The 56,331-nt window shown below is 45.0% G+C and overlaps 2 protein-coding genes across 11 annotated transcripts; both read left to right on the forward strand.

The window, feature by feature from the left end:
- The first annotated feature begins 469 nt into the window (after positions 1-469).
- Positions 470-21,824, forward strand: nfxl1 (nuclear transcription factor, X-box binding-like 1). 2 transcript variants are annotated; one of them, XM_023841802.2, is made up of 23 exons: positions 470-551; positions 2,924-3,122; positions 3,996-4,175; positions 4,319-4,428; positions 6,508-6,638; positions 6,719-6,897; positions 7,108-7,269; positions 8,850-8,950; positions 9,081-9,195; positions 9,317-9,441; positions 10,078-10,200; positions 10,603-10,693; positions 12,204-12,324; positions 12,969-13,128; positions 13,358-13,449; positions 14,443-14,464; positions 15,725-15,865; positions 17,192-17,358; positions 17,818-17,887; positions 19,285-19,389; positions 19,668-19,754; positions 20,174-20,227; positions 21,071-21,824. In XM_023841802.2, the coding sequence occupies exons 2-23, from the start codon at positions 2,939-2,941 to the stop codon at positions 21,242-21,244; spliced, it is 2,694 nt and encodes an 897-aa protein (XP_023697570.2). In that variant the 5' UTR covers positions 470-551; positions 2,924-2,938; the 3' UTR covers positions 21,245-21,824. The 2 variants fall into 2 exon arrangements, with proteins under 2 accessions (XP_023697570.2, XP_072553882.1); XM_072697781.1 differs by lacking the exons at positions 20,174-20,227; positions 21,071-21,824 and adding an exon at positions 19,898-19,922 and having other exon boundaries at positions 19,668-19,774.
- A 1,598-nt stretch (positions 21,825-23,422) lies between these two features.
- Positions 23,423-48,283, forward strand: corin (corin, serine peptidase). Of its 9 annotated transcripts, none has more exons than XM_072697772.1 (22): positions 23,423-23,794; positions 26,023-26,167; positions 29,128-29,469; positions 31,658-31,868; positions 32,146-32,330; positions 34,749-34,862; positions 35,830-35,937; positions 36,731-36,841; positions 37,247-37,369; positions 37,533-37,640; positions 37,717-37,948; positions 38,660-38,805; positions 38,986-39,093; positions 39,937-40,050; positions 40,185-40,295; positions 40,412-40,535; positions 42,695-42,823; positions 42,946-42,995; positions 43,154-43,328; positions 44,058-44,329; positions 44,815-44,948; positions 45,286-48,283. In XM_072697772.1, the coding sequence occupies exons 1-22, from the start codon at positions 23,723-23,725 to the stop codon at positions 45,466-45,468; spliced, it is 3,297 nt and encodes a 1,098-aa protein (XP_072553873.1). In that variant the 5' UTR covers positions 23,423-23,722; the 3' UTR covers positions 45,469-48,283. The 9 variants fall into 9 exon arrangements, with proteins under 9 accessions (XP_072553873.1, XP_072553877.1, XP_072553879.1 ...); XM_072697776.1 differs by having other exon boundaries at positions 23,424-23,794; positions 26,023-26,084; XM_072697774.1 differs by lacking the exon at positions 23,423-23,794 and adding an exon at positions 23,819-25,456 and having other exon boundaries at positions 25,984-26,167.
- Positions 48,284-56,331: the final 8,048 nt, after the last annotated feature.

The following is a 56,331-nucleotide window of genomic DNA, read 5'->3' on the forward strand; positions in this document are numbered from 1 at the left end:
TGAAACATTTTATATCAGAGAATTACTGATGTTGCTAAACTTAGACTTTCACAAACAAAGCGGAAGGAGGTGTAAAGAGTGTTTCTTTGCATATTGTTTGTATTACATGAAAATTATTAAATCATATTCATATTCTGTCCATTAAGATCGTTTTTGTGTAAATGTAAAACAAATTCTTTTTTGTTGTTTGCAAAAAAAGCAACGTATTAGTATTTAGTTGGATGTTTGAAACGCACAAGGAATCACGGGATCTGTAGTTTTGAAAATTCAGGCTTTGACGCGATTCAGTAGCAATTTAGGAACTTTAACGAAACTGTGACATTTCAGACACGTTTGTTAATAAACCGATATTTAATTACTTCTCTATAGAATTGAATTTTCATGAAGAGTAGCAGTCCACAGCCATAGATTATTTTCTATTAATTTCTATTAAGACATAGGCTAGAAATCTGGTCATAGGTTACCATGTTTCCCGGCGTGCATTGCGCCAGGAAGACCCAGCGTGCACTTCGGTTTGTTGTGCGCGTGTCAGCGGCGTCTTCCCGGCTTGGGTATGTTGTCTTCTCAATGGAGCTTTAAGCAAAACTCATTATGTTAATATACTATAATGTTGCAGTTCTGCTGCATGCGTTGTAGTACGGTGTCAGACGAATCGATTCATATGTTAAAACACGTTGTGTTACTCGGCTAAACTGTACAAATGCCTGGTTATTCAATAAACCACTTTTACTTGACACGAAATGACCGAATTAAACCATTAAACAGATACGGTTACTGCGACGTGCTACTATAACGCCCGATTTAAACCAGTGTGCTAGTCACATTTAACAGGTACGGCTAGTGAATATAAGTACGGCAAGCGAATTAAACCATTATGTGGGTAATAAGTGTGCATTTGCTCACAATAAGAAAACATTAGAAAATTACCAGCAATAGAGTAAAAACAAGATTTTCTTTTGCCCTCCGAAAAGTCATTGATTTCTTCTTGGATGGCTAGAAGAGCAGTGCTTCAGTTTCAAAACCGCTCTTCAGGGGCACCCCAGCCATTTCATCTATTTAAGTTTGACCACCAGCTCGATTAATTCATTAACTCGATGAGGTATTGATTATCCAAACATGGTATGCGTCTGCAAACTTTAGATGTTTACTGCAAATCCTGGGGTTTTGAAATAGCGAAGCTGATACACTTTTACAGAGAGAAAATTTACACCAACAGGATGATCATGTAACCATCACTTTCTCTGGATGTCCAAGACAGTACTGTGTGTGTGTGTGTGTGTGTGTGTGTGTGTGTGTGTGTGTGTGTGTAATACTGACGGAGAGATACGATATGGAGATACGATAATTCCATCTGCTCAATTTTTTCCTCTACTACTTCTTTTCTCAGTACTTCTGTGTATCATCCAAGTTAGTGCCGGTGCTTCTTGTCTTCCATTCAGCAAAGTGGTTGCCATATGACCCATTCAGTAGTACTTAGTTGATCGAAAACTACCTACTCGTAGTGAGTAAAATACACCAAGGGAAACTGTCCACATTCGCATCAGATAATAATGCAGTGGTGACAATCCAGCTTTATTTTATCTACATTCGTTAGATGAATAATGTTTAATTTCATCATTGTCATTAACATATTTTAGTTACATTTTTGTTTTAGTTCTGATGAAGGGTTTTTCTGTGATGATGATTTCATCAACATTTTTGTCAATGAAATTTACACTGGAGGCGATAACAGGTATCACAAACAGGTGTGAGTGCATGCAAACAAACGGTAACCATGAAAATGGTACAATTTCACTGCTGTAAAATGTCTTTCAATGCAGTAAATCCCTTAAGGTTTTTCTCTAAGGGATTTGAAACTTAAAATTTGGATAGTGTAAATTGGGACTTTTGCCATCTTGCTCATTTGACTTTGACTTCCTCTGCCATCCCCTGGAGGATGGGTTTCTCCTTTGAATCTGATCCCCCCCAAGGTTTCTCCCTTCTAGGGAGTTTTTCCTTGTTTTTCCTAGTTGTGTGTGAAAAATGAATCGGCAGAAGCTCAAGTAAAAGTAGCGTCTTTTTTAAAAGTTCAAGAGACATTTGCGTTAACTTTTTTTTTAGGTCCATATTTAGCCTAGGATGAATTGTGAATTTGTTTCAAAGGAATCCATCATGGTGGACACTCAATCTAAATAAATCCAACCTAAATAAATCCGGGTTGGAAAATGGATGGATGGATGGATGGATGAATAAATATTGATGATTATTAGGGGTGCACCGATCGATCGGCGCACCGATCTATCGGCCTCGATCACGTTAATTTGAGGGGATCAGAAATCGACCATATTCCCATGAGATCCACCGATCTTAGTTATATGCTTTTAAATCAGCCTTTTCTCCCATTCCCGAGAGAGGTGCAGTGCAGGCTGCCTCCCTCCCGCCCGCCCAATACATTTTTACAAAATTAGAGAAATTAAAGTCTGGAAGAAAAAATATGATTTTGTAGTTCAAACAGCAATGCTCATTTATATGTTCATTTATATTTGAGGACACTACCTCATGTTTTGTGAGTATTCATATCAATTTACTCAATAAAAATGGAAACATTTAAGTAATTGTCTTTTAGTTATGAAAGAAACAAGATCGGCAAAAAAAAAATCGAGATCGGCAGGTAAGGTTGTCTAAGGATCGGTGATCGTTGATCGGCCAGAAAACTGCAATCGGTGCACCCCTAATGATTATACATTTTATTATTTTTTAAAACTCTGTGATTTAATTTTTTTTTCAATTGATTCCCGTGTGTGTGCGTGGAGTAGTTTTGTGATAGCGCAAATGGGTACAAATGCTTACCTATGTTAATGGGGATGTTTGTGCGTGTGACTGAACAGCTTATTGATATGACATTGAGGACAATAAATGTCTGAATTTTTTTGATGTTACTCAGGGAGGAGTGACACCAATGGAGCCTGCTTGGCGACAGCAGGGGAGGGGGAGAGGCAGGGGCCAAGGGAGGGGCCCGACCCTGCCTGATCCCGCTCTCAGCCAGCAAAGGGGCAGCTTGCACTCCAGTGCCAAGCTGGATGGAACAAAAAGAAGCAAAACAGGCGTACCAGGTACAGCATCTGGACCACTCCCTAGCAAAGGTAAGCCAGCCTCTGATGGTGCCACTATGGGCACTTTAACACCTCATGTACTTTTTTAAGTAACCAGAACAATTTTCCGGTACTATTTTTGTGTTCCCACGGTGGGAACTTGGGACCAAACAAGGTAGGAACTACTACTCCAGACTACGTACATTTTGTTTGACCACAAATTACTGGGCTGGGGCTTACAGCCATACCACAAGCCCCGGTGGCAACTTGGAAGCTGCACAGAGGTGCTAGGAAAAGAGATAAAAGTAGTGGATGAAAACATGAGCTGATGGAATTATTTTTGCACATCCATTATATGAAATGCATTAATGATTATCTTTTTGCTTTTTTCTCCACATTTCTGCATCGGAAAACACGGTCAATGACTTAAATACTATTTCTGATGCCGGCGTTGAAACTTGCCAGTGCTTATCAGAATAACGTTACATTATCATTATTTATTGTGTGGAAAATGATAGATCAATCTGCTGGCCAAATTTAATAATGAATTTTAAATGCCATGGGTTGTATAAAATATAAATAAAAGGCTGTGTCCCATTTTGGTCATGATAACAAAACGACTCGTACATCCTCTTTTGTTTTGGGGTGGCAGTGTGTTTCATATGAAATTACGTGTGAAGATTAACCTGCGAGCTTTTTGACTCTGCCATGCTTATTTAACATAAAGGTTACAGTTCATGTTGTGTGATGGGAAAGTGGCACCTGAAAGTGCCCAAAAGCTACAAAAGTTCCTGGTTGAGATAGCCCAGGAACTTGGAACCAGGAACAGGAACTTCAGTGCGAAAGCACCCTTTGAAACATCTCTCCAACTTCCCAACATATTTTATGTCAGCCACTCACATATGTGAATTTTTTAATTTTCAGAGCTGTCTTCTCAGTCCAAGTTTGAGGAAATACAAAGGTCAAATCAGGCAGCAGCGCAGAGGTTTACAGAGAGCCACTACAGCTCATCATCGGATGATGAAGATGATGGTGACGTAGAGCTGAATGGCAAACGTGGGAAGATTTTGGATTCGACATTCACATCATATACAGATCAGACAGGTGACGAAGTGTTTAAGATGTAAAGGTTGCTCTAAAAAGGTCTTTGTGTTGCTTATAATTGTAAATAATATTTTTACATTTTTACTGCATCACATGTCAACATGATGACAGTGTTCTATATGAGTTTCTGTCCTGTTCCTCAGGTGGAGATGCCAAAGATCTGGAACGTACTAGGCGATATCTGAACGATGCTTTTCAGTCTGGTGCCATCACCTGCCTCATCTGTATTGCGTCCGTGAAAAGAAATCAGGCGGTATTTGAAGCTCTTGGCCTAATTTCTTCCAGATTGTTTCCCTGTGCACTGCTGCTTTGCCTGCCCAGTACATCGCCCTGTTCACCTGCTTTTGTGAAATGCTGAGGGTGGCAAATTGAGCAGTAGCCTCATGTTCCCCTCACTGTATTCATTAGTGTGCTTTGCATTTCTTTTTGGATGAAGTGAAAATATGCTTAATACGTATCCTTCTTGTTTTGGATCACACTGCAAATAGCCTGTAGTTTTATATATACACACACACACACACACACACGCATACATACAGCCATGGCCAAAAGTTTTGAGAATGACACAAATATTGATTTTCACAAAGTCTGCTGCCTCAGTTTTTATGGTGGTAATTTGCATATACTCCAGAATGTTATGAAGAGTGATCAGATGAATTGCAATTAATTGCAAAGTCCCTCTTTGCCATGAAAATGAACTTAATCCCAAAAAACCCATTTCCACTACATTTCAGCCCTGCCTACTGACATCATTTCAGTGATTCTCTCGTCAACACAGGTGAGAGTGTTGATGAGGACAAGGCTAGAGATCACCCTGTCATGCTGATTGAGTTAGAATAGCAGACTGGATGCTTTAAAAGGAGGCTGGTGCTTGAGATCATTGTTCCTCTGTTACCCATGGTTACCTGCAAGGAAACACATGCAGTCGTCATTGCTCTGCACAAAAAGGACTTCACAGGCAAGGATATTGCTGCTAGTAAGATTGTACCTAAATCAACCATTTTTCCGATCAACAAGAACCTCAAGGAGAGAGGTTCAATCGTTGTGAAGATTGAAGCACCAGGACCATCTCCTAAAGGGCACCACCAGTGCAGAGTTTGCTCAGGAATGGCTGCAGGCTGGTGTGAGTGTATCTGCACGCACAGTGAGGCAAAGACTTTTGGAGGATGGCCTAGTGTCAAGAAGGGCAGCAAAGAAGCCACTTCTCTCCAAGAAAAACATCAGGGTCTCACTGATATTCTGCAAAAGGTACAGGGATTGGACTGCTGAGGACTGGGGTAAAGTCATTTTCTCTGATGAATCCCCTTTCCAATTGTTTGGGGCATCTGGAAAAAAGATTGTCCAGAGAAGAAAAGGTGAGCACTACCATCAGTCCTGTCGTGCCGACAGTAAAGCATCCTGAGACCATGTGTGGGGTTGCTTCTCAACCAAGGAAGTGGGCTCACTCACAATTTTGCCTAAGAACACAGCCATGAATAAAGAATAGTATCAAAACATCCTCTGAAAGCCACTTCTCCCAACCATCCAAGAACAGTTCGGTGATGAACGATGCCTTTTCCAGCATGATGGAGCACCGTGCGACAAGGTAGAAGTGATAACTAACTGGCTCGGGGAACAAAACCAACATTTTGGGTCTATGGCCAGGAAACTCCCCAGACCTTAATCCCATTGAGAACTTTTGGTCAATTCTCAAGAGGCAGGTGGACAAACAAAAGCTCACACATTCTGACCAACTCCAAGCATTGGTTATGCAAGAATGAGCTGCCATCAGTCAGGATTTGGCCCAGAAGATGACAGCATGCCAGGGTGAATTGCAGAGGTCTTGAAAAAGAAGGGCCAACACTGCACATATTAACTTTTTGCATGCATTTAATGTAATTGTCAATAAAAGCCTTTGACATATGCTTGTAGTTATACTTCAGTGTACCATAGAAAGATCTAACAAAAAGATCTACAAACACTGAAGCAGCAAACTTTGTGAAAACCAATACTTGTGTCATTCTCAAAATGTTTGGCCACGGCTATGTCTGTGTAAAATTTACAAATGTTGATTAAATTAAGAGCAGCTGGGCAGTAGGTAGTGCAGCACCATTTTGTTTTGATTTGTGTTTTATGTTCTTGCTGTTTTGACTAGATAGGGCGAGAGGGAAATTTTTTCGTGTTTTATTTGTATCTTTTGTTTGGTTCAGTTAAGAAACAAACTTCCTGGTTTACAGCACTTTTATTTTGGCCTGTTTGGCTCCTAAGAAAAGAATCAGGCAAACTAGGCTGCAGTGTCAGTTCCTCTGAGCCCAGCTTGGCGCGTAACACTGGTGTCTGTCATCTTTCCTAGGTATGGAGCTGTTGGGGTTGCTATTGTCTGTTCCATCTGCCCTGCATTCAGAAGTGGGCCAAGGACAGCATTTTCCTTGTGTCCTCTGTGACGGATGAGGACTTTGGGAAGAAGGAGCACCCCTGGCCGTGGTAGGAGGATCTCCTGGACCACATATTTGATGGCACACTGGTCAAGCTCGCCCTAACTCCGGATCCTCGTTTTTGGGCAGCCCAAAGTGCCGTCGTGAATACCAGCACCAGGAGACGCCCCACAGGTATCACTGCTACTGCGGGAAGGTGCAGGATCCCCAGCTGGACCCCTGGCTGCTCCCTCACTCCTGCGGTCAGGTGTGTGACAGAGAGTTCAGGCCAGCTTGTGGACATCGCTGTTTGCTGCTCTGTCACCCAGGTACTGTGCCTTTTTCTTGGTGGGGGTTTCTTGGGTCTAACCGCTTGTCCGTTTGTTTGCATGCCTTGGATGCATTTCAGCTGTAGGCTTATTTGAACCAGCATGTTTTTATATTCCCTCTAGGGATTTTTACTCAATTGTTGTTTTTAATGCGTGCGATGCAGCTACTCTGTAGGCCAGACTCTGAAGCTCTAGCTTGTGCTTGCCCAGGTCCTTGCCCCCCCTGCCCAAAGATGGTGCAGGTGACGTGTTTTTGCAAGAAGGCCAAGCCCGTGGCCAGACGCTGCAGCTCCAAGGCCTGGTCCTGCCTGCAGCCCTGCGGCCGTCTGCTGCGCTGCGGCCAGCACCCCTGTGAGAGCTTGTGCCACGCAGGTAGGCGCTGTACTCGTCGACAGCCAGTTTGTAGCCCATTCTCATTTTTCTACACTCTGGTGAGCACTAGTGGGCTGTAACTGCCTCAGTCAGCTGCACTGGGATCTGCCTGTATTCTTTTGATCTGTTCTTCATCTGTAGCTGCCTTGCATGGCTCTTTCACATGAAGCCCTGGCTGGAGCCCCACCAAATACTGTCTCGCATTCACACTGCACCTGGTTCTGAAAGGGTAGAACGATGACGTCATCGTGTGCTTGTTGCTGTGGAAGGGGTGCCCTTTCGGAAGTGAAGACAAAAATGGAGGATCGTGCGAGATGCGATAAGCACAAGACTTTGAATTTACTGCAAACACATTATTTTTAGCTTTGTTATTGTTCCTGGGTTTAACCCAAAACAGTTCATTCAAAATTTCTGAGTGTCCCGCGAGTCATTTGGGTACATCTGCCAACAACTTCAGCGGCCCCACATGAACTACCGTTTGTGTGTTCCAGTTAAGAAGCAGGTCGCAATTGGAGATGCATTCATGGATGAACTTCTAGTCATGCATGCTAATATTTGGGGACAACTGTAACACATGTATGCATTAACCTTTAAAAGCGATGTGTGTGGCAGTTGTTGTAAGAGCGCAAATGCGTACTTATGTGCATTTGCACTGCTATGACAAGAAATTACCGTGCATTTCAACCTTTATACCACAAATGAAGTACAAATTAGCTTATAAAGGTTAAAATGCACAGTAATTTCTTGTCAGATCAGCACAAATGCACATAAAGTACAGGATGCTGAAGGAACTACTGTGCAACATGCATTAATGGACTACTTTAATAGGGAGAGTGAAGACAAGAAAAGAATGAAACATTTTGGTAAACATTTTACAAATAATCAAAAAATGTGAGTCTTTCACATGGGATAAATATGAGTTGATGCTTCTGTCCGTCTGCATTCTGTTCACCTATGTTAAAACAAACACACAAAAACAAGCACGATAGTATAAGTGTTATTTTCATTGCTGTGACAAAGCAGATAGCTTTCAAGGGCTGGTACACCGACGTCAGATTCTAATGGTAATTCATTAGTTAGCCAAGTTCATGGTCACATTACAAGTAAACACAATAACAGCAACTTACCCGAATCCTCCAAAGCAGTCACCGCAATGGTCCAGTTTCCTGTTTAGCAGGTCTATTTCCAGGACCATTTTTATTTAGCTCTTTTCAACTTCCTGTATTTTTCATTTTTAAAAAGTCAGAGCAGCTTGCTCTGTTATTCTGATAAGCCCTGCCTTCTCCAGTTCACTCCGCATTGCTTCGGAAACTTTTGCGTTCTGCTCTGACTACTCTGACCCCACCTCCTGACGTCATGCGCTCCTAACTCTGGCCCTCAGTCTTTTGGGGAGGGAAAAATGAGCTACGGCCCAGATACATTGGCCCTGCACCGCTGCTGTTCTTGGTGGGAATGCAACGCCCGGGTCGGAATTTTGGCTCAGCGCGGGGACGAGCCTTGGTGTGGAAGGGCTAACCGTGAGCTGCACTTGGATCTAGTGCTTTGATCTGCTTGTGTGCTCCTGTTCTGGTCCTCCACAGGTGACTGTGAGCCATGCCCTCGGGTGAGCCAACAGGCCTGTGTTTGTGGCAGAGAGCTCTCCCAGAGGCTCTGTGCCAGTCCGCTCTGGCACTGTCAACAGGTGATGTGCTACATTGTTTTTTGGTGTTTGCTGAACCCCTGACAGGCATCGTTTTCAGTTTTCAGTTTTCATGATCCCCGTGACCATGTGCTGCATGTGATGCTAAATGCTGCCTCATGGCCCCGTCCAGGTGTGTGGGAGGCCTCTACCCTGTGGGAATCACACGTGTGAGCGGGTGTGTCACTCGGGATCCTGTGGCCAGTGTCCTCGCTCGGGAAACAGGCTCTGCCCTTGTGGGAAATCCAGTGAGTGCCAGGCCGGTGCGGGGCGTCCCCGCGACGACCCGCATCGCGTATGTAACGCCGTTCCTCTCACTTGCCGTGCTGCGTGTGGCGTTCTTAGGGCTCCCGTGTCCGGTGCTTTCAGAGTTCTCGCTGCCCTGCACCAAGGACGTGCCCACGTGTGGAGACACCTGCGGCAAGCCTCTGGACTGCGGCCTGCACTGCTGCTCCATGCGCTGCCACCGGGGGCACTGTGAGACATGTCGGCAGGTGAGGGGCCCTTCAGCGACTGTGTGCTTATGGAGCTGGATAGCCTGTGTGTCTCACTGACAACCACTAGATGGTGCCCATTCTCCCATGACAAAGTAAATACAGATTGTGTGAAAACGCAGTAAAATGTGTATTATCTCCAACCAGCATTTCTGCTGTGCATAGTTCCCTCTTTTCTGTCCTTTATTACAGATATTAGTGTGCGACTGTCATGCCAGCAACAGCTATTGGCTGATAGCCGTGTTCCCCTTGGTCCCGAGGTGGAGAACCTGATCCACTGAGGGCCAGTGTGGGTGCAGGTTTTTGAGATGACCTCTGTCAGCCACTGTTATTGGCTGAGAGGCCACCCCAAACACCTGCTCCCACATTGGCCCTCTATGGAACAGGTTCCCCACCCCTGCCTTAGGCATTTGTTTGCTGTCCTTAACCCACAGCCAAACGGGTTATACTAAAGGGTGGGTTTTTCTTGTCCTGGCCAGACCCTTGCCATCACTGCTACTGCTGTAGCGATCAGACCTTCCCAGTTACACTGTGCGCACTAACCTTGGCACAGTGGGTGGTTCTGCACACTTTAATGGCTCTGAGCAATGCAGTGCAGTGCGTCCCTGACCCGCATTGCCCTTGTACCTGCTGCAGGAGGTGGAGAAGCAGTGCCGCTGTGGGAAGTATTCACGAAGCATGCCCTGCCACAAGGTCTTCCTCTGCGAGTCCAAGTGCCCGCGAACCCGCAGCTGCCAGCGGCACCAGTGCCGGCGGAAGGTGACTGGTTTCTTTGTAGTAAATAAGTAGTGTGTCTGCAGTCTGCCATCTGGATGTACGCTCGGCAATGGTGAAAGAACGTGAAGTTACTCTGCCTGCCACTAGAGGGAGAGGGCATCACATCAGTTTGAAAAAGCTGTCTAAATTATCTGCTTTGAGTTAGTTTGGTCACCTGTTTTAGCAGGTATCACTGTGGAAATAGTGCAAACTGTCGATAACTGATCTGTTTCACATGCTATGCCACAACTTGCAGAGAGAGCAGTGTACAGCTGTCGTCTCCGGTCCATCTTCACTTGTCTTTCCACAAGAGTCTTGTAGGCAGGAATGTGGCATCCAGCAGCCAGACGGTTCCCATGTGAAGTGTCTGTCCTCACAAAGGCATGCAAAATATTCCCTTTGCAGTGCTGCCCGGGAAACTGCCCACCATGTGACCAGCACTGCAATCGTACGCTGGGCTGCAGGAATCATAAGTGTGCTTCAGTGTGCCACCAGGGTAAGTGTTGCTATCACATGCTTTGCCTGCATGGGCTTCTTTCTGCTCTTAGCCTAATGTGCCAGATGAGAGAGTGTCAGAGAGTTTAGAGATTGAATGTTGCCGTACGTCACTGAGTCTCTGCTTCTCAGGCTCTGATTGTCCAACCACCTGAATCACATCTGCTGCAAATCACATGTTCTCTCATGGCAGATGCTAAAGGTTTCTGCCTGTTAATTGTTGTGGGTGTTGGGCTCGGCTCCTGCCCGGGGGGGCCCCGGCCCGCGTATGCAGGTGCTATTCTTTTTTTTTATTATTATTTTTTTTTTTTTTTTTACATGATTTTATTCAAATTTGGTGCTGTTTATGAAATTGAAATAACAAAAATTCAACTGACATTTAGTTTTTTCCACAATTATATTACATCCAAACTTTTGTTTGGATTCATGTTGTATTTCAGATACAGCTAATGAATTATTAATTGCAGATTCTTGATATAGAAATATTGAATGGAATTCAGCTTGTTTTGTCATGCTTCTTTTTTTTACTGACCTTTTAAACAGAACAGTTATCAAAGAGGAGATAATAGGTTATCAGCAGACCTGTTTGTTTTTCTGTCAGGTCTGTTATAGAGGAAAACTGTCGCTGCTGCCCCAAATGCCACATGGGGGCCAAGTCAGCCTGCGTGCTCCGGGCTTCCGGCAGGGGGGGGGGGGGCATCCTAGTGGTCTTTCCTAATGGATACAGTGGGCTCCAGAAATTCATCAAATGCTATTACTCGTCATTCACATGAATTCTAAGGTTAAGTGCAAATGTACACTTCACAGATAAGTGGCTCTGAAGATGTTATTGTACTGTATAAGCAGGTGTATAAGCGATACAGTACTGTATAAGCAGGTGTATAAGCGGTACAGTACCGTATAAGCGGGTGTATACGTGGTGCAGTACTGTATAAGCGGTGCAGTACTGTATAAGCGTGTGTATAAGCGGTACAGTACTGTATATGCGGGTGTATAAGTGGTACTGTACTGTATAAGCAGGTGTATAAGCGGTACAGTACTGTATAAGCAGGTGTATAAGCGGTACAGTACTGTATAAGCAGGTGTATAAGCGGTACTGTACTGTATAAGCAGGTGTATGAGGTACAGTACTGTATAAGCAGGTATATAAGCGGTACAGTACTGTATAAGCAGGTGTATAAATGGTACAGTACTGTATAAGCAGGTGTATAAGCGGTACAGTACTGTATAAGCAGGTATATAAGCGGTACAGTACTGTATAAGCAGGTGTATAAGAGGTACAGTACTGTATAAGCAGGTGTATAAGAGGTACAGTACTGTATAAGCAGGTGGGCGTGGAGGACACCTCATTGCAGGCAGGTTGGAGCGCCGTGTCTCATGGTTATACTCAGGCTATGTGTGACAGGAAGCTAGGGCTGGGTACCAAACTTCAGTACCTCTGTGGTACCGACCGAAATGCTCCAATCCTATCGAGGATCGAAAAATGGTGATGTTCATGCTGTGTGTTGCAGGCAGCTGCTACCCGTGCCCGGAGACTGTGCCAGTGGCCTGTGCCTGCAGCTCCACGGTGCTCACGGTGCCCTGCGGCCGGGAGAGGAACACCAGGCCGCCCAAGTGCCAGGAGCTTTGCAGGTGAGACCTCGGCTCCCCGACCAGCTTGCATTGGCCACTGCGTGCAGTAAAATAAGGCTAAGCTACTCCAGCAGAACCCTCAGCCCTGTTCCTTATCAGCTATGCTCCCTGTGACCAGAAGGTAGAGGAGAATACCAAAGAACCAAAGCTCTTAGAGTGGATAGCTTGTGGGACTAATTCAATTGATTTATATTGCAATTGTGCCTGCAGTCCTAGTTGCATGAAAATACAATTGTGTGTGATGAAGTTGATTGATTTCCAAGGCATCCCCGTGCTCTTGACTTCTCTGCTCATCAGTGAGGTGGGGGATGTAATAAATCCGGAAGGTTGACATGCCCTTGATATCTCTCTTTGATGGGTAATTGGAGGCATCACAAGATTGGGGTTTTGTTGAAGCACTTTTGGACAAACAGTGAGAGACCTACTTAAATCTGCCCTCCAGTCTCGCAGAACATGGCCAGCTGATGAGCTCTTTAAGATTCCCAAAGCGTTGGTCCCAGCATAATGGAGATTTTTTTTTCCAAGGTGTGAGAAGCAGTTACTTGTAAAACTGGCAAGCAGAAAATTTCCTGACTCAGCATTTGAAAGTCGGAGTGAAGAACGTGTTAGTGTTTCGCTTGTGCTCATGCCTCTTATCTGTGCAGGATTGCACCCACGTGCCACCATGCCAGCCGTGAGAAGCATCGCTGTCATTTTGGTGCCTGCCCGCCCTGCCGGCAGGTCTGCCAGCGTGTCCTGGGCCAGTGTGGGCATGCCTGTCCTGCCCCGTGCCATGATGAAGTTCTGGTTAGGAACACTGACCGGGTAAGGGAGGCCCCAATCTCGCATCTGCCGGGTACTGATTAGTGATTAGTCGTTTGTTTCTTCTCGGGTTCCGGGTAGAACATTGCTAATCCTGCTGTGAGGTAAAGTGCACTGGGAATCCTTTTGGACCATGGAGTGCAGAGGAGTGTGTTTGGAGCTCCCACTGGTTTTGGGTCCCCCCCCTGAGTGTCCTCACTGGTTGTCTGAGCTGATGCCTGGTGCGTTTCAGGTCCAGCTGGCCGGTCCGTGGGAGCAGCAGTCTGGACCAGCCTATGTGAGCCGTGCGCTGCCTTGCCCTCCATGCCAGGTTCCCATCCCCACGTACGTGTCTCCTGTCTGAGCCGCTCCTGCTTACCTTTGCGTGCCGAGGCCCTTAAGCCCCATTAAACCCCTCGCTGGCGGCATGTCTGCACTTTGGCTCTCATCTCACAGTAACAAATTTTAGACCATTAACGTCATGGGAAGAACAAAGTTAGGACATTCCTAGAAAACTGGCCCTTTTTTAGACCTTTGTTTGCCAAGATGCCCATTTCAAGTCCTGTTCAGTAGAGCGACAAATAATTTGAGAGTAATAAAAACATGGCACTAATTATTTTGATGGCTTTAGTAATTGTGATTGTGTTGGGAGGAAGGAAACAAAAGGGTTATTAATGCTTTCTTAGAATTACTGTTTGGCTGAAAGCTTGGCCATGTGCAGCCCTAACACGGTGCAGAATTCCCGGATCCCCGTTTGGCTTTGCATGCTTTGTTTGGCCATGTGCAGCCCTAACACGGTGCAGAATTCCCGGATCCCCGTTTGGCTTTGCATGCTTTGTTTGGCCATGTGCAGCCCTAACACGGTGCAGAATTCCCGGATCCCCGTTTGGCTTTGCATGCTTTGTTTGGCCATGTGCAGCCCTAACGCGGTGCAGAATTCCCGGATCCCCGTTTGGCTTTGCATGCTTTGTTTGGCCATGTGCAGCCCTAACACGGTGCAGAATTCCCGTATCCCCGTTTGGCTTTGCATGCTTTGTTTGGCCATGTGCAGCCCTAACACGGTGCAGAATTCCCGGATCCCCGTTTGGCTTTGCATGCTTTGTTTGGCCATGTGCGGCCCTAACACGGTGCAGAATTGTCGGATTCCTGACAAAACAGGACTGTGTTTCTATGGCTGCTTGCTTGATCGTCCAATCCAACCTGCAGCAAGCAGCTCCTGTTCCTCCACAGCTTTTGCAGAGCAGCACATGTTTCCACTGTTCTGCATTTGCACTCTGTTTATGTTCTGTCCAAACGGACCTTTGCGAACTAAAACCTGCATTTGTTTGCTCTTTACAGGGCCTGCCTGGGGGATCATGAGGTGGGTCCAGTTCCACACATGTGCCTCCTTGCTCTGGAATGTTCTCTTTCTCATTTAAAGAGGCAGAAAGCAGAGACATATGTAGGGCCGGTGTGGGCGTGTGTGAATGTCTTTGGTCTGAGGTGAGATGCTGCTTACTAGTGGCAGTGAGTGTGTCCTTCCTGTCACCAGATTTGGTGACTGTCTGCAGTGTAGCCATCTCTTGCTGCAGAGTGCTGCCTTCAAAGTGATACTTCCATGCTTGTTTTCTGGGAATGAGTGAGCTGGAACTCCAACTGTCCTCTCCTTTCCATTTTGTTTATGTAACCTGCCTTAATAGACGGTGTAGTAAAGTGTAAAAGACTGTTAGTCAGCCGGTAGCTGATTGTTTAGGTCGGAAATTTACAAATATGTATGTCTGGCTCTGTTGACGCATCAGCCTGCACTCAACCTCAGTGACCCTGGTCCAAACCATCTTGCTGGTTTTCATTTGTCAGACTCAGTAGCAAACTTTGCTTAGAATCCCTATAGTATGATTAGGCTCTTAAGTTCCACAGCCTGTTAATGCTACATCCCCCCCCCCCCCCAAAAAAAGAAAAATGACAGCCTGAGCCTCTTGTGGGGGGGGGGGGGGCGGGTAGTGTGCATTACATATTCCTCTGATAAGAGAAAGGTCAGCACTGCACTCTGCTGTGGCTGCTTTTTAGATCTCAGTCGCTTGTTTTAAAGGTCATCTCCAGAGGAATGTGTTTCTCTAGCAAGCCTATTGTGTTGCTCATCTCATCCTTTTGGTTTTATCCATGTTCACTGCCTAGTAAAACAAAGACATGCATATTTTTATGCTTTCCTTATGGTCAAAGATTTCCGACTTTACGACGGGCTTTGGCAAAGCAGCGCATTTGCCAGCGGCTTTATTGTGTGTTACAAGCGTTCGTGTTCAGATAAAATACTGATGCTTAAACACTGCTGCCTTTATTTCAATTCCCTGCTTTTCCTTTTGGACGTCACAATGTAATGTGTTGGCAGTGTTAGCTCAGCAGCTCGGGAGTCTTTACCAGTATTTGGAAGGTTGTGGGTTTGAATCTTGTATCAATCAGAGTAATCATTGCACTGTACCTTTGCTCAGTCTCTAGTTAACAGTGCTGGTCATACCAGGCATGTCTTAGCATTAGTTATTGGTTTGGGGGGGGGGGGGTTCCAGTGCATGGAAAGTGCTTTTTGGGGACTGTATGTAAGTTCACTACTGTTGCCAGAGTCCAAAGCATGTTGTGCCTGTTTCAGGTGAGCCCGGTCCCTTGCCACCGCCAGGGACCTTTTTCCTGTGGGAGGCCTTGCGGACGCCTCCTGGCCTGCGGGAACCACTCCTGCGTGCGAGAATGCCATGCAGTATCCCCTGCATCCAGGGAAGACGACAAGCGGCAGGTCTGCTTCCAGCCTGCTTCTGCCCCCAGTCTTGTTATGAAGACCTCTGTATGCTTTCCTAGGTGCTGTTTAACCTGTTTGTCACTTGCAGGTGCTTTAACCTCTACTGGTCATTTGAGCCTTGGCACATTTTCCCACCTAAGGACGTAACTCAGAGGCATCAACCTCAGCAAGAATGTTACCCAGAGCAGTGGCAATGGAAATGGATTAGCCACCTTTCATGGAGTCTGCTCGTATGCCCATATCGGAATGTGTATTCAGGAAAGCGCATTCAGGGTTTTCATGTCTCGTGTATTCGGGAATCAGTTTGGGAGGGTTAGATAGGGCATAAGTGTGATATGGCACTGACCCGGCTTTGCTGGATGTGCAAATTGGCAGTCCTGTGTGAAGTACAGAAAAGTACAAGAAATACGGCTATGCAATACAGTAATTATGGGATGGACAGGGACTAGTCCACTGGTAATCGGCGGCACAGGGACTGGCCCACCAATCATTGGGCGGCACAGGGACTGGCCCACCAATCATTGGGCGGCACAGGGACTGGCCCACCAATCATTGGGCGGCACAGGGACTGGCCCACCAATCAAGATAAATAGACTTCATTATTTTTCCATATAACTGTATATTTAGCCCGGTCACAACACATTTACTTAGCCATGTAACAGTACACGGTATATTAACGAAGCGTTCGGTATGTCCCCAGTGATTGGTTACACACACTTGAACTGCGGATATTACAGTATGCCTCATTTTCCTATACATACTGCTGTGAATATAAGACACCCAGAAAAATACATTATAAAAATCTGAGATCGTATTTTCAAGGGTTAGAATATAAATGTCATCATACAGCAGCAGATGGCGTACCGAATGGTTCGATAATCTACTGTGGCCCCAAAACTGCAATATATACGTAATCGTTGGCAAACTGTATCAATGCACCCCTAGTAAATGCTGATTATGAAATGGCAGCTTAAGCCCCATAGTCAGACCCCCTATTACAGTGATGTGATGAGTAATGTCTGTAAGCATGCGTCACTGCACATGCAACATTTGTTGCGCAGATGCTGAAACGCACTGCCTCTCAGAGACTCCTCTTTTCTTCAGCTGCTCCCTGAAGCTCACAGTGAGCTCACAGTTAGTGCTCTGGGGGGTGTTGGTATCACCAAGCCTCTGCGTCTACCCTGACCTCAGCACAGTCCCGTGCTCCTTAACCCTGTGCCTGCCCGTCCCTGTGGTGCTCTGATCTCAGCGCAGTCCCATGCCCCCTAACCCTGCGTCTGCCCTACCCTCACAAGCTAACCCTGAGTGACACCCCGTTGACAGGCTGGCAGAGAGTGCCTACGGTGTGAAGAGCCCTGCAGCCGGCCCCGGCCCCCAGGCTGCCCACACCCCTGTGCCCTGCCCTGCCACCCCGGCCCCTGCCCTGCCTGCACAAAGATGGTCCGTCTGAAGTGCCACTGCAAGATCATGTCGCTGTTTGTGGAGTGCCTGTGAGTCTCTCTGGCCTGCGTCGCTGTAGCCAGGGCCAATGTGATCTTCATCTGCCCTCTTTATACAAAGCAGCTGACAAACTGAGGGTCTGAATAATTTCCAGTGGGGTATTTTAGTTAAAGTTAAGTTGGAAAGCAAAGCATTCTGTCCAATCCTGTGCTTCAGTTTCCTGGGTGTGACCCAAACCCCGAACACGTGCCAGTAAACAGCATCTACAGCAGGGGTCTCCAACTCCGGTCCTGGAGAGCTACTATCCAGTAGTTTTTCTATCCTTCTGATGAGCCACACCTGCTCCTGGTATTTACCTGAGAACAGGTGTGGCTCATCAGAAGCCGGGTAGGATAGAAAACCTGCTGGACGGTAGCTCTCCAGGACCGGCGTTGGAGACCCCTGATCTACAGCCTCCAGCTACACTTTTTTCTTCACTTTGCCCCATCGGCCCATTTTGTCTTTTTCAGAGAACTTGTGTCAGCAGATGAAGACACCAAAAAGTCACTGGGCTGCTGTAAGAATCAGTGTCCCAAGGAGGTTGGTGCTGCTTCATCCTCATGTTTAACCTGAGTGACTTTTCAGGGGAGAGTCTGTGAACTTTCATGATTTTAACTTACTTTACTAAACTCTTTTTAAAATATTTCCAGTTTCCAACAAATGGTGAATGGACTGCATTTATATAGTGCTTTCCTACTCCTACGAGTACTCAAAGCGCTTTACAATACATGCCTCACATTCCCCCATCCACACACACACACACACACACACACACCGGTGGCGGAGGCTGCCAAGCAAGGCGCCAACCTGCACACCGGGAACAATTCGGGGTTCAGTGTCTTGCTCAAGGACACTTTGATGGGGTCAGGAGGAACTAGGGCTCGAACCTGCAACCCTCTGGTTGCCGAACGATAGCACTACCTCCTGTGCCGCCATCTTCCAACAAGTAGGTTCCCAGTACCCCAATCTGATCATCTGACTGGGCCACAGCTCCTTTTATTCTTCTCACTGATTGTACCACAACTGGTTCCACAAAGCCACCCATAGGCTGAAAATCAATACAACTAAGCTAAAGCTAAAAAAGCTGCTAATGTCCGAGCTCTACAGAAGTGTCTGCTGCTGACGCCCACAGCCAGCCCTTCCTGTGCCTGCAAGGTCCCTGATGGGTGACAGCCCTGTAAATGGCAGAACAGCACAGGGGCCCGGAACCTGCGAAAGAGGCACCTTGCATATACTGTAGGCCAGCAAATGTACATTTAGTACGTTTTATAAATGTGCATAGGGGCTGGGTTAAACTGGAGAAATTGTCAGGAATGTTTTTCCTATATGAAGCTGGACCATTTATGAACATTATGAAATCTTTGGGTTGTGATACCTAACTAATCAAGCTGTCAAATGCTGAGTCAGGTAGAATGTGTGGAAGCGAATGACAGATTTGTGCAAAGTGATGAGTCGTGTTGAATGTGGCATGTGTTGACTTCCAGAATGAATTAGTTTTGGTGATCTGGGCTTTAAAAATATAGCTGTGTTCGGGTACCTGTGTGTTTGTACTTCGTCTGCCTCAGTGAGGCTGTGATAATCTGGGACCATCGGTTCTCATATGCTACAGGAACCCGCAATGAGGGTCGTCTATGCAGAATGGCTTTACTCGTGTATCCATTAACACTATAGGATATGGAGTTTCAGTCACAGACAATAAGACGTTTGAGATGGCAAAATCCTACCAGAAGATTCAGCAAAATATTGGCTGAGTGATACGTTTACTTTTACAGTTTCATAAGACAGCTTTATCAGATGAAGTGAAAGAAAATTTGGGAAGTCTAGTGTAAACCACATAAAAATAAAGCTGCATGAAAACACGTGAACCAAACTGGTAGATAAGATGTAACAGTGGTTCCCATTCAACCAGTTTCTGACAGACTTTTGTCCCCGTGCAGCTACGGTGTGGCCATCGCTGCCAGGACGTCTGCCATGCAGGGAGGTGCCGGGAGACATGCAGCCAGAAAGTCAAGGTTAAATGTCCCTGCAAGCGCATCAGAAAGGTACATCTCTTGGTGGGTCGTGTCTGTCCCATCTTTGCCTGCAATCTTTTAAGTAGGTCTTTGTCCGTGGAAGGAGATTGATGGCCCTATTCTGAGTCCTCTTGTCAGTTTTATCAAAGACATTGGGGCTGTTACATCCAGCCAGTGTCGTGCCCTAGAAAACATGTGAATCAGCTTTTACTTTCGGTTCATTGGCCACCAGTAACTGAGTGCATAAGCCGGCTTGAGTGTTGCTGTGTTGGTTTCAGGCGTGCTGAGGGATTTACTGTCTCCCACAGGAATTCCCCTGTCCTAAGGTGTGCGACGGACAAGCTGCAGTAGGATGTGATGAATTATGCAAAACCCTGCAGAAGAAAGCCTCAGAGGTATCACCGCTTAGTTTTAGGTGCCGTTAAACATCATCACTGCCTCACCGCTTAGTTTTAGGTGCCGTTAAACATCATCACTGCCTCACCTCTTAGTTTTAGGTGCCGTTAAACATCATCACTGCCTCACCGCTTAGTTTTAGGTGCCGTTAAACATCATCACTGCCTCACCTCTTAGTTTTAGGTCCCGTTAAACATCATCACTGCCTCACCGCTTAGTTTTAGGTGCCGTTAAACATCATCACTGCCTCTGATGTGACATTGAAGGGCAGAGATGATCTAAACAAAAGATGTCCAGTGTTTCAGTGTGTACACATGTTATGACCTCGTAGGATATTGTCATTTACAGCAAACGGTGGATTCAGTAGAAAAAAGGTTGCAAGTTAATGATCACCTGAGTACTTCTTTGTGTCTTTTAGTTGAAGGAAGCTAAGGAGAAAGCAGCGATCGAGGAAGAGAGGAAGCAACAACAGGTCAGGACTTCTAAGCTTCATTTGACCTTATTGCATAATTTGTACTCCATTGCTCTTTGTAATAATGAAGTACACATGCAGTAAATCACATTATACCACGGCACTGTTAAATTCTCAAATCTGAAGTGTGTTGATTTATTTTCTATAACTCCACACATAGTGCGGCCAGGCGAGTTTCAGTAGTAAATCAATGCGCAAGTATAAAATATAATTCTATATTCCATGAAGCTCCCAGTGCACAGTTTTTGTGCTGGAGTTAATGCTAGAGGAAGTTTGGAACTCTGCTGTTATTGAGTCAACAGAGCACTGGCGACTTTTATGCAGTGTACGCCTCAGCACTGGGCTACCCGGCACTGCCACATGGTCTGTCACTTCATGGCTGAGTCTCTGTTGTTCCTAAATGCTTCCACTTTGCAGTAATACCACTTACAATTGGTTCCACAAACTGACTGGCATCCTGTGACAGTGCTACACTTGAATCCACTGAGCTCTTCAGAACGACCCATTCTTTCACAGATGTTTATAAACTTTACTGCATGACTTGGTGTTTGATTTTATGCACCTGTGGCAGTTGGTCTGAATGAAATGCATTAATTCAATGATTGAGGTGTGACCCACTACTTTTATCCATATAGTGTATCTTGGCTTATAGTGAAGCCTTTTCCTCTTTCTGGTGCTTGACAGGACATTTGTGGATTATCTTTTGACCAGTGAATCTGCTGTATGTCTTGCCTGTAATTGTCATGTTGCCTTGGTGTTACTGGGACCCATCCATCTCTAAAGGAAGAGCGGGTGGGTGGAGTTGAAGCGCATGATTGAAGCTCCTCTGTGTTGCTGATGCAGGCTGAGCTGGAGGCCTTTGAAAAACGGCTGAAGGGACGACGTAAGAGAAACAGGAGGAACACAGATGTGGAAACTGAAGAGGCTGTTTGGCACAAGTATAAGAAGTACATGATGGTACCAGTTTGTGGGGTTTTGCTGGCTTTGGCTGCTTTCTATATACTTCAGATTGATTAAAGCTGTGTGCTGAAGCACATTCACTACGACGCCGTCCTCAAAAGGCTTAGAAAAGGTAGCAGCCAGTGAGAATGAACAGATTATTCCCAATCAGTTCCTGGTGTGTCATTATGAAGCCCAGCATTTTGGTGAATGAAATTGAGGGGTGTCTGTCTGTCTCTGTCTGTCTCTGTCTGTCTCTGTCTGTCTGTCTGTGTCTGTCTGTCTGTCTGTCTGTCTGTCTGTGTGTGTCTGTCTCTGTCTGTCTGTCTGTGTCTGTCTGTCTGTCTGTGTGTCTGTCTCTGTCTGTCTGTCTGTGTCTGTCTGTCTGTCTGTCTGTCTGTCTGTGTGTGTGTGTGTGTGTGTGTGTGTGTGTGTGTGTGTCATTTTCATGATTTGCCCTAGAGAAAATGCAAATTTCGAATAGTTACACATTTTCCCTTTTAGTAATCTTGTAGGATTTGTTTGTATAAAGCCAAATTATTTTCACTTAATGTAAACCATAACCGAAATAGGGGCAATGATTTTGTGCTTATTTGAGTACGTGTTGTATTTTGAGGTATCAAACCAAAATAAAGGCTGATCAATTATTTTCCATTTACTTGGTATATTCTCCTATGAAACGTTTTGTAAATGCAAATTTGCTCTCTAATGCAATTGATATACTAGGCAACACTTAGTGTGATGTTGGCATTTATTAAGGATGATTTTGTCTGTGAGAAGAATCAGGGGAACAAAAAATCAACATCTAGCTGATCCCATGTGCGTAGGGACACATGGAGCACAAGACCTGAAACAGCCAGTTACTGCATCAGCTCACCATGTGTGTAACCCTACAAGTGTTTGTTTTGATAACTTTTACAATTAAAAAATGGTCCCCTTAACACGTCTTGGTGAGAAAAGCCAAGCAGTGAAGCTTGAAATGTGAAGCATTTTGAATGGAATGACAGGAAATTATACCATAAGAGGCATAAAGAGATGCCTGTAGTCAAGGCCACAAAAAGTGCTATTGCTGGAACATCTTCAAATGTTGTGGTGCCAGTAATAGTTCCCAAGCAGCAAACTCCCAGCACCCACTTCCACTGGCAAGCTTTAGGTCTTTTTTTCATGCTAAAGTACCATATTTGTTGTAGGATGTATCTGTCTGTTAGCTGTTTGGTATTGTTGGGTGCCACTTTGAGTGTTTTTTTTTTTCCTGTGTTGCTGTTTCACTAATTCTCTTTAGGCCATCATGGAAGTTGGGTACAGCTGTGAAGCTTTAGTCTCTGGGTTGAAGCTCTGCTTCCCTGCCACTGGACATTTTCCGTGGCTTATTCTTCGTTTGATTGGCATCCATTATTTGCAGTGCATCTCTCCCCACTATTTAGTTTAATAGGTGTTGAACCCATCTGTGTTTGTTGCTTACAAAATTGAGTGTTTTGCCCAACCCCATTTTTTTTTATATAGCACATATTTCCTTAACTCAAGGTTTGTCAGGGCACAGCTATCTGTTATACGAGACCATACCATATATGCCGTGCTTCTAATATTGCATGCTTACTGGATCACAATTAAAATGGTATCCTTATATTTTATCTAATGCAATCTTTAATTGAAGATTACAAAGATGACACGTTTCCTTTGTGGTGGTGTCAGTTTTCTCAGTAGATTTAACGTTTTGATTTAGATCACCATTAAACAAATGCAATGCAAGTTTTTCATTTCAAGTTTTTTTTCAAGTTTTGGATTTTTTTTCCTCCATAAAAACCTAAAATGTGGTCTCTTGAAAAGGCTATTTCTCCTGTCTTAATCCAGTACTTTTTCAGCTGTTTATAATGGAGGAAATGGCCGAGAATGTGATTTCATTGTTTCTGCATCATTTACCAGAAGCACTCTAATTTGTCATATCAAATTCCTCATGTGTTGTGTTCAGTCTTTAAGTTCCCCAGGGTCAGACTTAAACCCCTTGGCAAGGTCATAAAGAGATCATCATTACTTCAAGATTAGTATGTCTCCAAAAAGAGGAAGCGAAAATTAAGATTCTTGAGTAAGAGTCTTAATAAACTGATTAGATCAGATTAACAAATTTTGCCTGCAAACATAATCAAAAATGGTACCATGCAAATGGAACACAGAAAAATGCACTTTGATCTTAACGACTTTGCTTACTTCCAATGTGTTTTGAATATTTGGGTTAATTCAGTGGACTGGCTTCAACCTTCCAGAATCTGGATTATAGGAACTGAATTATGATTGGTGGCAGTTATAAATTCCTTGCAGGCTACTTTTGATTTCTTTGTATCCCTGAATGGGAAACTGTGTGGGTTGGGTCTAAAATCGTTAATTTTGAAGGTGGAGCTTTTCAACAATGTTGGCTGATGAGACCCCTGAGTTCTTAACGTAAACTACTGGAGGAGAGCAAACAGTAGTATGTCTGAAAGTGTCCGCTCCATTTGAAAGTCCGTGAGAAGGAAGCGGCCAGAAGTGAAAGTGCACTACGGACATGAGAAGTACCTGGTCATGCTGTCCATGCAACAGTTTTCCTCATTGAACTCTGAACAACAATGTTCACAAGTTGGCTTCACTAACGGGGTAAGGGCAAGCACGTTGTTGTACTACGAAGTGAGATGTTATGTTTCTTAAAATACGGTGAATAGAAAGTGCTCCGTTATTACTCGTTTACGGTCCAATATATAATCTAGCCAGTATACATTTCACGCTATAAGAAATGTATGCGCCGATTTGTGCTTTTCTGTTAATTTTGTGTTTATTACAGAACAATTGTTTTTCAGCATTTTGTACTCGGTCTGCTCCAAGCCCTTCCTTCCGAATAAGAGTTATAACCTGACCGCGAAGTTTATGTTTGTGTCGCACTAGCTGGGTAGAGAGCTGCCAGGTGTCAGACCTGAACCCCGGGGTGCGCAAAAATAAGTCGAACATCAGCGGTGCTGTAATTACATGGTGAGGAAATAAAGGGTTGAGAATTAGATCCGAACCCCGGGGCGCCCAGGAATGTGCGGGCGGTCAGACCCGAACCCCGGGGCGCTCAGGAAAGTGCTGTCCGTCAGACCGGACCATCGCAGCGACCTGGAAGGCGTTGAGTGTCTGACCCTACCCTCGAAGCACGATGTTATATCACACTGTTTTACATATTGGTTCCCATTAGGCTCTTAACTACACTCGGCACGCGGATAAAGGATTGTGCCTGTTTCGCATGTATATTCTCTGTTTCTTGAAAAGTGCCTGCAGCTGTATTATAGTCTAACCATAGACTGGATAAGTGCATATCCCCGTAGCGGAAACTGTACCTGCGTGTCAGATGTTTGCTGTAATTTGATAGCAGTAACAGATTCATGCAGGTCGTGTTTCAATATTACGCTGCCTGCTAGAGCTGACGAATGCACTGGGATTATCTGTAATGACTATTTTAAGATCTGAAGTGTGAAACCGTTTTTCCCACTCCGGCACTGCGCCTTCTCCTCACACCCAGAGAAGATACGTGGTCTCTGCTTGCCCGAGAAGGTTAAAAATAAACTTCTTCCGAAGATGAGATTTCAGATCCCCCATTCATTACAGTACCACCGGCACTGGAATGGAAAATCTGAAGTTAACAAATACCTGGTTATAAATAGGCAGAGACCATGGTCCCCCAGGCTGTCTGCATCTGCGACCCGTTTGCAGACTGGGTCCTAGCGCAGTCGGAAGAAGTTACTCAACAAAACCCGACACTTGGTTTAAACTCAAAAAATCGGCATATTAAAATAACGAAATAATTTCCTATAGGATAGGAAAAGCTGGGACGCTAACTGCCTAAGTCTAACAGATCTACCTTTCTTTCTCTATACTCCGTTACGAGTCATGTCCCAAGTAAACGCTAACGCATGACAAATGTACAATCGCGTATATTTTAGCCGATTCTACTGTAGTTATTTATGAATGGAAGGAAAATCTGAACAATGATAGCACATTTACATGGATTAACGCATAAAGAGACTGCACGGTGGAGAATCCTGGAAACGCAGCGCTAGGACCCTGGGGCGGAGCGATGGAGAGGTCCCGTCTAAAAGTCCTTATGATGGGGCGGGTCGGACGCTATTCTGTAAGCCCGAGCTGTCTATTATCGGCTCTCCTAAGCTTAAGTTTGAAAAGTAGTCATTCATTGTGAAATTGTTAGGGAGTCGATGCTGTCCCGCAGGTTGATTTAATCAGCCGGCTTCAGGAGGCACCGGTTTGTAGCCGTGGCTCTGCTGCCAGGTAAGATGTCCTATCCAAACTGAGGTCTTCTGAGCAGATCAGCACGTTGTGCATACCGTCACCGCAGGCGCATAATATTCTGCTGTGGAGTAGTGTATCACGCCCATATTTGAGTATTGTTTATTTTGTTTTATAATTACAGTCAATATTTTTAAATGATGATGATGGTAGTAGTAGTGCGAGATGAAATGCTGGTATCATAAATGTTGTAATTATGGTGTCCTCATCCGTAATCATGGTCAAATGTAGTTCAAAATAACCGGCGACAGCACGTCAGGGAGCAATTCGTGTTGGGTCACAGGTCTTTATTATTATCAAGGACAATTAACATGTTGGCAGTGCCTTGTATAACATTCTGTCACGGTGTCTTATTTATGGTTTCTGATTCTTTCAAACATCCGTTTGTACCTTAATATAGCCGCTGAACATGAACGCTGCATCGTGCGCTGTTAGTGTATCTACGTGCATTAACCCGTATACGTAGGTAAGCTGACCATGTACTAAGGTCTAAGTGTTTTATGTGATAGTTTGACAGTTTTTGCTGCACTGCCGGCTGCCTGAAACAGGTGTTGGGGACAGATGAGGACAATATGGGGGACGTTTGCTCTCAAAAGCTGGGATCAGTCAGGTACCTCCGACTGCTGCTCGTCATCCTGATGCCCTGTACGTGCGCCCTTCTCTGCTTGCTGCTTATCTGCTTGGCACTTAACGGTGAGTCAGCCCGCTTTTCCTTCTCACGCCTTAGTTTGCATATTGTGGTTGTTTTGTTGTTTTTGGGACTATTATGTTTACCTACTTGCAGCCTTTTGTTCACCATGTTGATCAAAATCCAAGGCAATTACCAATAGGCATGCACCAATAGGCATGCTTATGTCCTTGCACTCATTCTCTTAATACTGTCGTCATAAAAACTCAAATCCTCCCACTTTGACCAAATGAATGGGAAACACATAATACTCACGTTAACACACCAATGTTTTTGTGAATGATTGTCTTTTAAAATTCAAATATATACAAATGAACCATTATAGTTTTGCCTAGACAGGACAGGAAGTAGAATCAGATTCTGCTGATTAAAAGTATTAAAAGCTTTCTGCGTCAGGATCTGCGTATATTGGGTTTAAACATTCATCGAACCAAAATACCATCAGTGCTTTGTTGCTTTGTCATCCCAGAGTCATTTTTTTGTCCTCCCACGTGTTAGTGGGTGGTGGAAGATACGCAGGCTTTAATATTCCAGTAGTTTTGCCCATAGACTGATGCTAACAAGCAGAGACACATTTATAGATAAATCATTGACCATATACTCATACTGACAAATGAAATGTATTATTTTCTCTTACTTTTTCCAAATATGTATGACAGTACCTCTCTGTGCAGTTGCCAGAACATTTTAAAGTGCGTCGCTATTTTCCAGATCGAGATGGTGACTGTCTCCCCTTTGTGGGTTAGTTCCACTTTGAAAAATCCTTTGGTTGTATTTAAGTTTCGGAGCTCATGAGGGTGGATGAGCCATCATAAGCAGCCTATCTGTGCTGAACACTGGCCTTTGGCTTTGCTGAGAGGTGCTCAGATGTGTGAATTTGCTCTTTCAGTACCCCACCTGGTCAGGAATATGCATGGTGACTGCATCTGCTGACACTGAGCGACAGATAGCCTGCATGCTACACGTGCATTAAACACGAATTTAAGATGGTTATAGTGCTGCTTTACACCCCAGGGGAGGGGGTTTGAATCCCCCCCCCCCCCCCATGTGTGTGCAAACTTTTCATGTGGCACCATGCACTTGAATTAATCGGCGTCTCTGGATCCAGCATAGTGTGAGGCTTTGTGGCGTGGTTTGCTGTCCCCTGCCTGCTTCCCTGTGCTGCCTGGGATCGCTTGCAGGCTCCTGTATTGGATAAACAGTTATGGAAGATGGATAGATGGATTATTTCCAGTTGTAAGGTAATATGTAACGGGCGTCCATTTCAACCATTAATAAATAGTAGAGAAAGCAGCATTTTGCCTAGTAAGGGTGAGCCGCTGTGTTCAGTAGCACTTGGCTGTATTGGCCGCTGCTCGTGTGTTACCCTGCAGATGCAACTCCCCCGTTTCCTTTGCTGTCATCCACAGATGGCACCGAGCTGGATGATTGAAATGTAGGCTACGGATCCCTAATTATGTCGCTGGAGTCCTATGAGTCACAAAAAGAACAAATAAAACTTTAAAAACTGACGCAAAGCGCACATTTCCAAGATGACGCTGAATGAGGCTCAGCCAACCAAAGGAGGCGTAGAACGTGCCTTTGTTAAGTAACGTGAGTGGTTTTTCAAGATACGGCGAAGTGTTAATTCACCACAATGCGCGGGGGGGGGGGGTTCCTATAAGCACAGTGGAAGCAGCATCCAGACGCTGGCAGCCCCCAGCAGGACATACGCTAATTTTACGCTTGCAGAGTTTTGACCTCTTTCAACTCCCTGGGTAGTAAAGCTGAATGAGTTTACAGCACGGCAGCTGCAGGCATTTATCAGAAGGTGCGCTGAGGTCAGCTGCCCCGCAGGGGAGCACAGATGCCCCAGTCAGGCTGCTTGTATCTAAAGAGCTGCGCAGCTCCTTGGTGTGTCAGGAACAATGAGCTGTGTGGCTACAGCATGACCACTCTCTGCATTCATCTGCCAGAAGTCTGCTTAGTCCACATCTGGGGCTCACTGTGATCAAATCCCTGAAATGGAGGGAATCTTCAGTTACCTTTTTTTTTCAAGCTACAAATTTCAGTCAAATCAGTTTATTTATTAAGCACATTCAAAAACACAGAGTGCTGTACAACATATCAATGAGTATGAAAGGACACATAAGAAGTAAATAAAGAAAGATAAAAAAAGAAACTGATAAATAAATACCGGAAAAATACAAACCTGGTCAATGTTCATTGAGTCTGTATCTGTATGTGCAGGTGTGTGTGTTCAGTCTTAAATACATACTTTTCGTGCATATTTGTGAAAAGTCCTATGGCTTAGATCCTCCAGGCACAAAAGCAGATACTTCTGCTGTATTTTGAGGGAGAGTCAGAGAAGCAGGGGAACCACACAGCAGGGGTCCAGTTCAGCACATGCAGACAGTGAGGCTGCCGGTCTTTCAGGCTTATATGATGTGTTATTTATAAATATCTTGCTTTAGCCTCTGGTGATTTTAGACACAGTTGCTGATGCCTTTATATTTAGAATAAAGGGTGGCTCAGTGGCTTAGTGCGAGGGTTATAGTCTCACACCTCCAGGGCTGGGGATGTGAATCCTCCTTTGTTTCATAATGTGTTCTCCCCAAGTCATCTGGCTTTCCTTTGGGGGGGGTCCAGTTTGCTCCTTTAATTGGCGTATAAGGCATCTCTCAGTTGCCCATAGTATTTTATTAGGTGTGTGTGGACTACAGTGGACTAGCATGCTGGCCATTGTACCCTTGTCACGTGACCTTGTGACCCTGCACAACCCTGACTCCAGGATACTGTAAGTGTTTAAGGGAGAGATGGACCATTATTGGAAGATGTAAGGATGGATTTCCTGTTAGCAATCCCAAGACTTTGAAACTGATTTCCTTGGAAATATTTCCTTTGACATAAGTGTTGTGTATCTTCAGTCCCTGCGAATTTGCTTTGGTGGTATTTTAGTGAACATGTTCTGCCCCTCTAAATACAGGTACAATAGGAAATGGTGTTCTGCAGTCTGGGGAGACGCACCCCCTTCCCGCCAGCAAAGAGGCCCCTGGGACAGATCTGCCCCTCACAGGCTTCAGCTTGGGGCCACAGGCCTCTCCCGCTGGGCCGGATCGCAGCACCCGTGACCCCATCACCCAGGGCATGGGTCACCTGAAGCCTCGCTCCCGGAACTCCAGCAGCCCCACATTCCGGCCCCCCACCCTCACTGCCACCCCCGATGTCCCCACCACTGCTGTCCCCAGCTGGGTGACATCACTGTCCACTCTCAGTCCACTGTGGTCAGACACAACACCGCAGGCAATGGATCTCAACATGGATAAGGGTGAGAAAACCCTAAGAAGTTCCGCTAATGTTCTGGTTCCCGTTGGGGTATCACACAGTGATTTATTTCAGGGTACCGTATATATAGCATATTCTTCTATTCTGACTGCACACAGATGAATCGGTGTTTTAAGTAACCGCAACATTAGGCACCGGTGTAATTTGGGCGGCGCTGGGTGCATTACATTCTCAGAACATGTCCTTCTCGAGGATGCAAGAAGTGACTGGAATTCTGATATGGTGCTGCACTCGTCCTTAGAGCTTGACCTCACTGAAGAGTACATCACAGCACTCTCATCAGACTATCCAAACACTATAAAGATAAATCATTAAGCAAATATGCCCAAATATTCCCTGGCTGTGGAGGTCATAGAAGCTGAGGAATTATAATGAAGCGGCAGAGAGACAATGACTGTTTCACACTGACTCTAGTCTCAGGATGTGGGTTTAAAGTACAGGAGACACCCTTTATGAAATATCTCAGCAGGCTAGTGGTCTACAAGCAAACACTCCTTATTTGACAGATATTATGCACACATCTTCAGAGCCATCTAAAGAATGACATATATAGTTTTGTATACAATTACCAAAAGAAAGCCAGAGAACTTCATGAATGTTATCATGTCTTCAACTTTCCGTCAAAACAATATTCCAATGGATCATTATGAAACCATTTTATGACAGTGGATTACGGCTTCTCACTTTTGACCTACTAAGAAGGACCATTATCAAGGTCAATTTAGCCCACTAAATTACACTAAGATTGTCTTAATAGTCTCACATTTATTCATGCATGTTACCTTGGGTAGGGAAATGTCAATAAATGAACTAAATGGGTTTCCAGGGATCATTAACTCAAGCATAATAAAATCGGTCGGAACCAAACACCACTGAAGATTTATTACCTCATTGCACCACGTTTATTTCCGTATTTCTGACTTAAACTGACATTTGGCAGACATGTAATATTGTGCATAATGTTCAGCCAATGCAGCTCGTTTCTAAAACCAGGATAGTTTACTTATCAAACAATGGTTTGCTTCAATATACAATATTAAAATACAGTAAATCCTTGGATTGTGAGCATAATTCGTTCCAGAAACGTGCTCGTAATCCAAAGCACTCGTATATCAAAGCAAATTTTCCCATTAGAAATAATGGAAACTCAGATGATTCATTCCACAACCCAAAAATATTCATAAAAAAATATTAATACACAATATAAAGTAAAAATACATAAAACAAAGTAACTTGCACTTTACCTTTGAAAAGAATCGTGGATGGTGTGAGGGAGACGAGACAGAGGAGAAGAGGAGGGTTATTTTGTAGAACGACTTTCACTATAACTAACGGAATCTATTGGCTCACTGGAATCTTTTTGTGTGACTTTAACAAGGAACCTATCCAATGACAGCCGCTTTTGTCTCATTTTCGATTTCGCAGAAATGTAAACATTGCATTGTCATTAAACAGATTCATCGTTCGCGCTGCTACGCCCTTATTCGGGTTGTGCTTTTCTACTAAATTTTGACTATATAAGTGAGGCACGCCGACTGAGACAAGCATGGGAGACGATTACCCACAATCCCGCAGTGAGAGAGAGAAGAACCATCGGCTCAGTTGTGATCACGTGACGCTCGGCAGACAAAGCGTATATGTAATACTCGTATTGCAAGACCTCGCTTGTTTATCAAGTTAAAATTTATTTACAAACACTTTCAAACCAAGTTACTCGCAATCCGAGGTTTGACTGTAATTACTATTATGTGTCATTTGACAATTTTATTTGTAGGTACATAAGATACTCGGTATTAAAGAGTTGTACGGGTTATAAATGTGGCATATGTGTTAAATAACAGTGCTGTGTTTTGGGTGATGTTTTGTGTCCTTTGAAGATGCTATAAGGACATGATCAGATAAGACTTTACCACTGTATTCATGCAAAGAGACTTTGTTTGGTAGCTCTTAGAGAGAAGATAGCCGCAATGGAGAATATAAAATACACAATAAATTTACAAGCAGATAAAAATAAAATGACTAGAATAGAATACAAGGCAAGGTTAAAAAAAAAAGGAATGCATTGTAAAGGGATAATGGTGTTTCCATCCCCACTTCATTCTGTCCATTCCCCGAAGTGCTTCTGCTTTGTGAGGAATATTGCTGAGCACTGGTATCCCTCTCACCTGCAGACGTCTGTTCGGATATTAGCCAGAGCCAGTGCCACATGCTGCCATACAACCGGACCAGTGTGTTCTCCCGCAGAGTCATCGTCAAGAGTGTCGAGGTGGACATGTTCCTCAAGTTCTTCAGCTACCTGAACCGCCTCAGTTGCTACCGACACATCATGCTTTTTGGCTGCAGCCTGGCACTCCCAGAATGTGTCACTGAGGGAGAAGAGAGGTAGGTGTGCAGGTCCTGCAACCTCTCTCATTTCCAGCTCTCCGAGCAGCCACCAGAAGGGGCGGCCGTATAGCCATAGAGATTATTACTTCGTTGTTATAGGTATACTTGGAAAAATAATATCCTTTGTAAAGAATAAGATTGAAGAGGCAAACAGAATAATTTTCACATGAACCAGCTGCATGTTCCTCGCCAAGATGATGCGGTTGACAGCATGATCCCGAACATATTGACGCAAACACGGGTTGTCTTGGCCTGGCCTCTTCACCGCCCCCAGGCGGCTGATCTTCCCCTGCATGTCGTTCTGCGAGGCAGCGCGGGACGGCTGTGAACCCGTCCTGCAGATGTTCAATGCCTCCTGGCCTGACTTCCTCCGCTGCTCACAGTTCAGCAACCAGTCTGCAGCCGGAAACAGTGGCAGTGCTGTGTGCTACAGCCCGCGACACGTCAAGGGCAAGCCCTGTAAGTAACAGCGATGCAGTGAGCCGAATGAATGGCCTTGTGCTGCTTCACATTAGGGTTTAGATCATTAAATCACTTGGTCGCTATAAAGCAGTGGTTCTCAACCAGTTCCTCGGAGACCCCTAGATGGTCCACATTTTTGCTCCCCCTCATCTCTTAGCCAGGCACTCCACCTGGACTGTGGGGGTCCCCAAGGACTGGTTAGAAACACTGCTATCAAGGGATGCAAATGAGGAGTAATGCTAAACATCCTGAATGAATGCTCTCTTGCATGTTGCTTGAAAAAACGACACATCTCTTTGTCTCTCTGCTCTCTCTACATCTCAGTGTCTCTCTCTGCTCTCTCTATATCTCTGTGTCTCTCTCTGCTCTCTCTACATCTCAGTGTCTCTCTCTGCTCTCTCTATATCTCTGTGTCTCTCTCTGCTCTCGCTATATCTCTGTGTCTCTCTCTGCTCTCTCTACATCTCAGTGTCTCTCTCTGCTCTCTCTACATCTGTGTCTCTCTCTGCTCTCTCTACATCTGTGTCTCTCTCTGCTCTCTCTACATCTGTGTCTCTCTCTTTGTCTCTCTGCTCTCTCTACATCTCTTTGTCTCTCTGCTCTCTCTACATCTCAGTGTCTCTTTCTGCTCTCTCTACATCTCTATGTCTCTCTCTGCTCTCTCTACATCTGTGTCTCTCTCTGCTCTCTCTACATCTGTGTCTCTCTCTGCTCTCTCTACATCTGTGTCTCTCTCTACATCTCTTTGTCTCTCTGCTCTCTCTACATCTCTTTGTCTCCCTGCTCTCTCTACATCTCTGTGTCTCTCTCTGCTCTGTCTATATCTCTGCGTCTCTCTCTACATCTCTTTGTCTCTCTGCTCTCGCTACATCTCTGTGTCTCTCTCTGCTCTCTTTGGGTGCTTTTCCACCACACTTTCGCTTTTCCATTGACTTCCGGTAGAGTAGCAGTGCGAAAAATTCCAGTACCAAAAGTGCCAAACCAACTGGGGTACTTCTTTGGTACGTCGGTACTTTAGGGTTTGACTTGAAACACTTTCTTTGTCAATTGGTTATGCAAATAGCCTGCCTCTGAAACAATATGCAAAAACAATATGAAAACAACGATAAATATGTATGTATGCATTGTGATCTGGTCGGAAGAACAGATACAACAAAAAGATCAGGATAGCATAACAAGAAATTTAAAAAGTATTTTGTTTATACTAGGACAGCACACATATAACTTGGCAAGCTTTGCCATTTAAATTATTATTCCTTTTATAGAGCATCTAATATATGTTTTAAAAATCAGTTTAAAGTTTTACCTCCGCTGCTTTTGCATGAGCGCTGCATGCATTCTCAGAGACAATCATAATCATTTCATCCTTGCCGTTTAAATCACTCGTAGACAGTTTTGTGAGAGATTTATGAGCTGCTCTTTCTTTTATAAATTCCCCAATATTTTTTTTTACCACAAAATCACATTTCTAGGATCCTAGTATATTTAAGCACATCCTAGAATAATAAAGAAAAAACTTTTTAAATTTGTCATGCCACCTTGATCTTTTTGTTGTATATTTTGTTTTTTTTTTCCACTTAATTCATTGTTTTCACAACTCTTCAAGGCACCGTTTGTATTGTGTTTCAGCGGCAGGCTATTTGCATAACCAATAGACAAAGAAAGCATTTCAAGTCCCACCCCAGAGTATTGAAGTAGCAAAGCGCCCCAGCTGGTTTGGCACTTTCAGAACTGAATTTTTTGGTACTGGTACTGGTACTGGTATTGGTACTCAGCTGGAAGTCAATGGAAAAGGGAAAGTACCATAACAAAAGTATGGTACTTTGTGCAGTGGAAAAGCACCCTCTGTGTCTGTCTCTGCTCTCTGTATATCTCTGTATATCTCCTGTGTCTGTATATCTCTGTCTCTGCTCTCTCTGTCTCTCTCTGTATGTCTCTGCTCTCTCTCTCTCTCTCTGTATGTCTCTCTCTGCTCTCTCTGTATGTCTCTGTCTCTGCTCTCTCTCTCTCTGTATGTCTCTCTGCTCTCTCTGTATGTCTCTGTCTCTGCTCTCTCTGTATGTCTCTGCTCTCTCTGCTCTCTTTGTATGTCTCTGTCTCTGCTCTCTCTGTATGTCTCTGCTCTCTCTGTCTCTCTGTATGTCTCTGCTCTCTCTGTCTCTCTGTATGTCTCTGCTCTCTCTGTCTCTCTGTATGTCTCTGTCTCTGCTCTCTCTGTATGTCTCTGTCTCTACTCTCTCTGTTTGTCTTTGCTCTCTCTGTCTCTGTGTCACTACTTCCTATGTTGCATGCTGCATGATGCGGAATAATGCCCTCTGCCTCATATTCAGCATTTTCATTTTTGTTTGCCTGTATAGGTTCAGGGAGCCAGACTGACATTTTCCTGCTTCTGTTCATTTCTGCCTGCTTACATAGCTCTGTGTGGTGGGCGAGACAATTTCCTGTGTGCTACTGGAATCTGTGTCCCTGGGAAACTGGTGTGTAATGGGTACAATGACTGCGATGACTGGAGTGATGAAGCTGACTGCCGTAAGTCGCCGCCGCCGAGATGGGGCCAAGCTCACATAGCGAGACAGCTGTAAGATTCTTCTTACTCACTAGGGAAGGTGGCTGAAAATGTTCACTCCACGTGATGCGTGCCTCTGTACAGTGAAATCCAGCTATTGACGGTTCTCCAAATATTCAAAGAAAAAATATAGTGAGCAGCAGTGGGGTTTGGAGCAGTCTTTGTGCAAATAGGGGAAGATTTGGCTTGACAGCTCAGCAATAGCTGGTATTTGCTGAAAATTATATTCATTGTTCTAAATGTCAGCTTTGGTACTATAATTATTTCTTGTTACACTGTGCAATGCCGGCAAGGCAAGCTCCACTCAAAAGTCACTTGACAGGACCATAAAGCCTTTGGTGAGTTTCCATTGAGTGGTGAAAACTTGGAGCACTGGGTTTGGAACCCTGGCAGTCTGAGGTGGGACATCAGGACCTTTGTTAAACCAGAGCAGCAAACCAGCTTTCAGAATATCTACCTGCAGGTACTCCCAGCTTTCAGAATATCTACCTGCAGGTACTCCCAGCTTTCATAATATCTACCTGCAGGTACTCCCAGCTTTCAGAATATCTACCTGCATGTACTCCCAGCTTTCAGAGTGCCTAGCTGCAGGTATCAGATATGGCAGTGAAAGCAGCTGTATTCAGAAAGTCCTTTGTCAAATTGTCAGAAAGTCCTTTGTCAAACACCGCTTAAAGTTGAATTTTCAGAAGTTTCCATTAAGCACATCACAAATGGACCCACATGCTGGTCATCACTCCATATTTTACATATTCTCACATGGTTGTCTTTGACAGTTATCATGGTTGCTAGGAGAAGCTTGATGTTGGTAGAATGTGCTTCTAATTAACATTGACAGACTTTGCTGCGTATTGAATGAGTCAGACTGCGCTTTTTCTTGCACTGAGCTGTGAATGTATGTGTAACCAGTGTCCATCCCCCCGGTCGTAGGCTGCAGTGGGGAGCAGTTTCACTGTGGAACGGGACGCTGCCTCAGTCCCAGCTTTGTGTGTGACGGTTATGATGACTGCGGGGATCTGAGCGACGAGCAACAGTGTGGTGAGTGTCCTTAAAACCCAGTCGTCTTCTCCTAAGAGAGAGACAGACTTATGCAGATGAGGTCTAAGCACAGAGTCAGACGTTTACCTGGCATTCCTGGAGCGGTTTGGGGGGAATGAAGGGCCTTGTTCAGGGGCCCAGGGGTGATATGTTTACTGTGCTGGCCACGGGATGCGAACCAGCAACCGTCAAAACAGGAGTTGTATACCATTCTGGGACAGGCCCAGGAAGCAAGCAACCAGAACTTCTGTCCATTACGTATATTAATGAACCTCAGCACATTCAGCCCCCCTCCATTCAGAACTATGAGATAAGTAATAAAATATATTTTAAAATTATATAATAAAATAAAATTCTTTATTTTTCATTAATGCTTATAACCTGACTTAGTGCTCATCCTGGCATGAGGCTGTGACTCTGTGTCTGCTCATCTGGTATCTTGGTCTCTTTTGTCATATAGAGCCCAAAATGGGCCCATCCGTACATGCAAGTATATTCTGCACAAAAAGAACTTGCCCTGTTTGGGCTTTTGCCTGGTAGATCAAATCAGTAGCAACTTCCCATTGTTGTGTAAGAAGTACTTGGTTATTTTTAAGGAGCCTTTCCAAACTTATAAATGTATCCTATTGGTTTTAAATTTAAAATGTCTGTCCTTTCACTGCTGAGTCGTCTTCAGACAACATGCTGTAGTAGCTGTAGTGTGAGCTGTAAGTCAGACTGTCAGGCCTGAGCCCCCTATGTCCGGCTGCCTTGCATGCAGCTCCGCTCACCCACCTGCTGGGTTACTTTGCAGTGTGTGACCCCGATAGAGAGCATCGGTGCGGAGATGGCCGCTGCATCACCAGGGACTGGCTGTGCGATGGCGACCACGACTGCTTGGACAAGAGCGATGAAGTCAACTGCTGTGAGTTGGGTTTTCGACACTAGCCTGTGCAAAGGGACAGTACTGACAGGGCTGTAGTGGTAAACCATAATCTCTCCATAAAATGTTCAATGCAAAATCCATTACCTGTCGTAAGTCTCTCTCTATGCATTTGTTTTTTGATTTTTATACATGCTTGTCAAAATTGCATTTATAGAAAACGACATATAAGAAGATGAAACTTTATTGATGTTTGAGGGAAATTCTTGAAATTTTACATAGTCTAGGTCAGTTATATGTAATAACCAGCCCTTTTGGTCAGTACATTAATTAAAAAGATACACTATACTGTGCAAGAGAATCTTTCAGGATTACCATGTTTTCCTTTCGATCAGGCTCAACTTTCTCACATGCCCTTGATTTAAAACGCGTGAAACGTTTTCACAGCCTGCAAGAGCCAGGGCCTCCTAGAGTGCCGCAACAGCCAGTGCATCCCCAGCGCCTTCAGATGTGACGGCGACGAGGACTGTAAGGATGGCAGCGATGAGGAAAACTGCAGCGACCTGCAGGGTGAGCAGGCTACCCTTCAGCGGGTCTCCGTTTACAGTTTACCTTCATTTATTTGGCACAAGCTTTTGTCCAGAGCAGCACCCAGCTGAGACAGACAGTGTCTGTCTTCGGAACATTGACGGCAGCCGCTATGTTGGCCTGAGCTGTGAGTTGCTCCCTGCAGGTCACAGTGCGTGTGGTGCGGGAAGCACGAGCTGCATCGCCAGTGCCTGCACACAGGGATGTCCTGCCAGTGGCACGTGCGACAGCCGCAGCAGCACAGCAAACTGCAGTAAGTATGAAGGCAGAGGCATGTCCTGTACAGCATTCTGTTCCGCTTTGCTGGCTCCCTCACCCTGTCCTTTCAGGCCGCTGTGAGGCCATTACACTGGAGCTGTGTATGAACCTGCCATACAACACCACGAGTTTCCCCAACTACCTGGGTCACCAGACCCAGAAGGAGACCTCCGTCAGCTGGGAGTCCTCCCTGTTTCCTGCTCTGGTGCAGACCAACTGCTACAAGTACCTCATGTTCTTTGCATGCACTGTGCTGGTACCCAAATGTGACCCTGAAAGCCAGCAGAAGGTGCCCCCTTGCAGGTGAGCTCGCCTATGCCTGTCTTCAGCAAATCATTACCGTATCCTGCTGTCTTCAGCAAATCATTACCGTATCCTGCTGGCTTCAGCAAATCATTACCGTATCCTGCTGTCTTCAGCAACTCATTACCGTATCCTGCTGTCTTCAGCAAATCATTACAGTATCCTGCTGTCTTCAGCAAATCATTACCGTATCCTGCTGTCTTCAGCAAATCATTACCGTATCCTGCTGTCTCCAGCAAATCATTACCGTATCCTGCTGTCTCCAGCAAATCATTACCGTATCCTGCTGTCTCCAGCAAATCATTACCGTATCCTGCTGTCTCCAGCAAATCATTACCGTATCCTGCTGTCTTCAGCAAATCATTACCGTATCCTGCTGTCTTCAGCAAATCATTACCGTATCCTGCTGTCTTCAGCAACTCATTACCGTATCCTGCTGTCTCCAGCAAATCATTACCGTATCCTGCTGTCTCCAGCAAATCATAATCATTACCGTATCCTGCTGTCTTCAGCAAATCATAATCATTACCGTATCCTGCTGTCTTCAGCAAATCATTACCGTTTCCTGCTGACTTCAGCAATAAAATGTGTATAAAGAAGAAAGATTCCAGAATATGTATTTGTACTTGGTTATGCTGAGCACATGCTGTGTGTTTAGAACATGCGAGGAGCCCGATGCATGTCTGTCACTGGGTCCGTGTGCCTCTGTAGGTCTCTGTGCCGGAATTCCAAGGAGCGCTGTGAGTCCGTGCTGGGAATTGTGGGATTGCAGTGGCCAGAGCACTCGGATTGCGCCCAGTTCCCAGAGGAAGGACAGGAAAATTCCACCTGTCTGCTCCCAGACCTGGACGTGGACGGTCAGCTGACATCGAGCTGTTATATCATTACATTTTCCCCAGTGTTTCCAAGGCGACAGCAGACGAGACCTCGGAGCATTTAGCCTTTATGTAGAACTACGACTCACATCACAGCTCCTATGATGCAGGGTCTCATCGTTTGGATTTCAGCTTATGAATTTTCTGTTTCTGTCCCTGAAGAATGTTCTCCCAGCCACTTCAAGTGCCGGTCGGGAAGGTGTGTTCTGTCCTCCAAGAGGTGCGATGGCCACTTGGATTGTGATGACGACAGTGATGAGGAGAATTGTGGTGAGTCACGCACCATCGCACAGCCATCTGACCAGAGGAGGGGGGGTTGTCACGCCTATCACTCATTATCTCGTGTTTCCCCCAAGAGATCAGTGAGGAACCCAGTCCAGTATCCAAAGTGTGTTTATAGCTGAGCAGAGCAGTAATGTGCTTTCATTGTTTTAATGGGATTTATTGTGGCTATGAATAGATTTAGAGTTTACTGACAAATACTGTGCACTAGATGGCTAGAAAGTCTTTTTAAAGGTAAAACACATGAACTTCGAAAAGAAGTTATTGAGACAGTGGCAGCAGTGACCCAGACTAATATCATTACTGAAGGACATCCTGTATTCGTCGGATGATTAATGGCTGGCTGGCCCCCCTCCCTCTCACCGGCTGACAAGCGTTAATATGCAAGAGAGGCGCTTCTTTGCTTCTGGAGGGACGACGATGCCAGTGGTCAATGTCAGCATGGACAGCCGTGCGGTTCTGTGTCTCTGGCGCCTCTCAGAGATAAAAAATAGAAACATAATTTACTGTCACCTCTATTGTCAGTCTTAAGATTGATTTTTCCATATGTATGCAGAGTTGTGTCTTTCCAACTAAATTAGAATAGTAGTCTAAATGTTTAATATGCTGCATTAAATGTGCTGCATTTGTCTTCTCCGTGTATTTGGAGCTGCCGTTAGCACTGCTCTTCAGATTACCCGGGACAAAAATTCATTTCAATTTTTTTATTTCCTTTGGCCTAAGATGCAGTTCGAATCTATCATTAGAGTGCAATATGTGATCATTACAGCTCACAGTCAGAGTGAGAAAAACATGCCCTGCTTTTCAGTCCATGACCTTTCTTGTTACCAGGATGTAAGGAGAGAGGATTGTGGGAATGTCCCGGTAACAAAGCCTGCATCAAGCACTCAATGATTTGTGACGGATTCCCAGACTGCACTGACCTGGCTGATGAGCGGAATTGCTGTAAGTGTGGCAGCAGTCAGATGCAGCCAGCGGAAGGTCGTGTGCTGTCCTTGGGGGGGGGGGGGGGGGATCCTCGCTTTTCAGACGGGGCCCCTGGCCGCGTCTGCTAACCCTTCATACTGCTTGTCCTGCAGCTGTGTGCAGTGATAACGAGCTTCCGTGCAATAACCACAAGTGTGTGCATCGCACGTTGTGGTGCGACGGCGTGAAGCACTGCTCTGACAGCTCAGACGAGTGGGACTGCGGTGAGTGAGCGGCCCTTACGACTCCAATTTCATCTTGGCAATATTTCCACCTAGAAGGATGTCATTGTGTGTTCACGTTCGCATTGATAATAATCATGTTCCCCCACACTTTGCAGTGTCTCTGTCCAACACATCCCTGTCGCTTCTGACGGTCCATAAGACGGCGTCTGAGTACCAGGTCTGCGCAGATGACTGGCACCCGGAGCTGAGCCGCCTGGCGTGCCAGCAGATGGGTTTAGGGTAAGGTCAGTAGTTGGCACCCTGGAATATCTGCTATATCAGCACTTTGGCACAGCTGCCATCTCAAGGACCAGCTTTTTACCTGGACTCACTCTCTCTCTCTCTTTATTGTTTGATTTTGTGAATATTAGCTTGTGCTGCATCACAGGCTCTGAGCTTTTCTGGACGTGTTGCCCTGGGCCATAGAACTGGGTTATGATATGACAGCTGTCATTTTTCTGTGGTAACCTGACAAAATTGGCATTCAAGAGTTATCACAGCTATGACAGCCTGACGAGCATTGCCGCTCAAAATAAATGAAGAAATGGCTTTTGTGTTTACCAAGGTATATGGGGTTTGCTGCTTCAAAGAACGAAACAGTGACATGGGTGGTAATATGAGTGCTTTGTTAATTTTATGTGCTGAGGAAACAGCGGTGGAGCTGCAGATTAATTTTTCATTTATACCTCAGTAATTGTTGATGTTACCAGAACCTTGTGAAAGCCTGGTGGATCACGGAGGAAACATAAAAATGACCTAATGTCAGCCCTTCAGCTGAGTATGTATGACTAAATCAATCAGTCATCAATCAAATGCATTCCTGCAACAAAAAATCCTGCATTTCACTATCCAGATTTTCACATATACAACTTTCAGTCCATAATGTATGAAAAGGTATGTATTGTAGGCAGTCACTATAAAATGAATAGTTGCTAAGTAACAAGGCTATGAGCAAACATAAGCATATAAGAAAAAGGTGTCTCAAAACATAAAACCATTGGCACTGTGACCACTGGCAATCTGAGGACAAACTGTAAACTGCACTTTATAAATCACATGAGTGTATTCAGAGTAGGGTTGGAAATCATCTGAAAAAAAGTAACCCATCAATCACGGTTTATTGTGATTAATCGTGATTAATTGCACCTAATATTTACAATCATAAATATTTATATGTTGAATCCCAAATCAATGTAGAATTAACACAGGGTGGAGTTCATGCATCATTGTGAAATACCCATTACCATAACATATTTAGACAGACTGACTGACTGACTGACTGATTGATTGATTGATTGATTGATTGATTTTATCCAGAAGGAAATTTTATCAGATTTTTAAAATCAGTTTGAGGACCACTTGTTGCAGCCAAATATGTCATATTTTTCCAAATACAAGTGAATAATGTATCAACTGCCCAATAGAAATTTAATGATTAGTTGTCATTGTTGACCCACCACAACGAAATGTGTCCTCTGCATTTAACCCATATGTAACATAGCAGGGGGCAGCTAATTCAGCGCCCAGGGAGCAGTGCTTGGGGGCGGTACCTTGCTCAGGGTACCTCAGTGGTGCCTTGCTGGTCAGGGATTCGAACTTGCAATCTTTCAATTACAAGTGCGCTTCCTTAACCATCAAGCAACCATTGTGCACTAATACATGCAGTGATACAATTTCTGAACCAGTAACTATTTTTTGTTGAAGGAAAAAAAATGTAATGATTATTACATTCTTGGTCAGTTGTTTCATTATTAACTTATTACATTAAGAACAGTGAAATTTATTACATTATTGGTATGCTATCACATTACTGATAACTTCACTGTCTGTCAATTTTGCCTCTGAGGTAGTTTATTATATTACCATTTATTTCCATAATAAATAAAAATATTTCATCAATTCCAGGGCAAGAGTTTCTGAGATGAGAAAAAAATGACAAAACTAACAAGAATCAAGCTAAAATATACATCTTATCATACAATTTGATTGATAGATACATAAAAACTTTTTTTTTCCAAAAAATTCTCAAGTTCGTGAGAATGACCCATATTTTAATATATATATTTTTTTAAATGGTTTAACTTAAAAGTGTGCTGTACAGATTATTCATTTCCAACAAAAATATTACTTGCAAGCAAATACAAGTTGAATTTGAAGTGTTGATGAACAGAGGACGGGGAAAAGAGAAGGCATTGTATTATACATAGGGATGTTAAACAATTTTTTTTAATCGGGTTGAAACACTAATCCCGACCACACCATCGATAAAAAATCTTAAATCTATTTGGCAAATAGCTCTAAAAAGAGAACCCTGACGACCACTGAAAGTACACTGTTTAATATGAAGAATCTAACAATTTTAAGGTAAAATTTGAAGGCAGGCTGCTATTCCTCCGCAGTATCCCCGCGGCCGTGGAGATGGTGCCGGAGCAGGCTGGTCTGCTGGGCCGCAGGCGATGGCTCCATGTTCACCCTGACTGGACTCGCAGGAATGGGTCTGCGCTGCAGGCGATGCTGGAGAAGCGAGGGTAGGTGTATCTGTATGGCATTTACTGTACAGATGTAGAACATTATGGATATTAACATTAATGATGTAATGTTTCCATAACAGAATTCTAAAACTCTAAAAGTGATGTTTTTTCTCCTTAAGGCATTCTTGTCATTCGCGCAGAAGAGTATCTCTCCGTTGTGCCAAAGAAGGTACCCCTCAGGCAGCCTAATTACGTTTTACAACATGTCGAGATGTGTAAACACTCAGATTCTGCCTTGTTAAATTGCTGAGAGATCTGGTGTGCTTCATAGAAAGTCTGGACAGGTGGGTTGGTTAAAATTAACCCTGCAGAAACTACCCCCCCCAGACTGCGGTCGGCGCCCTGCGGCGCGCATGTCCAAGCGCATCCTGGGCGGGAGGACCAGCCGGCCCGGCCGCTGGCCCTGGCAGTGCTCCCTGCAGAGCGACCCCAGTGGCCACATATGCGGCTGTGTGCTCATCGGCCACAAGTGGGCGCTCACCGTGGCCCACTGTTTCGAAGGGTGCGTCCCAGCGCTGTCCATGTCTGCTCTGTGTCTTGTTCCCATCATGTCACCATGTCATGAAGTCACCCAGCATTTATAGGTCTGTTCCTTGTCATATTTTCTGCAGGACAAATTTAAATTCATCTTTTCCTGCTTTTTCCTTGTTTTGCCCTCATGCCATCTACTGTAATTGTTTTTCATAGTAACAGATATTCCTCTGGAATTGAGAATTAAAAACCAGGAGTAGTTAGAAAGGGCCTTGTCTTTCAATGCAAGTAACTCCCAGGCCTGTATCTAGAAATTCTGGTTCCCTTGACAGAATGTCACCTTGGGTCCCCCAACCTCCTTGCATCGCGTAATGTTATAATCTTACGTATTCAGGGGTCACTGCAAAGTGCAGTAAGTCTAGAATCTAGTACAGTAAGACTAGAAAATAGCATGATAGAGTGCTGAAATTCTCTCAACAGAAGTTTTAGGACAAAATGGAACAAAACGTCTCATTCTAGATAATCCAGGGGTAGCATGAAATGACATGGGGGTTCAGCTCGTACTGGGCGTACATGATTACAAATTTTGATTAAAATCAGATCTATGCACTGTCTATAATAGTCCTTTCTGAACAATTTTAGTATTTAATTACTGATCTTATTAAAGATTTTTACTGTTCCAGATTTGCAGACAAGATTACAGGAACGGAGCAAGAGCCTCCAGTGTCTTTACAGGGAACTCTGTGTGTATACCCCCCAGGCGAGAGAGTGCCGACGCATGGAAGGTGGTGTTAGGCATCAACAACCTGGACCATCCATCCCCCTTCATGCAGACCAGGAAGGTTAAGAAGGTCATTGTGCATCCACGCTACAACCGTGCAGTGGTCGACTACGACATCAGCGTGGTGGAGCTGGACCAGGATGTAGAGGAGAGCAGCTACGTGCGGCCGGTGTGCCTCCCCCACCGAGACCAGCTTCCCCAGCCAGATACCTACTGCTACATCACTGGCTGGGGTCACATGGGCAACAGGAGTGAGTTCCCGGCCCTTCGTACCTGCTTCTAATGGGTCCTCAGGCCACACATACCTGCCTCTAATAGGTCCTCAGGCCACACATACCTGCCTCTAATGGGTTCCTTGGTCCACACGCACCTGCAACTAACGGATTCCTCGCTCTATACACGCCTACCGCTATACGGTTCCTTGCTCCACACATACCTGCCTCTAGCGGGTCCTCAGGCCACATGCACCTGCCGCTAACGGGTTCCTTGGTCCACACATACCTGCCTCTAATAGGTCCTCAGGCCACACATACCTGCCTCTAATGGGTTCCTCAGTCCACACGCACCTGCCACTAACGGGTTCCTCGCTCCATACACACCTACTGCTAAACGGTTCCTTGCTCCACACATACCTGCCTCTAGTGGGTCCTCAGGCCACACGCACCAGCAGCAAAAGGGTTTTTCGCTCCACATGCACCTGCCGCTAACAGGTCCTATCTTATCATCCTTTGGCTAGTGCCTTTCAAGCTGCAGGAAGGCGAGGTGCGGATCATCTCCCTAAACCAGTGCCAGTCTTACTTTGACATGAAGACCATCACGTCCCGCATGCTGTGTGCCGGGTATGAGTCAGGAACTGTCGACTCTTGCATGGTGAGGTCCTCTGCTGTCATTCAACACTGTACTTGTCTCATGTCAAAACGGATAAAAAAAAAATTGACTCTTTGTAACCAATGGACTGGGTTTGCAACAGAGATGGACATTTCAGGTCCACAGACCAAATGCAGACCAAGATTTTGTTTCAACTAACCAGTACAGCGCTCTGTGACTCCTATACTCAACTGCTTGGTTGAAACAAAATCTTAGTCTGGAGCTTAAATGTCCACCTCTGGTTTGTAAACCAGGGACTGCTGTAACTGTGCTGGTAATATTACCTAAACTGACCTGAATAATGGTGAAATTGCATTTATCCAACTATGTTGTTCCCCAGGGAGACAGCGGAGGTCCTCTGGTCTGTCAGGAAGTGGACGGTCGCTGGAGTCTCTATGGCCTGACTTCCTGGGGGTCAGTTTGCTTTTCAAAAGTCCTGGGACCTGGAGTCTACAGTAACGTAACCCACTTTGTGGAGTGGATTGAGAGACAGATTTATCTGCACACCTTCCTCATTGATTAAGCCCTAGTGGAAGCACTTTCGGCTAAAGATGGAAGGCAGAACCCTGAAGAGGGAGTAATGTTGAGACTGAGCACTAATTAATCATGGTCACTTGTGCAGGGATCTGAAGGTGTCCCTGTTGTCAGTGTGCTCAATGATCATTCCAAGATGTGCTCAGAAATCCCAACACCAAATGGAGGAAAGTATGACTTTAAATCTGAGCCATTTTACAGTTTAATCAGCTTTTGGAAGTAACAATCGCTATATTCCATTGTTGAAGATGCTAAGTCCTGCACATCTTGGAAAGCAGCTGGTGAACTGTTCCTCGTGATGGATTCTGACCCGTACAACTAGACCGTTAAATGATGGGCTGATTTTCCAGAATGGAAGATGTCTTTAAAAGAAGATAGGAAGGAAGCACAAACAGACAAGTACTATGAGGTGTGCATCAAATAATATAAACTGCTGTTCACAATGACAGCCAATAAACCAACTTTTTGCCAGATCAGGAAGACTGTTAGGTCCTTTTAAATGTTGTTTGGCTGTTGTCCAAAATTACAGAGACCTACTATCAGCAGTAGTTTAGATTATATAACTTCAATAAAAGTGCTTTGCTCCTGCTATGCAGTTATATGTGAATATAATGGTTTATAGGATCTGTAGTCACTGCCACTATTTTTCATTTGTATTGTTGCAGCGCATGTGTGTATGTATGTGTGTATATATATACACACTCTATGTTCTCCTGTAACATGTTCCTGAGAAACCTCATGATGAACAAATTCATGCTATCGAAACCACAGGTACCATGGGGTTGGGGCAGAACTCTCCATCCATTCACCTTTTGTAATCGCTTGTTCAATTCAGGGTCACCGGGGGTCCGGAGCCTAAACCGGAGGCCTTAGGTACAAGGCAGGGAGCAGCCCAGCATGGCGCACCTGCAAAACACTCAAAAACCTGAAAATAACAATAGCACAGTTTTATAAATACTAAGTAGCTAATAAATGGGTAAATCCGACAATAAATATGGCACTTTACCTTGAAGTCGATCTTTCATACCTGTTGCTTTTGTAATGTTTTGTCCCCCCATTCCATTCAAAACGCTTTAACATTTCAAGCTTTTCCTCAATAACATTAGCTTGCCACTGACTGACTGCTCGGCTACTTGGAACCAGGATGCTTAGATGTGTTTTGGGTTTTGTTTCTGTTTAAAGTTATGAAATGTGGATGAACAGCAGAGCAAACACTTGTAGTTTAAGACACACAGTGAACTGATGCAGTAATTGGCCATTTCTGGTGTTGGCATTTTCTGCGTTTACTTGGTGCCTGTATCATGCAGCGAGATTTGTTTGTTAGCTACATAACACGTCGGATTTAAGGTAGTCTGGGCTAAATGTAAGTGAAAGTGAACGAAGATAAAGTCCATTTAAACCTTAAATCTGACAAGTTATCTAGCTAACCAACAAATCTTGCTTTGTGATACAAGCCCCGAGTATTTTTTTGCAGATGAAACTGCACATAAAAAAACACAAACAAAGCGCTATACTGTAAATGTTTCCTAATATATCGATTGCTCTGGAGTAAATTAGTATTTTCAAATCATGCTTTATAGGAGACCATACTGTGTAGCTATGTCTTTGTAAACAGTTAAATAAATAAATTGTGTTGATATTCGTTTTTTATATTTTCAAATGGTAGATGATGGTAAATGCCTGCCTATATATTAAACTAATAGTGTTTTAAAAACCATTCCTTGAAAAATCATATACATGTGCAGCATTAATTTCTCTTCTCCGATGGAGTAGCGTGATGTGTTTGGAAGGACTGTCTAACTAAAGGCCTTTTCTAACTAACTGCGTCTATTTCTAATGACACATTTATTACTGGCTACTGCAGACACGATTGTGACATAAACAACAAATTCAACCCCCTATTTTCTCTCATTTTTATCATGCATTCTTGGGATTTGGGCCTGTGCAAAAGACAGTTCTCTCCCAGAAACATAACATTGATTACATACATACAAGCACTCTAAACAGGTCAACAATATTAGGTTAATTGGAGCTTCAGCAAAGTCTCTCCTTTATAAATATGTGAAGTGACTATATTAACATGTAAAGGCCTTGGAATCTGCTGGCTTCAGTTTGAATTTTGTATGTTTAGTCACAAATACTATGTATACTAAAATATTTAAAACATTCTAGCGAAAAATTTGCTACACTATGCAAATGGTAATCATGAAAGATAATAATAATAATAAATAAATGCTGTTACTAACAGGTAGTAAACATTTTAGCTGGTGAAGTATTTTAGATTTTCTTCCAGATTCTAGATTCGTACCGATGCTTTGTGAATCTGAAACGCGTGGATGACTTATGCCAAAGTCAAAAACCTTTTTATTATTATTTTTATGTGTATATGTGCTTGTGTGAAAATGCTCCACTCTGAAAGAGACAGATGCAGAGATGTTGATGCTATTAGAATGTGTGTATTTTGTATGTTCATGTATTTGTCTGTGTTCATGTAGATGTGCGCCTGATTGTGTGTTTGTATCTGTCAGTAGGTATCTATCTATGTGCATAGATTTATGCTTAAATGTTTCAATGTAACATTCCACTTAAAGACATGTTGTTTGTATTTATTTTTTTTTTGTTTTGAATATTTTTCTACTGCTTTTGTATGTGTTCTCATGAAAATGTTCTTGGTCCCCAAACCTAACTTTCAAATTTTAGAATTCTTTTCAAGTGTAAATGACTTGAAAATGGAATATTTGCATTTACAGAGGACATAACAAACTTATTATTTATATCTTAACAATAAACTTTGTGAACACAAATGCTGTACAGAAAAGTTCATTTAAAAATGAATATTTTTATTTTTTTTTAATAATAGAAATTACGGGATACCATGAGGTAGAAGAAGAGTTGATATGGTTCTCTGGCACAGCTGATTCTTTCAAACTAAAACCCCGTACATAACATTGAGAGCCAGCAGGAAGCCCTGAGTCCTGCTGCTGGTTCTGTGTGGAGGTTGTTTGCCGCCCCCCCCCCCCCCCCGTAGGTCAGGGTTCCTCCAGCTGTTCCCATTTCCTTATACAGCCCAAAACATGATTCAGTGCCGTGACATCTCTAAATTGCCCATGATGTTTGTGAGTTTCTGTGTGTGTGTCTGCCCTGTGTTGGATTGTGCTTCTTGGAACAGACTACAGGAGCAGGTAGTTTGAGCTGGAGCTGGAAGCGAGCAGCGGAGAAGCCGATCAGAAAGCTGGCAGCTAGTATAGTGTGGAGGTGCGGTGTGGCGGAGTAACAAAGGGGCACTGAGCCTCCACCTGCGTCAAACAAACTGCCTCCCGGCCACAGCAGAACTCCGGGAACTGGATTCGGCAGCATGGTCCATGATCAGGGTCACCACTGTGGGGGCGCGGTGTGGCGGAGTAACAAAGGGGCACTGAGCCTCCACCTGCGTCAAACAAACTGCCTCCCGGCCACAGCAGAACTCCGGGCACTGGATTCGGCAGCATGGTCCATGATCAGGGTCACCACTGTGGGGGCGCGGTGTGGTGGAAAAGAGGCAGCTGACACAAGTTGGGTGCCACAAACCAGTTTGTTTTTTCAGCACCTGAAACCTCGCCAGCAGCAGTCCAACACTGGCGGACAGCAGCAGGGTGGGGTCCTGCTCAGGTGTCCGCATCCAAATGGGCAGGCTTCAGACGCTCCTCAAAACCTGGTCCAGCTTGCCACCAACCAAAAACGTGTCCTCTGATTGCAGCACACAGAACAGTCCATCGTAAGGTGGTCAGACCGGGCCCCGATGAGCATCATGGTGGACAAAGACATATTTGGCCTTGGCCATGAGACTGGGGAGCCCTATGCTGGAACGAAGGCTCCAGCCAAGTCCTGTACAGCAGAGCACTGGTCTCCAGCACACCAATGAACCCATCACCAGACACACGCAGGGTCTGCTCATAAACCAACTTGGCCAACAAGGACTGCAGGTCTTGTTGAGAGCAGTCTGGAGGCCCAACAGAACCCAGGGAAACCTGTCCACCCAGCCATCATCCCGGAGGCTGGTCCCAAGAGTGATTTTCAGGGAGCAGTGAAAGTGCTCGCACAGCCCATTGGCCTGTGGATGGTAAGCTATGCTGCGATGGATGGAAAACCCCCACCATCTGGGCCACTGCAGTCCAGAGCTCAGAGGTGAACTGGGTCCCACGGTCTGAAAAGACTTCAGAAGGAACCCTGAAATGGGACACCCAGCCACCAATAAATGACCAGGCCACACCTGCCGCTACGGTGGACAACAATGGTATGGCCGGAGGCCACCAAGTGGACCTGTCCACCACCATGAGCAGGTGAGTGAAACCTAGGGAAGGGGGGAGGGACCCGACCAGGTCCACATGCTTGTGGTCAAAACAGCACTCAGGCACCACAATAGGTACCAGCGGTGCCTTGGTGCACCTTAGCACACTGACACTGAATGCAGGATGTAGCCCAACTGCAGACATCCTTCCACAGCCCATGCCAGATGAACTTGGTAGTCATCAGCGGCGGAGATGTGTGTCGGCCTGGGTGCAAAAGCCAGTGCACCACCTCGAAAATGTGAGAACACCAACTGGCCAGCACAATGGGCCTAGCTAAACCAGTTGAGATATCACCAGGAGGGTGGTGCCACAGTCCTGGAAGGGAACATCCTCCAGCTGTAGACTGGTGACCACGGTTCTGTAGGTCTGCATCTCTGGGTCAACCTGCTGGTCCACTGCCAATTGAGAATAATCTACTCCCAAGTGCACAGCACCCTCTACCAAGCGGGAGAGACAGTCAGCCACACAGTTACAATTGCCCACCACATGTCGGATATCAGTAGTGAACTCCAATATAAAGGAGAGTTGCCACTGTTGATGAGCGGACCAAGGCTCGGAAGTCTTAGCCATCGTCAGGGGCTTGTGGTCAACAAACGCTGTGACAAGGCAGCCTTTTATGAGGAACTGGAGGCAACACAGCCAAGTACAGGCCAAGGAGATCATGGTAAAAGGTGCTGTATTTCCATTCATGTGGCCTGAACTGCCAGCTGAAAAAGGCGAGCGCTTGCCAGGTACCATCCACCCACCGCTTGTGCACGGCCCCCGCAGTGAGTGAGCACAATTGGAGGATTAGGAAACGGGTGGACCAGCATGGTCACGTTTTCCAAAGCAGACTTGGCAGCCACAAAAGCCTGGATCTGTTCATCTGTCCACTCCAGAACCTGCTTAGCTCTCCTACCTCTAAGAACCTTGTAGAGCAGCTGCTACATCTGAGCAGCCTGCAAGATAAAGTGATAGTAGAAGGTGACCATGCCCAGAAACTGGCTGAGAAGGGTTCTGGCCATAGCAGGCTGTTGAAACGCAGATATGGCCTCCACTTTGGCAGGCAGAGGAACGGCCCCATCACCTGTGATGTAGTGGCTAAGGAAATCAATGGAGGACAAGCCAAACTGGAACTTTTGTGGGTTAATAATCACCCCTGGTTGCTCAGATGCTCAAAAAGGGTCTGAAGGTGCATCAAATTGTCAGCCTTGGAGTTACTGGCCACCAGAAATTAGTTCAGATAAACAAGAAAGCTTCTTCAGGACACTGTCCATGAGCTGCTGGAAAGACCGTGCAGAGTTTTTAAGCCCAAAGGTCAACCGCAGGAACTCAAAAAGCCCAAACAGGGTGATGACTGCAGTCTTTGCGATGTCCCCAGGATGCACTGGGACCTGATGGTAGCCAAGCACCAGGTCAACCTTAGAAAAAATGAATGTCCCCGCCAACCAGGCAGAAAAATCCCGGTTATGCGGGATAGGGTAGTGATGCGGGGTCATGGCATCATTAAGCCGGCGGTAATCGCCACATGGGCCTCATCCCCAACTCGGCTTGGGCACCATATGCACAGGGGGGGCCCAGGTGCTGTTGGAATGCCGAAAAATGCTGAGGTGCTCCAACACGTCAAACTCAACCTGGCCAATTTACATGCATCGAGGTGCCGGGTTTGGGCATGGACTGGGAGTCCTGTCGTGGTGATGTCATGTTCAACATTGTGATTGGCTATCACTGACGTAAAGGTGAGCTGAGTGAGATCTGCAAGCAGGCGGGCAAAGGTGTCGATTGCACCCAAAGCAAGACAAACTGGAGCTGCTGTGCTTTTACATCAGGTAAAGCAGGTTGTTAGCGCACAAAAAAAGTCAGCACCGAGCAATGGAGTGGACACCTTGGTCAGTACAAAATGCCACCGGATCTGCCAGCCTCCAAAATGGACTCTGCCTCGATGTGAGTGTCATAGGTATGGATACTGCTGCCATTGGCAGCCTCCAGAGTTGGGCCCTGTTCCAAAGTGGCGGAGCCCAAATCCACCACTGACATGAGCAAAACACTGATCTGTGCGCCCGTGTCGCAGAGGAAGCGGCGCTCAGACTTCCTCAGCACAGCCAAGATAGTTGCGTCAGCCCATGATGGGGAGCTATCCGAGCCCCGAAGATGTATGGCCGAACAAGCTGCCAGCCTGCTGGCGTGCATTTTGTTAGCCTCCCTAGCAGGCTCTCTACAGTCCTTAAGCGGGAGATTAGCCAGCCTCTGTGGGCAGCTGTAGCAAGAAAAGCTCTCTAAGAATGTAACAGGCCTGATGGTCACTGAGGAGAGCTAACATATGGTCCATCAACGTGGACGGAGCGAAAAACAAATGCACCAAAATGTCACCACTGCAAAGGCGCGGTGCGGCAAAAGCGGTAAGAGGCAGCTAACAGAAGTCGGGTGCCAAAAACCAGGTCTTTTATTCCGACCTCACTAACACACCTGAAAACCTGCACCGATAAAAACTAGCGGGAAGGGAAACTGAATTCTACTCTGACAGTAGCAGCCCCTACAGTAGCATCAGGTTGCTATGGGAAGGCTTAACACTTGGTTCCCAGAGGTCCTCTTAGGTTAGCTGTATTCCTTTTAGAGCCAGGAGCCTGGAGACTTTCGACCTCCCATGTTAGCTCTTTGATTTGCATCTCCGCTTCCAACACCATTGTAGCAGTTAGCTGAGACATGACTTAAACTTCAAGTGTGGGAAACCACAAAAGGCATTTATTACACCAACACTCCACAACAGACAGTTCTCACCGTCCTAACCTCACACAGACACTAACACAGTCATCTGACACACAGCATATTACACACAGTACAGTACAAGCATAGTACAGGCTATTTACAGTTAGGCCTTTATGTCCTGAAAAGTAAAATAAAAGTTAAACAAGGGCACTTTCTTTTTATGTTTAATTTTATCACTCAGATTACCACATGAGGGCAGCAAACACTTATTTTGTGAAATCTGTTCATTTTTGGCCTAGTGAATTTTGCACTGATCCAGGAAATCTGCACTGGTGAGAAGCTAACCATCCCTTAATCTTTAATGTGAAAAATGTTCGGACAGTCACAAAAGAGAAATCACTCGCATAGTAGGAGTCTGGAGTAGCAAATAAATGTTCTGGTAAACTCTTGGTTGGGGGAAGGTGACAACTTGCTCATACTGTGTTAACAAAGACTAGGGAAGCCCTGACTAATGCTGTGGATGCTGATGAGTGTCGGCAGGATCTCTGTGAGTAACTGCTCCACCCAGTGGACATGCCATCTCACCAACAGACAGTGCTGGAAGCTTCTGGTAGACCGAAATGTATCACTACATCCAAAGCATCTATGGTGAGCTCTCCATCGTGGCTTCAAAAGTAAACAAAACCTGCCCAAAAGGTGATTTTACCTGATGCTACTGAGGTTATGTGGTTGGTGTATGCCTTCGATGTTACCTAGAAAGTAGAAGAAGCCCCTCTAGTGGTGATTTTATTTTTTAAGGAACATGGGGTGTGTTGGAGTGATCACTCATCTCAGGCATCCTGGGAAAGTCAGTGGCAGAGTAGAGGAGCAGAGAAGCCATAGAATGGTCATAGAATGACATATATTGGTGGCAGGGGCACTGTGATGCACAGGGTTACCCAGACTGAAAAGGGGAAACATCTAAGAACAGAGTAAGGGGGCTCTCACTATGTTAATGTGCCTCTGGACGGGCTCCAGAAATATCAGGTGCAGGGAACCTCTGTTCAAATGTAGAACAAGTTGTGTCCACTTTTTCAGCTCCAAGTTAGGGTTGCGTATAATGGATTTTGGCTTCCTTGAGTTTGCTACTTGTGATTTCCATGGACCATCCATGTCATTTGCAGGTTATGTTGTTATGACTGGGAATTCCTACATGATCTGGCACATACTAGACTTTTTATAATGTTGAGTTTGCTTGGGGATGCTGGAGGATCCTTCTGGCAGGAGCTAGAGTCTGTGACCTTGAACGGAAGTTTGGTTTGGTCTATTACGTGTGCTAGCAAGTTCATAATGAGTATTTAGCCAGCTTTTTACAAAAATATTAAGTATTTGTAAGTTCTGGAATAATTAAAAATTTATTGCTTGATGTTTGATTATTTTTAAGTTCAAAGATACAAAATAAGGGTAGATAGATCATATCCTCTTTAAATCCAAAATGACAGCCATGTAATTCTTATGGTTACGCTGCCTGTTGCATTTAACACGGGACACTGAGGAGAAAATACGGTACTGCAGTTTTATATTCTGTTTGTGGCCATACTATGACATGGAATGAAATACAGAGCGATTAAGCAGTAAAACATAATCATCACAGGCCAGAACAAAACAAGAATGTAAGGTAAGAAGTGTAAAGCCTCCATCTACCTTCCATGACCATTTATACAATACAAAGGCATGGTCAGCCTGAAAGATGGGGACAAAGACGGGGACACCCTGGAAGGATGTCCTTCAGTCCATATGAAAGAACGCAGACACACACTGTTACAGGGGACAAAGACGGGGACACCCTGGAAGGATGTCCTTCAGTCCATATGAAAGAACGCAGACACACACTGTTACAGGGGACAAAGACGGGGACACCCTGGAAGGATGTCCTTCAGTCCATATGAAAGAACGCAGACACACTGTTACAGGGGACAAAGACGGGGACACCCTGGAAGGATGTCCTTCAGTCCATATGAAAGAACGCAGACACACACTGTTACAGGGGACAAAGACGGGGACACCCTGGGAAGATCTCCTTCAGTCTGTATGACATACTACATTACAGTTACAAACCCTTTAATTTCTTCCTGTATATGTTGAGCAGTTTGTCTTGAAATGAGCTGAAGAAATGTCTGGCACATGGCTTTTCAATAAGAAATTCTTATAAAGATGACAAATTCCTGGCTACTCATCTCCCTGTTGGCTCCTGCTTGCTGCTGGACCACCCCAAGCCATCATTCCGCTGATGGAAGCAGCTTCCTCACCTGCCTAGACATCAACTCCACTGGACCATTTATACCTGGACTACACACAATTCTGCTTCAAACACTAGGACTTGGTTATTTTGGACTTCCTCTGCTCCTGAAGAAATCGCTCCCACTTTGGACCTGGTTAGGGTTAGAGCTTCCTCTGCAGAGTGAGAATATAAAGCACTTCGAGACAATGTAATGTTGTGAAAATGCGCTATACAAATTAAACTGAATTGAACTGAACGGAATTGACATGATCTGCGTAATACATTTATTAGTATAAAGTATTTAATATCATCTCAAAACAAAATGTGAAAATATAGCAATTATTTTTATTTGTATTTATGAGGAGGTGATTGGCTTATGACAGGGGTGGCCAATCTTATCTGCAAAGGGCCGGTGTGTATGCAGGTTTTTGGGATAATCTGTAGGTCAGCTGTTCAAACCCAGGTGTGAGGACTCTCTCAATCAGTCTTCTAATTAGTAATCTAATTAGGGAGTTGTAGCGAAAACACGCACACACAGCGGCCCTTTGCGGATAAGATTGGCCACCCCTGGTTTATGATAATCCTAAAGAATATGGTCTGAACTTTTAGTTTTACACCCACAAGCCCTATCCACCATAATGTTTTCATTCAGATTGTCAGAATTTGTTTTTCAAAAACTCATTAAATTTAATCTAGATACTCAGTCACAGGGTTAATTAAAGGTGTGCAGGAGCATAAGAATAATTAATGAGATTTAATACATGTTTCTGTTGCACGGACAAAAAGGAGCTGCCCAAAATACTGGAAAAGGTATAATAACCTGTGTGACATTGATTGAAATATCCATCTAAAATACCTCAGAACTGTAACTGTGACTTAAAATGTTTACTTTTCCCCATGGAAATCCTAACTGAAGAAAAAGCAATGATTAATACTGAGTATTATCTAACTTTGCTCCAGTTAGATTTGAGGGATTTGTAGAATTTACTTTGAGTCTATGATGATGCTTGTGTGTGTGTATGTGTGTGTGTGCATGTGTATGTGCTCGCTGTGATGCCTATAATATTTTTATTTCATTTGTCATATAAAATTTGAATTAAAGCATCATTTTATGGATGATGGGGTGGTGCGGGGGCGGTAGTGAGGGGATTTGGGGGGGGGTCTGGGCTGGGGGGAGGGGGGGTCGGGGTAGCCTGGTGGCTCTCAGGGCGTCTCCCTGGTCTCCCAGGTGGGGGTTCTTGGGGGGGTGCAGATCTGCCCGGGGCTGGCAGGGCCCCCGCGGGGTGCACAGGTGGCCCGGGCTCTGGGCTCTGTCTGTGCCTGCGCGGCTGGCCCTTGGGGGGAACTGGTGCGCTGCCGCCTGTGGCCGTGCGGCTCCTGGCTCGTGCTCGCCGGTGGGGGGCGCCCGGTGCCTCCCCCCTCTGCCTCCTTGGGCGGACACGCAGCCCTCCGGTGGCGGGAGGTCCGGGTACCTGGCCGCCGTGGGGCGGCTGGGTCCATGATCACTTGGGTCTCTCCTGGCCGTCTGGGGGCCCTGGGGCGGCGCTGTTGTGGCCTCGCACTCTTATTGGGAATCATT

Source organism: Paramormyrops kingsleyae, chromosome 12 (genome assembly GCF_048594095.1).
Source record: "Paramormyrops kingsleyae isolate MSU_618 chromosome 12, PKINGS_0.4, whole genome shotgun sequence".
NCBI classification, from domain to species: Eukaryota; Metazoa; Chordata; class Actinopteri; order Osteoglossiformes; family Mormyridae; genus Paramormyrops; species Paramormyrops kingsleyae.

Coding starts and splice junctions, on each gene's coding strand:
- corin (XM_072697772.1), top strand. CDS start 23,723: ATGCTGTCCATGCAACAGTTTTCCTCATTGAACTCTGAACAACAATGT. Junction 29,470..31,657: donor GGATCTCAACATGGATAAGG/GTGAGAAAACCC, acceptor TCTCACCTGCAG/ACGTCTGTTCGGATATTAGC. Junction 38,806..38,985: donor CCCAGACCTGGACGTGGACG/GTCAGCTGACAT, acceptor CTGTCCCTGAAG/AATGTTCTCCCAGCCACTTC.
- nfxl1 (XM_023841802.2), top strand. CDS start 2,939: ATGGAGCCTGCTTGGCGACAGCAGGGGAGGGGGAGAGGCAGGGGCCAA. Junction 4,176..4,318: donor ATCATATACAGATCAGACAG/GTGACGAAGTGT, acceptor CCTGTTCCTCAG/GTGGAGATGCCAAAGATCTG. Junction 4,429..6,507: donor CCGTGAAAAGAAATCAGGCG/GTATTTGAAGCT, acceptor CATCTTTCCTAG/GTATGGAGCTGTTGGGGTTG.